The 72,089-nt window shown below is 35.0% G+C and overlaps 1 protein-coding gene across 2 annotated transcripts; it reads right to left on the bottom strand.

The window, feature by feature from the left end:
• Positions 1 to 27,379: 27,379 nt before the first annotated feature.
• LOC143224667 (uncharacterized) lies at positions 27,380 to 63,337 on the bottom strand. Of its 2 annotated transcripts, none has more exons than XM_076452820.1 (3): positions 63,034 to 63,337; positions 60,114 to 60,192; positions 27,380 to 28,088 (listed from the first exon to the last, which is right to left on the bottom strand). In XM_076452820.1, exons 1-3 carry the CDS (start codon positions 63,043 to 63,045, stop codon positions 27,802 to 27,804), a joined length of 378 nt encoding a protein of 125 aa, XP_076308935.1. In that variant the 5' UTR covers positions 63,046 to 63,337; the 3' UTR covers positions 27,380 to 27,801. The 2 variants fall into 2 exon arrangements, 1 of the variants encoding a protein (XP_076308935.1); XR_013013394.1 differs by lacking the exon at positions 27,380 to 28,088 and adding an exon at positions 56,390 to 57,966 and having other exon boundaries at positions 63,034 to 63,136.
• Between the last annotated feature and the right edge of the window lie 8,752 nt (positions 63,338 to 72,089).

Raw genomic sequence — 72,089 nt, 5'->3', positions numbered from 1 at the left:
GGTGATCCTCACTTGTACTATGATGTCACTCTATCCTAGCAAAATGCTCTTGGCAAAGTGTTCTCTGTCTGCAATCAACTACCACCATCTGCCATACAAGTGCTAGGATAACTACTGACAAGTTTGTATTATCAGCAACTTTTATAAGCTGAAAAAGTTCTAATTTACTTGTTTCTTTATGAAGGTTTAGTCATAACACGATTTGTATGATATTTAAAACTAACATATACATGTAAAGCTTTAGCTTAATAAACCTGAAGCCTAGCAATATAATTTCAAATTTGTTCACGTTTTCTCCTCTTTACCCGGTAGTTACTGTTCTCAAAATTGTTCTTTTATGATTATCTAATACTAAGACACCACCACATTAAATTTTGTAAAATGTGTATGTGCAATCCAGTACTACGCACATGAACAAACAAGTAACAGAAATTGAGCATTTTCTCTATAACCAAGTAACATAAGTGCCTTGATATTTTATACTATTTATCAAAACACTTTAAAACCTTATTGTTGAAGGAAATTATAATAAAATAAAACGCAATAAAGTAGTAAAAATATGTAAACAATTTACAACTATATTCTAAAGCTCTGAATGTCAAATTTTACATTTTTGTTAACTGATATTTGTCTGGTAATGCAGTGAATTATAATGAAATACACCTCATACAAGACAAATTGATTACTACAGCTTAGTGAAACACACTCTGCATCAGATTTCAAATAAAGACAGATTGTGATGATTGGTTTGTAAAAGTCGTGAGTTGTTGAGCACATTAGCTGTGATACAGGACTGATTAATTTTCGTTTTAGCATTTGAGAGTTGAAGTCTATTACCACAAACAATCATCTCTAGTTTTTACTTTACGTGTTTTGAATTATTCATATTAACGTATAACCTTTAAATAAATATTAATAAAATACAGCCCAAGTGGTTTAGAAAAGTACCCTAATGGGCCAGCAGAATGTTTACAGACTTAAAATGCTAAAATCTAGGGTTTGACTCTACGATGGACAGAGTTTAGATAACCTATTGTGTTTCTTTGCGCTTAAACAACTAAAAATAGTATATTTAGTATTATGATCAGTGGTTGTGAATGTTAGTTGTGTTGCCAAAACAAGTCGGTTTAAATGACTAATAGAGAGTTAATTTTCCAATGTAACAAGAAAATTCTGTTTTGTATCTTTACTCTTAATATGCACTAACACAATGTGCTTGAAAAGAAATTATAACAAAACCACACTGAGAAATTTTCAGAATCTTCGCTGTAGAGTAAAAACAGCTAGGAGTAAACAAATATAATGGTTTTTTTTCCTTTACGTTTAATTGGATATTGGAAGTAATTTTTATAAGAAATCTAAACTTCAGCAGATACTTAAAGCAGGCTTTGTCTGAATATCATAGGGTAAACATTATCCTTCTTTCTTAACCTTTCTGGAATCCATCAACTATATGCGATCACTTACTGCCTAATGCTTTTTTCAAGTAGTTCGCAAAAAGGGTAGTTTTAGTCCTTTGAAATTGTTTCATGTGACTTAATAGGTATGATTGCTAGCAAAATCGCATTGATTTCATTCTCGTCTTCTATCTAAAAAAAAATCGACCTGTAGGTGTTTAGGAATGGCTGAATGCTTAGTTACTATTGCTTCATAACATTTGCTTGATGAACTAGGGAGGCGTTCTTGACATTTGAAAGAACTTTACTAGTCTCTAACTATCCATTCTAGCTTATTTCTTCTAAACCATGATATATCCATTTGAAATATATTTATCTAAACATTGTAGTTAAGAATTATTTTTTTAACTAAGAAGAAGACGGGCGTTATTCGAACCATATTTCAATCAGATAACATAACTCCATGTTCTACAAAAACGAATTTTTTAAACAAATATCAGCAAATTAGTTTTCAAAAATATTTTGAAGTTGATTTTCAGACATGTAAATTTCTGAAATCTTAAATTATTCGCTTTATCAAATTTAGTTTCTTGTGTAGGATTTTGCTTATTATCATAGGCATTAATTATTACAATAACCCCTTAGACTGGTTTTACTTTTTCGTCTAAATCCTGGTTTTTGTCCCGACATGGTCAGGTGGTTAGGTCGCTCGATTCTTAATCTGAGAGTCGCGGGTTCGAATCCCGGTAACACCAAACACGCTCGCCCTTTCAGCCGTGGGGGCGTTATAATCCCACTATTCGTTGGTAAAAGAGTAGCCCAAGAGTTGGCGGTGGGTGGTAATGACTAGCTTCCTTTCCTCTAGTCTTACATTGCTAAATTAAGGACGTGTAGCTTTGCGCGAAATGTGAAAACAAACAGATCCTGGTTTTCAACTTTCAAAATGATAGCTGGTGTTATGTTACAGAATAACTGGGATGTGAAGAAATTACTCTGTTGATCGTAAAGAAGAGAAATTCTTTCAAATTTTTTTTTCAGGCTTGATGAACCTGTTCTTTAAATAGGAAAATTTCTTACGTTTCTATCTTCTGTTCTATAAATAAACTATTGTATCTTGGGAACATGCAGTAAGATAATCGTTTTACCATTTTTCTCCTTTATCACTTATTCAAAAGTCTTGTTCTATCAAGTATGCGATCTAATGAAATACGATCTTTTTGTATAGTGTAAACTTACATATGCTAGCATTGTTAGCGAGAAGCTAGATCACCAGTAATTACACAGCTTTTCTACAATCTTGAAACATATCACGTAATCACGAGCCACTGTTTTACTAACAGTGGCATAAGGCTGTCATGGACGGCACAACGATATGTTAAACACTAGTGCTGTTTCAAGTGTGGGTATTTGCGAGTTTTGTTATGATATAAACGTGGAAATTAATGAAAGATTATCTTAGAATATGAAAAGTTATTTACCTCATATATAATTGTAAAAAATGCTCATAAAAACTACAAAACACAAAATGTGAAACCTTAAGTTTTCATGTACTTCATAAGGGCTCAACAAACCTTCTGCCAAGCAGTGGTAAAAAACGCAAAATGCAAATGCAAAACTAAATATTTATATGTATCTCCTATGGGCCTAATGGACCTCTGTACCAAATTTGGTGAAGATCCATCTAAAGGGGGCGAAATAGTGTTAAAGATCGTCCACATGAACGGTAAAATAGAAAATTCATAATTGAAAATATATGGGTATCCCCGCCTGGACCCATTGAACATCCATACCCTACAAAGTAATTACACAGACATGGAACAGACATTACTATTATATTTATATAAATATAATTCTTCCAAAAAACTAGCACTTTTGTCAAACAGTGAAGTCAAAATTGGATAAAAAATAATTTTTCTAGAGCATTAGATAGAAAGAGGTTGTAAAGCTTTTTCTTTGTCTGTTTGTTGTTAGGTGCAAAGTTACACAATGAGCTAGCTATCTGTCCTGTTTACCTGGTTTTAACGTTATAAGCTTTCAGTGATGGTTCTATAAGAAATGAAAAGTGAATAAAGGAATAAGATTATTAAATTTACTTTTTCCCAAGAATTTTCATTTGATTTTACTTTTGAGTTTACCAGTATTTATGAACTTTATATTATGTTTCTTAAGCACTGCTTTCTAAATTTGTTTACTTAGAGCCAAGTTTGATTACAAATTCTGATAAGTAGTAAGAAAAACGAAAGTGTATTTCAATATCACGTAAGAAAAGTGCTATTGCAGAAGGCAGAGATCTCCATTGTGGCAATTTATCAGAACTAGTGAAATGTACAGTGAAAAAAGAAGAGTTTAAAAAGCTAAAAAAAACTATGTGATGTAGGTAAGTATTCTACTTTAGTAGAAATTTTTCTAGTTATTACTCTCTTGATAATTTCCAAAAGTTTGTCTTTCATGACGAGGCTGATCTTGTTTGTTTGTATTTGGAATTTCATTCAAAGCTACACAAAGTCCATATGCGCTAGATGTCTCTCACTTAGAAGCGATATATTGGAGGGAAGGCAGTTAGTCAACACCACCCGCTGCGAAAAGTGGAATTTATCGTCGTTTTATAACATTATCACGATTGAAAGGACGAGCATGTTCGACGTAAGTATTCGAAGTCACAATCCATGGATTGCGAGTGGAGCGTTCTAATCACCAAGACTCAATATGTTTGTCGAGAACAGTATACTTTCAAAACCAAAAAAATGTAATTCTCATGTTCCAAAATGTTGCGTTCAAAGTCAAGTATTCCCTAAAATAATTTGTACTGACTCCTTGTCAAATAAAACCAAACTATTTTAAGCATTTAGATATTAATTAATTAATTAAATCTTAAACTGTTACATTTCCATACATGTGCCATTTTTTTAAACGTATTTTTTATACGTGGAAGTAGAAGTATGGAAGAAGAATCCTTAATAAATTAACAATGCTCCTCGCTAGCACAGCGGTAAGTCTACGGATTTACAACGCTACAATCAACGGTTCGATTCCCCCTGGTGGGCTCAGGAGATAGCCCGATGTGGCTTTGCTAGAAGAAAAACACACACAAATATAAATTAACAAAATAAAAAATCCTTAAGTGGTTATAATAAAAACAATGAGAACTTATAAATCTGTTAATAAAATGTATCACCAACTTAAAAATGCACAGTAGTATAAAAATTGTTCTTAGTCGACGTCTATCGCAGAGGGGATGGTTTTTCTGAATTATTGTTGCAAAGCTACAATGCTCTGAAAACAGTGGACAATATAAGTTTGTTTGTTTGTTTTGGAATTTCGCACAAAGCTACTCGAGGGCTATCTGTGCTAGCCGTCCCTAATTTAGCAGTGTAAGACTAGAGGGAAGGCAGCTAGTCATCACCACCACCGTCAACTCTTGGGCTACTCTTTTACCAACGAATAGTGGGATTGACTGTGACACTATAACGCCCCCACGGCTGAAAGGGCGAGGATGTTTGGCGCGACCGGGATGCGAACCCGCGACCCTCAAATTACGAGTTGCACGCCTTAACACGCTTGGCCATGCGAGGCCTACAATATAAGTATTTGTACATAACGTAGAATTATTCTGTGTTTTGGGCTAAATTATGCACAAAGGAAAAATATGTAAGTGGGTAATACTCCTCAAAACGTAAACACTAAATATACAATTTTAATGACATGTCCACTATAACTGATAAAGCGAAATATCAATTTTCCCAAAATGGAAATTATAGTGTTGTATCAACTTTTTTGTGTCAATGTGTAAGCTCATATAATTTGAAATTATATTACAAGCCATGTTCAAGAACAAAAAATTAGGAAAAAATGCATTATTGTAGCGAAAATATGAAGCATCGCAGAAACTTCAGCGACAAAATTACAGGCATGCCAATAACATTTATGAAAAAAAGAGGAAAAGGTATATAGCTTGGCTCCAGAGGCGCCACAGCGCGGCGCATTCGCGCCTGACTAGGGGGTCCGGGTGCATGCTCCCCCGGGAAATTTTTAAAAAATGAATGCTATTTGGTGTGATTTGGTGCAATCTGGGACATAATTTCTTTATGTTTTTTGACATTGCAATGTTGGAAAAGTACACAATATATATCATATAAAATAACAAAAGGAAATTAAAAGACTAAATCAAACTAATAAAAACTATAACTTTCATTTACAGTTTTTCGCAGATTGATTTATTCTTTTAGTTTGCATTCATTTTTTAGAAGATGTATCAAAATATCTAAAATTAACAAATAAAATAAAAAGTAAATAAATGAAATTTAAGATTGTTTATTTGCTATTTATTCAGTTTAATTTTTTTCTAAATCAAAATATATTAGTAATATGAATTAATAAAGCCAAAATAACTCAGTAAATATTTCAAATACAAATCATTTCATTATTATCCTTTTTTGTCATCAATAACATCATCATCATCAACTACTGGTATGCTGCCAATTAAATGTTTTACAGTCATTGCCAATAACTACTTCTCTGCTGCATATATTCCATACGATTTTCAAATCACATAAAATTACTCTTTTGACTAATCATGACTACCTACAGTTCAAATTGTTCATCTATGCAATTTTGTCATTATACTACTGGTACCTTAATGTCAGTGAATTTTCCATTCTTTCACAAATTGACAATACAAACTAAAACAGCATATGAAGGAAAGCTATGACATTGCTTAAAAATTCAACTACTAATATGGTTCAATATTAAACTACTGATATCAGTGATATGCCTCAGAAATTAAATTTTGTACAGTCACTGACATCAACAACTACTGCTCTGCTGCATGTATTCCATTAAAATTTCAAATTACTTAAAATTACTCTACATGACTACCTACAGTAAAACTTGTTCATCTATACAATCTTGTCAGTAAATTACTGGTACCTCAATATCAGTATATTTTTCATTCTTTCACAATACAAACTGAAACAGCAAATCAAGGAAAGCTTTGACATTGCTTCAAAATAAAATTAATGATATGCTTTAAAATAAACCACTGGCACTGTATGCTGCAGATAATAATAAAATGTTTTTCAGTCACTGATATCAACTTCTGCTCTGCTGCATAAATTACAGTCAAATTTCAAATCACTTAATTTCCTTTAATCAATCTTGGCTACTTTCCTCTTTTTCGAGAGAAGGGTTTCCAGTGCTCTCTTCCGAGCTTTTTTTCTCTCCTTCTCTGAATGGGCAGCTCTCTGTGCCTCTGCGGCTTTCTGGACTTTTTCTTTAGCCAAGGTGGCTGGGCCAGATTTCACAGAATCATAGGCCTCAAGCCTTTCTGCCCTTTTCTTCTGATTCTCCCTCAGGTATACTTTGAAGCTGCTGATCTAATGTCCTTACACATTCTCTTGTCTACAGGATCAAAATGAACATCTTTCCTTTTAAACATTTCAATCGCTGTTGTTTCTTTGGAGCGTAGAGAATATTTTATCGTCTGGTATGCACATGATACTAGACCACGAGACCTGCAACGAGACGAAACGAGACTGCCTCCAAGATGGCGGTCAGATTTTTTTTCTGCAATAAACACTGAAAAAATACGATTTCTCCTCAAAAACCACCTACCCGGCCCCCAAATCGCTCATATTTCCTCCTCGAATTTACACGAATCTCGTGGGTGATCGTTGGCCGTTTGAAAACCGCGGAAATCCGCGTTTCAGCAGAAAAATGGCACGCATGAAATTAGTAAGATTTGAAAATAAAGGAGGACTGCAAGACCAAAAACCATAATTTATATTCAAATAGTACCTCATTGAAATACACAGAAACAAAAGATGGACATCTGCAGTTTGTTCAGAGATGGTACTATTATGTACAGAAATATTTTATTTTGGCAAATAATATTAACTATAAAAAGTAATTTTAGCATGTTTAACCACTCTGAATATAAACTAGTTTCATATAAATAATTTAAGTTTTACAGCATTATTTCTAAAAATCATCAAAGGGAACCTGATACCAAAAACAGTTTAAAAAGGTGGAATTTCATGTTCAACCACTCTGACTATAACTAGTTTCATGTGAATAATTTAAGTTTTACAGCATTATTTCTAAAAGTCGTCAAACGGAACCTAATACCAAAAACAATTTAAAAGGATAGAATTTCATCACCTACTTAGCTTCTTAAACAGAAGAAAACTTACGCAATTGAACTTTTGGGTTGAATGTAAAAATACTAGGTAGTTCCGAACAGTATTAAAATGAAGAGCAATCTACAAAGCAAGACAATTAAATTCATTATACAACAAACCCAGGGTAAAATCCTAAGAGCTATGACTAAAAGCGGCAGCGGTAAATCTTCGGATTTACAATGCTAAAATCTGGAGTTCGATTCCCCTCGGTGGACTCAGCAGATAGACCGATGTGGCTTTGCTATAAGAAAACACACACACAGAGATTCTTACAGTTGAAGTTTGGGAAATTAAAAACAAATAAAAAGGTGAAATTGAGTAAAAAAAAGAGTAAACCGAATAATAAAATTCCAGCCTTAAAAGATAGGTACCAAATTACTGTCAAACTCTAAAGTTGTTAACTTGTCAAATGAAAACGTGTCATCTAAAATGGAAATGTTAAGGTTATGCTTAAATTTTCAGTTAACAACAATTGTTAGATAAATTTGATTTTATTGTATCAACAGAAGAATGTTTTAAATGATCAAAAGTGAATAACAGGAGAGAGCATACAGTTAGAACAGAAGTAGCCAATGAATTACACTATGCAACAAAATGTTTACTTTTTTTGTTCCTTGGCAGAAAGTGTTATTTCCCAATTGCTTATGCTTAAAGTAAATGGAAAAGACCTATTTTTCTCTTCATACTTTGCTTTTGTGACCTGGGTAATGAAATTTTCAAATTTACCCCATTTTCCAGAACATTCCAGGTAGATTCAGTGCTGAGTAGTTGATAGAGTATTTTCTCGAACTTACAAGAATTTTCAAGAACTTTCTGGATTATGTTGCAGAACTTACAAGAATTTTCAAGAACCTTTTAGAATTTTCTAGAACTTTCCACATACATACAGGGGCTCACCACTTGAGTTTAGTTCTAGCTGCCTAAGTGGACACATATACCAACATGATTTTATCAGAGATGGCATCAAGAGGGTGCAAGCATTCTCCAGACGCATTCTACCATGTATGTGACCAATTTATCAAGACAAGAGAAAAAAGTACTTTGTGATAGCATCTGCTAAAATGTGTGAAGCCTACAAGGCATATTTCGGCATGTCGAGGATCAAGAAGGTAAAACAGACAATTTTTGCTTGCTTCAATAGTAAGATTTTATACTATACAAATTGTAGGCCTTAAAAATTTAAATATCTTTCGGTGCACCTTAAAGAGGAATACAACAGCGTCAAGACCTTGCTAGAAGCCTTGAAGTATGATGAGTATGGCTGGGAGGTTATCGGAGACTTCAAAATGATGGTGTTCTTGATGGGTCTCCATGGAGGCTTTACCAAGTTTCCCTGCTATCTTTGCCTTTGGGACAGCAGGGACACCGCAGCGCACTACAACAGGAACCACTGGCCACAACGGAACGAGTTCTCTGTGGGGAGGCACAATGTCAAGTGTGAGCCACTAGTGGACCTCCAGAAGGTGTTGTTCCCACCAATGCACATAAAATTGAGTCTTATGAAACAGTTTGTCACAGCTCTTGATAAGGAGTCTGCAGCCATCAAGTACCTTCGAGACTTCTTCCCTAAGCTGTCTGTGGCAAAGGTCAAAGCTGATGTTCGTTGGACCACAAATAAAGAAGGTGCTGGTGTGCACAGAATTCCCCGAGAACCTCAGTAGGAAGGTTAAAAAAAAAAGCCTGGGGCAGCTTTGTCGCAGTGGTTCGGAGCTTCTTGGGAAATCACAAGGCCGAAAGTTACATGGAACTGGTTGAGAATCTGGTGAAGAACTACGACAGAATGGGCTGCAGCATGTCCCTAAAAGTCCATATTCTTGACGCTCATCTTGATAAATTCAAAGAGAACATGAGTACATACTCAGAGGAGCACATCGAGCGCTTCCACCAAGATATACTGGACTTTGAACGCCGCTACCAAGGAGCATATATCGAAAATATGACGGAAGACTATATATGTGAAAGTGATTTATATTGGAGTGGTAAATCTCGAAAATCTACTCACATAGAATCATTTTTGTTCTTTTTTGCATAACTTTAGTATAAATACATGTAAATCTTGATTCATATGTTGTTTTATTCAGACCTTATGTAAATGAAAATGTGCAAATTTGCCCGTTTTTACATATAAAATGGGTTAATTTCTAAATTTCATAATCCAGGTCACAAAAGGAAAGTTTGAAGGGAATAATGGTCATTTTCTGTACTTTTACAGCATAAGCAATTAAGAAATAACACTTAATATTCAGGAACAAAATTTGTGTTACGTAGTGTTATTGAATCAGAAGGGGAAGCCTAAACTTAAGTAAGAATGAGGTGGAAAAGTCACGGGCATGGAAAAAATGATAAAATTGTAATTACTAAAGCAAATAAAAGTGGTGAAGACATAATATTTCATAAACCCTTTTATCTAATATTATGTCTTCATGACATAATGGAGAATGGTTCTTATGAACAAATAAAAAGGCCCCCCCTTCCATGGTTCATAATAGATAAGAAATGACAATTAAAACTTCTATTTTGACACCATAAGAAAAAAAAAGACCTCGTCCCTTAAAGGTTCACTTCATAACGATTCTTTGCTCTACCTGAAATCAACAAAATTGGTATCTAATTTCGTCCAATTGCGAACAACAGAGGTTCATCATTTTATCCTTTACCAAAATTTATTTTTCGAAAATGTTCGTTTTCAACAAATTATCATGAATATATAATAGACAATTCATGTGATTTTGTTAACAAGATTTCATGATAAATACAGAATTGATAAATTAGTCTATTTATACACTGTGTCGCTGTTTATCAATGTTCCAGTTAAGGATACTCTGTACTGCTCGTACAGTGGTTTACAGGAAAGTAAAAAATTCTCTGTTTGAGGTGAACGAAATTTTAAAGCTTACTCATGAATGTATATAAAACGCATACTTAAAAGTTGGAATTAATTTTTTAAACTGATTAAGAGTTTAGAAATGCGGATTCCCTTATTATATTTTGTATGTTCAGTTTTGAAATGATGTTTAGCACATCTGAAGTGAAACCCTTAGTGTGCTGAATATATGTAGATGATATGTTTTTAGTGTCACCTGAGGTGAAACCCTTAGTGTGCTCAAAGTACGTAGATGAAACGTTTTTAGTGTAGTAAACTAACACTGGGACGTTATTAGAATTTGAAAAACATTTTAATTCAATTAGTCCTAAAATCAGATTTACATTACAAATGAAAAACGACGGTTAGATATGACCGTTAAACAGGATAATAAAGGACTCTCAACTTCTGTTTATAGAAAGCCATTTCTTGTAACACTACCACCACACTATATATCGTGTTACCCGTGAACACAAAACTATTCGCCTTTTCCACATTTGTATTTAAAGCCTTAACAATACTCACTTATTATCACGATAGGAAAGCAGGGTTAAGTTTCTTGAAACATGTAGCCAGAGATAGAGGGTATACAACCCGAAATTACTGATAAATTGCATCATAAACATGTCAATAGATTATACAAGGTTAGAGGGAAAATGTAGATAACATGAGAGTTTGTTTACCATATATTCAAGACTCATCTACAAAAATAGGTAATATAATGAAAAAATACATATAATGTAGCTTAACATTACACGTTGTAAATTAAAAAGTCTCACAAGTATAAAAAATAGAAGAACTTGATAAATGTGGGATTTATAAAATTATTTGTACCTGTGGCCAACGTTATATTAGGCAAACGTGTAGAGATTTCAAATGCAGAATCAAGGATAATAAAAACGCGATTGTAAGATGCAAATTAAATAAATCGGTATTAGCAGAAGATGTGGCGGAAACATCTTATGTTGCAGACTGGAGTAAAACTAAGCTGATAAAATAAATAAAATTTAAAACTGAATTAAATAAAAGAGAAACTATTGAATTTGAGAAAATCAAAGATATCATATCACACAATGGAAGCGGTCCAGGTCTAGAAATAATAAAGTATGGACGGATGTGTTGTAACTCTAGAGGGAGTTTTAATTACGTGGGTATATAATTCCCAACCTTGATTAGTATTATTATTGGGCAAGTTCGTATTTTCAGTAACTATTTATTGTGTGAAATTTGAACATTGTTTTCCATTTAATTATAGATAAATATAAAGTAACCAATTTTCAATATGGTTATCTTAACTTGAAAATAATCCATCACATTAAACCAATGGTTCCTTAGTGGCCGCAATATGCTGAAAGGGGTTGTTTGTTTTGAATTTCGCGCAAAACTACACGAAGGCTATTTGCGCTAGCCGTCCCTAATTTAGCAGTGTAAGACTAGAGGGAAGGCAGCAAGTCATCACCACCCACCGCCAACTCTTGGCCTATTCTTTTACCAACGAATAGTGGGATTGACCATCAAACCATAACGCTCGTACGGCTGAAGGAAAGCGCATGCTTGGTGTGACGAGTATTCGAACTCACGACCCTCGGATTACGATTAACCTCCTAGCCATGCCGGGCCCATCAGAGGTGACTAAAACTTTAAAATAGTCGATATCTGGGGTTAGAAAATGGATAGGCTATTGTTCTATGTATTTTTTCGTTACGAGCAACCTTTTTTTTCATAAATAACCATTTCTTGTTGGCTTTGTTAGAAAGCTAGTGAAAAAGTCACTTAGATCGGAAGGGGGGGATTATAAGAAGGCTCACTACAGTAAATGTCAGAAATTCATGGAATAAGCAAAGCAAGATATCACAACAAGGAATCTTTCGGTTTGATTGATAATTTTTAGCACAAACTTACAAACACCCTTTCACGATTATTTCTAAAAGCTCACTTTGTATTCACGTCAGATTAGAAGAATAATATTCACAAGATGATCTATTGCAACCCTATAAATAAGAACAATAGTTAATCCTGAAACAAGTAGCATGTGTTAATATGAATCCGATACATTTGTTGTTGCTTTCTCTAAACTACTGTATTTATGCCCCAAACTGCTCATGGATAAGTAACATTTTTGGTTACAACATCACAAGAAACATTTCTTACATTTAAAAAATACGCAACAAAATACCACTGACACTGCAGTTAATTTCGTTGCTAAGGGTTCGTTATAAAAATGAGTAATTTGATCAACTTTTTTATCAGTCCTTTACACGCGTTGTAATTAGCAACACACACATACATACATAAGATTGTTCATTATCACACAATGTGTGAACCCAACTAGTAGTGAAGACAAGGTGGAGACCTGAGAGTTGAGCATTAATAATTTTTGTCCATGTTAAGTTGTGTTTAGCTGAACAACGGACTATATACACTGTCTATCGTGGAGTTCAAACTCCAAATGTTAGCGTTATGAGCTTTGAGGCTTACCGCTGATGTCCCAGTAAACACCCATGTTAGACGTATGAGAGTAATATTCACATCTTGATGTTTTACGTTCCCATTCACCGAAACAATATTGAAGCATCATCCTCGAGTTTTGGAAAGGGTTGGGCCGGGAGTAGCCAATCGGTTAGCGGTACTGTGGTTACAAAAGTTCAGAGTACGTGTGTCTTTGCTAATAACATAAAAAAAAAACCGCTCTGCATTTAGGAGCTATGTGCGCATTATGAAAGTGAAGGAAATAAAATAATCCTAGTATTTCATTATAGTAGCCCAAGAGTTGGAAGTGAGTACTTTTCACTAGTTGTTTTCCCTTCAGTTTGTTTTTTTTTAATTTAAAATTAGAGACGGCCATTGCGGATAGCCCTTGTAGAGCTTTGCACGAATATTCGAAATAAACAAACTGAACAAAGTTTAATCTTTCTAGTAGTTTCAAAGTAGCTACGTCTCAGCAAATAACCATTAATAATTACATAATTGTAATGTTGTAATTTGGAAAATCATAAATTAATTAATATACTATTTTATAAATCTTATCAAGTATATCTATCACCGAAATGAAGATAGAGGAAAACTTAATAACAATAATTCCGTTGAAAAATTTCTGATGGACAAATGACATATTTTTCTTTTTTCTTAAGTATTTACGTTAACTGAAAGTTTGCTTGCGTAATAACTATATAATGGAACAACCTGAACGTCTGTAGCAACACTAGTGAGTTTGAATAATTACTTTTCTCTGATTATGTACCTTTAGTAACGATTTTTAACTCGATCGATGACATGAAAATGGATGTAACGCAAAAAGGCGAAACAAAGCGTGCGCTCTCACTGGTTTTGTGTTTTGTATAAAAATAACGCGATATATAACTTAAGCTTGGGCGGATGTAAAATTGATGTGTATTGTTTAAAACGCTAAACAATGTGTTTTTTTATGCATTGTAATTTTGATGTCTTTTTCTTCACGATGATGACGCTATGTAAAAACAGACTCAGAGATTGATTATAGGGCCTCGAACAGTTCAATACACCTCTTTTATTTGTTTGTTTGCTTTTGTTAACCCAGGACTTTGACTTTTACCCGTTTTACCTTTGCAATAATATGGAGAAGAAATGCTTTTGATGAAATCAATCAAAAGCGTCACTCAATAACGGAAGGACGTTTAGAAATTGCAGTAGGATCACTTCAAGTAAGCACACTTACAGTGAACGTGCGCTGATTGGTTCGTAAATGCAGCGGTATTAGTTTGGGAGTGGAAATGACTTTTTAACAACTGTATTACCATGTGTTGTATATATATATGTTTGAATACTGGAAATAATGTAATTAGTGTTTTTCTTCTTTTTTTTGTGTGTATATAGGGGGGGGGGCGGAGAATAGTATCGTTTAGGGCCTTCTAAAAGCTCCGGCTTCTGTAGATTTACTAATCAACCTAGTTTCAACAAGAATTACTTTTTTTTCAATTCGTTAGATACAACTTACCGTTATAGAAAAAATTTAAATAACAAGTTCATACGTTCTGCTCAAATTACATGTTCAGGTAATTTGATATTTATAGACAATTAAAATATTTCATGGCCCGTAACAAGACACTGAATTTGTTATAGTTTAATATGCGCTTCTGAATGATCGTTTTTACAATAAAATATTATTTTAAACAATTCTGCTACTTGTACATGAATATTATATCTCATTATGTCAAGAACAAGTGTATCTTAGCGGTTAGCGTGCTTTGATTGTGAATCTGATGTTTTGTGGTTTGCAAATGCACTCTGCATTTGGAGGCGGGTATCCGCTGAGAGTAACGGTCGAATCCAATTTTTCGGTCACATAATAATTGCAGGATGATGCTGTTAACTGTCTTCCTGTAATTTCAGTTCAACATTAGGGTCAGTTGTGTATAAAGTTCTTTGTGTAGTTTTAGGTTAAAATTCTGAAATTAGAGGCAAACGTTCACAGGCGAATGTATTGTTTGTTTGTTTGTTTTTGAATTTCGCACAAAGCTACTCGAGGGCTATCTGTGATAGCCGTCCCTAATTTAGCAATGTAAGACTAGAGGGAAGGCAACTAGTTATCACCATCCACAGCCAACTCTTGTGCTACTCTTTTACCAACGAATAGAGGTATTGACCGTCACATTATAACGCCCCCCACGGCTGAAAGGGCGAGTATGTTTGGCGCGACGGGGATGCGAAGCCGCGATCCTCAGATTACGAGTAGCACGCCTTAACACGCTTTAATTAAACTTATATTTGTGCCAATTTTCATCTTTGTTGCTATAAATATGATTGCATAAGAGTCCAAAATACATGCTTTTGGGTTGTTTTACCTTTTATCTTATAAACCCAAATCAAGGAAACGAAAAGGGAGTCTGGGTGCATTGCACCAAGGTATAACCCTACCAAATTATTCCGTCGAGAAAAGAAGGAATGGTGATCCATTGTAAAGTGTTTGAAAGAATAATACGAAATAATAGAGCAACAGTGTGTCTCTTCGCAGGGTCATAAAAATCAAGAATATTTTAGGTTATAAGGAAATCAGTATCAGAAAAATATGGTATCTCCTTGGTAAATCAGAATTATGTAAAAAAGTCGGTGTCATTTATAAACCCAGATAAGTAGTTATTCAATAATGCTGTTATTTGAATTTTTTCAGAAATGGTCAAATTGAAGGAGATCGTTTTATCAAGTGAGAGCTGATCAGCTTGAATTATTATTATATCGATATATGTTATATGTTTTAACAGGTTGAACCTCAGTAAGTTTTTATCAGATTATTTAGATTACTAAAAAATCAAATGCTAAATTGTAATTATTTGTATTTTATATAACATCAGAGCGACGCATAAAGCTCTGTTGCTTTGCGCCAATAAATTCCAATCAACCCACCAACCAATATCAGAGCATTTTTGTCTGATTAAACTGTGAGCTATCGAAGTCTCATCTACTTGAAAGCCAGGCATAAAAATATCTGAACAAGTTGTTCCTGCTTCACAAACATATATACTTACAGTTTAGTTAAAATATTTATCTTAACATAATGTGCAACTCTTCCATGATTATCTGGGCTGAAAACTCAATTTGCCCCCAGTGATACAGCGGTATGCCTAAGCACTTACAACACAAGAAACTGAGTTTCGATGCCAGTGTCGGGTAAAGTACAGATAGTTCATTGTGTAGCCTTGTGCTTAACTACAAACACACACACACACTTTTAATAGTTTTTTTTTTTTTTGAAAAGAGAAAACGTTGTTTCAAAAGTAATACAAAGTCAACATTTCAGCATATTAACCCATGCCCTGAAATATATTCATAACGTTTGGGAAAAGTATGCTATTTTAAAAGAACTGATTAATATTAGAAAAATATATATTTCCAAATTACGGTGTTTGTCCTTATTGCAGTGTGCATAATAAATCCATTACATTTGATTCTGGGGTATGATGAGCTATTGCTAAGACTACCATTGAAACACTACTAGCAGAAACGTCATGTGATTTCGCTTCCATTTATGATACTGAGTTCAAAAAAAGAGAAGTTGATGAACATGACAGCGCAAAATGAAAGATGACACAAGGGAAATTTTCATATACTAAACTGCTCCTCTCTGTAGTGTTGTAAGTAATAGCTTAAGTTTCACACGGCTATCAAACCATTCAACATGTACGAAAGAGATCTTATCTTATATTCACATGATCTGGAGAACAACCTAGTATTTAGCGTGCCGGAATGTGAATTCGAGAGCCCATGGTTTGAGTCCCGTTATCATAATATCGCGTTGAGGCCGTTGGTGATTAATAAGAATGACGGTAGAGTATTGGTGGGTACTTTTGACTAGCTGCCTTCTTTCTAACCTATCAGTTCAAATTTGGGTTAGTGAAAATATCCGTTATGCAACTTTCCGAGCATATTTAAAGGAAATAAACAAAACTTGTATTCACAACTCTCTCGGTGAGAAAACACAATAACATGTTTATTAGATTTAGCGACCCGGCATGACCAGGTGGTTAGGGCGCTCGACTCGTAATCTGAGGTTTGCGGATTCGAATCTCCGTGACACTAAACATTCTCGCTCTTTCGGCCGTGGGGACGTTAAAATGTCACGGTCAATTCCACTTGTTGGTGAAAGAGTAGCCCAAGTGTTAGCGGTTGGTGGTGATGACTATCTGCCTTCCGTCTTACACTGCTAAATTAGAGACAGCTAGTGCAGACAGCCCACTTGTAGTTTTGCGCGAAATTCAAAACAGAACAAAACAAACAGAATTAGTTTTAGCTTCCGTTTGTTAAGAGCAAGTGAATGTTATCAAAAACAGATACACAGCATTTTTTTCGTTGGTGAAAGGGTTAAATAATCCATTACGTATAAAAGCAAGATCTAAACCATGGTTCTGCAACACCACATTATGATGTCTGTAACATCACATAGAAAAGAGGGGAAACTATTAAGTATCATTCTCTAAAAGCTATTCGTTATTTACTTATTTTCACATTTTTCCTCAATTTGTTTTTTTTTTTTGACGATCGAATGCTCTATATGTAATGACAAGTAATAATCTAATAAAAATTATTCCCAGCTCGAACTATTGCATAAAACACTGGATATATACATATACCTCAGTGTGATAGGTTTCACTTAATACAAGAGTTTTAATTTGGGTGAAAACGTTATTAAACAAAAATATACTGTAAATGTAAAACCCATTTAAAAACTACAAAATGAAACTCTTGAGAGAACCATCCACATCTTTACCAGATACTCCCCAGTGGCACAACGTCATGTCTGCACACTTACAACTCTAAACACCGGGTTTCAATACCTGTGGTGGGCAGAGCACAGATACCCCATTATGTAGCTGTGTACTTAATTCAAAAAACAACAACAATTTTACTAGATTTAATCAAAGTCATTAAACTAACACAAATTTCAATATAGTTTGGACACAGAACATTCAATTAACCCTCTTGAGAACTATTAACAGGAGTGGACGTGTTTATATATTCACACCATTAGTCTTGTGCAGAAGAAAGGTTATAAATACCTTCTTTGATTAGTATAATAATTTTTAAAACTCTCCACGTAATCTGATTCTAAGCAGCTTTTATATAGGCGTGTACTCGGAAAACCTCTGAGTTCTTTTCGTTCTATTTACCTTTGTTTCTTTTTTTCTCTAAGAGATAGCAGCTACTTTGCTTATATGGGAAGTCACACACGATGCCATATGTCAGTATATGAGAACAATCATATACGTGGTAACGTGCGTCATTAGAGGTAAATCTGATGTTTCCTGTCAATATTAAACGTTCGAATAACATTAGTTCTACCAAGTTTCTAACGTGAGCCAGTTAACAGAAAGACATCAGAAAGAGAAAAGCTGAAAATAAGTCACTGGACCTGTAGAAGACAACTGTCCAGGCGCTCGGCATGGCCAGGTGGGTTTAAGCGTTCGACTCGTAATCTAAAGGGTCGGGAGTTCGTATCCCGGTCGCACCAAACATGCTCGCCCTTTCAGCCGTGGGGACGTTATAGTGTTACAGTCAAGTTGGTAAAAGAGTAGCCCAAGAGTTGGCGGTTGGTAGTGATGACTAGTTGCCTTCCCTCTAGTTTTACACTGCTAAATTAGGGATGGCTAGCACAGACAGCCCCCGAGTAGATTTGTGCGAAATTCCAAAACAAACAACTGTCCAGGATCTCTGCAACTAAGCACACTGAGTTTCTTTACATCTCGAGTCCAACCTATTTATTTTTTAAACTTAAACTCGGCCATTTAACTAACTTCAAATTTACTTTGCAAGTATTCTTATTGATTCTTTTTTATTAAGCGGAACTTTCTAATATTTGTACTGAAATCAGTTTCACCTGAGAAGATGAAATACAGTTATGGCGTAAATGGATTTGAATGAAATGCTATTTGATATTTTTGTTTGGTACAAAAACTGCGATACAACTTCAGCATTACGTGTTACTAAATTTATATCAACTGTCAACAGACATTCAGAATTACTATTAGTTGCACCTTTCCAAAACTATTTCTTATAAAAGTTATAGAAACTCTGTCATACTTTTTCTTCAATAGTTTCGTACTATTAAAAAAGTTCTTAATTGCAATAACGTAGCTGTATGCTCTTATTTTAAAACAATAATTTTATTCATTATCCATTTTAGCCATCATTAAATCTTATTGTCTGAAACTGGGTTCTTCATCATCAAATGTATTAAGTTACATTATAATATTTTGCAAAGGGCATTGTTTATTTAAAAAAATATATATATTTTCGTGTTTGTAAAGGTAAAAGCAAAACTTATAAATATATTGTTCAAATTATTTCTACCTTGTTTGTTCGGGTCTCCTGCTGATACAGCAGTAAGTCTACGGATTTACAACGCTAAAATAAGGAATCCGATTCCCCTCGGTGGACTCAGTAGATAGCCCGATGTGGCTTTGCTAAAAAACACACACACACACACTATTTGTTCGGAATATTTTGCAAAGCTGTACAAGAGCTGTTGCACGTATCCTTCTCTAGATTTGATGTGATTGACTAGAGGGAAAACAGCTAGTCAAAAGCACTCCTGGTATGTTTGTCCGTTATTCTTCTATCGCTTCACGATCCAACGTGCAGAGCATGCTTTTACGAGGAATGGGTCATAGTCTTGAATGTTCTGAATCTTAGGCCTAGCACATTAACAACTAGACTAAGCCGAATTCGCTTTAATGTTGATTATTGTATCATTATTCATAAAACTTGTATACTGTAATGTTTCTAAGGTATCAAAGACTAATAAACTTCCAAATGTTTACATCATACTATAATAGAACTCTAGCTTATATAATACTGAAAAAAATTTTATTACGTGATTTGCAACCCCCAACCTCAATAATTTTTTATCCTGTGTGCATGTAGATTTGCAATACGGGTTACGATTTTTCCGTTTCGCCTCCGTTTACCGTCTGGGATAACTTTATTTTTCCCCATTCTCAGAGTGCAGATATGACGTCATGAATACGTCACACGCGGATCTAATGTACTGTGAATACTTCACATAAATTTTCAATTTTGGATTTTGGGACTTTTATGAGTATTTGTGCGTTTGTTTTATTGTTTTACTGCTACTTCGCCCCTGTTGAAAGATGGATCTTCTCCAAATTTGGCATGAAGGTTTATTTGGTCCATCAGGAGATGCATGCAAATTTACGGTTCCACATTTTGTGTTTTGCTGTTTTTTATGGAGTTTTTGGGTTTTTCTTTAAATTATCCTAAGATAACCTTTCATTAATTTACATAACTTCCGTCCATTTCATGGGTACACCAGCTAGTACTTATAATATACCTATATAATACTCACTCAAAAATACACTTTTTTTCACTAATTCAGTTAAAATTGGAATTAAATCTATGGATACTGTTCAAGTTAAAGACACTTACAAGGTGACATTTTGGAGCCAAAATGTATGACAAGAGTGACGGTCAAATCCCATTGTTCGAATAGTGAAGCCCAAGAGTTGGCGTTTGATGTTGTTGATTTGCTTCCTCCTCAAGCCTATTACTTCAAAATTAAGAACACGAGCAAAGGCAGCTCTTGTTTAGCTTTTATTGAATATCCGAAACAAATAAACGTTTAGGTAACAACGTTCTGAGTTTAAAACCTCAAATATTCGTAAATCTCGCTATCAGATATTTAATGCAAGTACTAAATAACGATAATTATCTTGATTTCCCAGGAAAAAAAACTGAAAACATATGTTTTACTACAGGCAGTGAGTAAATTTACTTAGCTTTTTTAAGTTTATCAACAAAATTGCAATACTCTATAAAACTCAATCATTACTCAATATTTAATTTATATTTTTATACAGAAATATAGTGACTAAACTACTATTTCATTAATGTAGATATAGATTCATACATATAGTAGCTGTTAATTTATAAACTGTTTTAATGCTTGTGTTTATAGAAAGTTATTCGCAATTCTTATTTATTTATTTATTTTATTTTCTTCAAAGCACATTTGAACCCTGTCGTTTTCTTCAACATCTCATGGGCGCTGTTGAAAGTTTAAATCTCATATATAGACTGACAAAGGAGCTTTAATAAAGTGGATGGTATCTAAGATCTGTAGAGCCAATTCGATCCAACTGTTTCCTGTAAATTGCTCAGCACAATAGCAGATTTTGTAATATGATTGGAGGCACGGTCGTGATTGAATTTAACCTATTGGCTATCAGTATCATATCAAAATGGAGAAATAGTTTTCCACGGAAAATGACACGATCAAATTATTCTAGGAGCAATAGCTGATCTTTACAATGATTATCAAGCCTGTCGTAAATGGGTAGAGACACTTCTTAAAATTATCTATCGGTGTAAAAACGCTAAAATATTTCTTAAAATTATTTATAGAAATTATGAAAAATCAACACTTTATTCGGGTTTATCATACTACCAATTGTAAGATTTTCGTACAGTTTTTATACTATCACAAAACTCGTACGAAAATTTGTGCACACGAACCATATGTAATTGTTACAGTCATTGGTCTTCGTTCATAATTTCATATATTTGAAGTCACATACACCCATTAAAAAAAATTCCTCTGGGAATTACTTTATTTAGTATACTCTGCTTTTCTTTTATTTTTTTTGTAATAGTTATCGTTGTTTTTGTTGATTGTGAATTATGATACTGTAGCATTGTACTTATCACCAAACTGGCGTAATAACGCTACATACATTTCTTTTACACTATGTTTATAATTAAATAATTTATACTAATTGTTTTCACTAACCTTGGAAGCATACAATGTAAGAATAAACCTCCTTCGAGAACAAGAATGTCACATTTTCTCACACGTGGTTAGTAAAACAGTATCGATCTACGACAAAGAAAAGAATATCTCCTTCTAGTGTATAAATGATTTCCTCAACATTTTTAACATTAGCAACGCCTATTCTGTAGGCATAAACACAAAAATACTTTTGAATAGCTAAGATGTAAACGTTGCTGTTGTTTCTTATTAAGCACAAAGCTACACAGTATAAGTTCCTAAAAATACCGCTGTTCCACAGGGAGCACGAAGAAGTAGAAGGTTTTTAAGATAGCTCATTCTCGACTGAGTATATATTTTGTTATTAAAAGTCTCCGCTGATTTTTCTGGTTTCCAGATGTGCCTAAATGATACTCTAAAACCAAATAATAAATGGAATATTTATATTTATATTTAAGGATCATGCACATACGATGTAATAAAACACTAATGAACTTATCCGTAGAATTACCATACTAACTTATCTACTCCTTCAAAAAGTCGATATACACATTGCTTAATTATTCATGTTATATCATATAGGATATGCCGTTAAAAGGGCAACACAAAACAAAAAAAATAGAACACAAAGCTACACAATGGGTTATTTCTGCTTTGTCCTCAATTCAAAACAATAACCAAAACTGTTTTATTTGACAATTTTTAAAAATAATACTAATTGTTTTTATAAGCATTACAAAATAATGAGTTCAAGAGTCACTGACAAAATTTCACCATAACATCTTTTTTTAAATCCATGAAATGGCCTAAGGCCAACAGATATGCAAATATGAGTAGTTATCTGGTTTATTATTATAGTTTTTTATTGGTCTCGGGTAATCATTAATATCACTTTTACCTTTTTACTTTCTGCTACGTTTTTCTCACAAAAATGAAAGAGTTAAAAATAACTCTGGGCTAAACTGACAAGTTTCTTAAGGGAACTTTTAACTTCGAAGTTATATATGTTTGACACAGTTAGTGGTATGAACTGAAACACAATAAATTGTATCTATATATATTATAACATCGAACTGGTGACATAACAAATAATGTTACCAGTCAAAAGGTTTGGTTTGAATTTTGCACAACGCTACACGAGGGCTATCTGCGCTAGCTGTTCCTAATTTAGCAGAGTAAGACTAGAGGGAAGGCAGCTAGTCATCACCACCCACCGCCAACTCTTGGGCTACTCTTTTACCAACAAATAGTGGGATTTACCGTCACTTTATAACGGTCCCACGGCTGAAAGGGCAAGCATGTTTGGAGTTATGGGGATTCACACCCGCAACCCTCAGATTTACGAGTCGAGTGCCTTAACTACCTGGCCATGCCTGACCTAGTCAAAACGTCGCTGTCTAGTTGAAAACTTTAGTATAAACCTTGTTAGCAAAGTGAGAGAAGGCCTAATTATAATGTGATTGTTTTCGTGATGATTACCAGTTTCTCACAGCCAGGATAAAAAAAGAAATATCAATTGTTTTTGACGAATCTGAGTAATAGTATATTGGAAGTGAGCACTATTCGAACTATTTTTATTTCTCCAAAACTGACAATCCTAAGTACTAAAAAAACCGTAACTGCGCTACAAAATAATACTTAATATAAGTATTATTTGTATATATTAATGTGTGCTTACTATCTTCTACCTCTGCCTAGTGTTTACAAGCAAACGAATGTTACTTTTTAATAATTTATGCGATATATTTCAATGCTTTCTTCAACAACCACGACTGTACATAAGTATTGACATGTATTTTCCTTATACAAATATTTTTAAAATTTTATAGTAATTTACGTAAAGCATCTCTGTGCCAAGTACAGCGAATGTTTTAAGTCCAACCACGTATGTTTTTTAATATATAAGTGGATTTATGTGCAGTTTCTTAACATATAACGTCATAATAGAGTTGCACAATTAGAAAAGGAAAATAGAACAATTAAACTATTTCATTTTTCTATGTCTAAAAAAAGCAAGTGGCTGATAACCTATCTAAATTTCGTATGGCTTTCAAAAGCTGTTGCATAAGGTAATGAAAACATTTTTCTTTAAATTTTGTTAATGTACTACCCTTAACTATAGAGCCTTAGATAAAGTGAATGTGTTACAGAAACTAATATTTAAATTGTACTTTGGGAATTTATATCGCGATCACTCTCATCAGTGTAATTTCCCTTGCTCTTTTCATACTCCTCGAAATCCTTAATTATATCTTTTACTATAAATTAATTACATTTTGCCAATAAGTAAATACATTCTGTGTTCTATGATTACAGGTGCAATGCGAATAAAATTATAAACTATTTTTAATCGATTTTTTCTTTGGATATACTTGAAATTTTCGGACGTAGTCGTCTCTTATCGGTCGCATATACGCCTGCTCATAACGGCAAAAGGCTGGCTTGCACTGGGCCAAATGATAGACAGTCAGACTAAACCTTAAAAAATGATTTAGATTTTCTCTCCTCGAAAACAGTTATTAGATTCAAATGACGTGTATTTGGTTAAAAATAATTCTAGCAGAAATTTAGATTCAAAAATTAATTAATTACCTCCTTTATATAACTTTACCGATTTCAAGCAGATAAAGAATTATACCGACACCTCACTATATCCCTAGCAGTTACTTGTACATTTTTTCATTGTAACTCTTGGTTGGTAGTGTCATCTATAGCTAATAATTGGCACTAGGATAAACCTGAAAAGAATTGAAGTTTTGTCAAAATAATAAATTTCTAAAACAGCTTTTTCGATTTCAAGTTGATTTAATTATATATCTTCAGTTGTTTTTGTTTCTGTTGTTTTGCTTGAAATTATAAAATAGCAATCAAATAACACGTAAATAAATCATAATTCCTATCTTGTTGCGTGTGTTTTTAATTAGCTTGTACATTTCTTACGTATGTGCTAAGTTCTGAATTAATAATTACAATACTATAAATACTTTAATGTTTGCGTGTTTGTTTCATAATTTTATGCTATGTGTGTAGGATTTCTATCATATATTTATTTTAATATCGATGTTAAATATATATTTAGAAATGCATGTAAATTATGTTAAATGTGTATTGCGAAATTCCCACCTGTTCAATAAAGTTGTAAGAGATTCTTGAGTATTCTAATGTACTATATATGTATATAAATACCAGTATTGTTGTTTTAGTTGTAATTTCTAGAATCTCGACTGACGGTTATAAATGTAATAATCGCAACACGTGACGAGACAGTAAATGTGGTTGGTTTGCTACAGTTGGTATACCATAAACCTCAGAAGCTTTAATTTTGATTAACGCTTATTAATCGGGAAGTTACAGATATTTGACCAGAAACGTTTATAGATTTCGGACGTTAGCATTTCTACGAATACATTATTTAACTTCAGATGCAAGAAACTCACGTGTGACCAGCGTGTTAAATGAACTGTACCGATATCATCTCGAAATTCATTCGTTCATTCTGAACCGCCCACAGGATATCAAGACAATTCTAGATCAGATAGAAGATTCAATATTTTTTGTAACATTTTTGTATATAAATTATACAAAGGAAGAAAAGGAAGAAAAATATAAAAAGAAAAAGGAAGTAGACAAGAAATAAAATAGTCACGTAAAAGAGACGTTCGACAGAAAAAAAAGGCCTAATGATTAATATAGGCCCAATGGTCGATATATGTTAAAGTGAGATTAACGTTGTTGAAAGAGATAAGAAGAATAGTTTATTTCGTCAAAGAGAGTCCTAAAGTAATGGAACTTGCATATCTAGACTTTAATAAATAGTAGACATGTATTGGAAGTAATCCTAAATACGAAAAAGAAACAGAAGATTTTAGATGTATAGGATACAACCGTGGCAATTCGACGAAAAAGCGAACTATGATCGGATAGTTTGACAACGAATTCTAAGGCCATTAAAAACGCCTAAATGGGCTTTTGAGAAAAAGAAGAGAACTATATAATGTTTATTAAATACCTATTATCATCTATAGTGTAAATAATTTGTTGTACGTATGTTTAAGAAGTTCCGAATATACATATTATTTTCAAAATAAGTGAAGTGAGTGCTGTTTATTTATTTTTTCGAATTTATCACCAAAACGTTACAAACACTTACTGTATAAGAATCCTTAACCCAACCGCAACGCAGTATATATTCATACTATAAGAAATATCTGTAAAAAAACTTTAATTGACAACTGGCATACATAATGCAACCTTCACTTCTGACAGTCACGAACCACAAACCTGATGATTAACAGGCCAGGCACCCTAAAACTACGCCATAGTTGAACGCTATTATTTTGAACGATTACAACAATGCTGCTCCCCGCTAGTACAGCGGTAAGTCTATGGATTTACAACGCTACAATCAGGGGTTCGAATCCCCTCGATGGGTTCAGTAGATAGCCCGATGTAGCTTTGCTATAAGAAAACACACACAAACGACAATGCTTCCTCTCAAAGCACACACCTTCCTTAAATTCATTCCACAAAACTACACTTGTTGATAGTCGTATAAACTGTTTATAAGTTGCTCATCATCAGCATTCATTTCACATCTTGAAGATTTCCAGAAAACTATAAGCAATTGAAAGTTGAGTAGCCATACTTTTATTCCGGCCCCCCAGTGGCACAGTGCGGACTTGCAGACTAAAAACCGGGTTTCGATACCCGTGGTGGGCAGAGCACAGATAGCCCATTGTGTAGCTTTGTGCTTAATTCAAAAACTGTGTGTGTGTTTTTCGTATAGCAAAGCCACAAAGGGCTATCTGCTCAGCCCACCGAGGGGAATCGAACCCCTGATTTTAGCGTTGTAAATCCGGAGACATACCGCTGTACTAGCGGGGGGCAATTCAAAAACAAACAAACTTTTATTCCGTTTTAAGTATGGGACCTATAAAATGTATACTTGTTTAAATACTTGTATGAATTTTTCTTAAAATTAAATAACGCTTATATGCTATCCCTAAGTTTGGAAAGATAGGCTAGAAAATAAGCAGTTAGTAAACACACCTGCTACCAATGCCGGCTCTTAGGCTATTCTTGTCATACTGAGTAATAATAGTTGTCTTTCTTTACATTTTCTTTTATTAATTCACATTTTTAAGTACCAAACAATACTAATGCGGAAATTGTTTGATGATTATTTAGAAGTTCGTAACTTACGATGATTACGTAGAAACAGCGTGATGAACAGCGACTTTTTTTTGTATTTTGTGTTCAGTGATGACACTAATGACTTCATTTACTTTAATAAAACATACTGAACAGTTCATGGACTTTTCATTGAGCTTCTATGATATTAATTGTTTGTTCATGAACGTTTTGCACACACCTGGGACACACATTTAGTTTAAACCTAGTGAGTTAATAACGTTTGTTTGTTGATTTGTTTTGTAGTCCGTGACTTACGTATGTTCAACTTTTATCACCATGTACATTTATCTTTTATTATTCCTGCTATTTCCTTTAAGTAGATAGTACAACAAATATTCTCAGAGCGATGATACTAAAAAATCGAAACTCCCGAGAAAACACTTTTGGATTATCCAGTTCGTTTGTCTGAAAACATTAAAATTTGTGAGTAAGATATAATAGAGGGTATCCCAAAAAATGTATACACACTTTGAATTGTTATAAATACAATGTTTATTAAGATATATCTATATTATAATCCAAGTTTAAAAAGACAAATGTAGAATATTGTGAGTTATCGCAGGTGTTCGAACTGATGACCGTTCTGATCCAGGCACTGCTGATAATGCGGACAGATGGAATTGCAAACTTCACGAATCACTTCATTTGGTATATGGGTACATTCTCTTTCAATTGCTGCTCTCAGCTCATTGATTGTTGCAGGCTTAGTGATATAAACCTTATCTTTGATGTATCTCCATAAAAAACAAAGTCCAAAGGTGTGAGGTCTGGTGAACATGGGGGAAATCTTGTTCGGAGACTGTGCATCCTCTGCAGATTTTGCCAGGTACCACTCACAAAATTCAACTCTCCGGTCAGGATCATCTTCATTGAGGGCGTGGACTAATGCCGGAATAAAACTTTTCCAATGAATGCGCTTCAACATGCGATAGACGCTCGATTTTGGAATTCCTGTTTCACGGGCTGTTTGCCGAACAGATTTTCTTGGAGACCGATGGAGACTTTCCAACAGCTCTGCTTCTCGTGTGAGATTGATGGACGATCGTGGTCTTCCAGAACGCCCTTTATGAACGTCTTGAACAGTTCACTTGTTTCAAACTTATCTCTGATGCGAGTAATGGTGAGTCGCGTTGATGGATCTGTTTGACCCTCCCTTCTAAGCCGTCTTTGTACTTCAGCTACGTTCTCGCACTTCCAAGTTGCACCTGTAAAAAAAGAAAGTTTGAGTGAGTTGTAATCATTCAAAATGTGTATACATGTTTTTGGGACAATCTGTAGAGTCTTTATCTTCAGTCGAACGTATAACACTTTTATGTTGAATTTTTAAAGGTGTACAACTCGTATAAGTAATTATTTGGGGTGAAAATGTGTGTATCTTTGCGTGATAGATACACAAATTAGTTTTAATTTATGAACTTCTATATGCCGAATAAAAGGCATACAGATTTTAATGTCTGTCACATACCTACTGAACACAAAACTGAGTACCTGTAAAGTCAATATTGAATTCGGTGAGCTTTAATAAACACTAGCCTCAAGTGGCACAACGATATGTCTGCGGACTTACAACGCTAGAAATCAGGTTTTGATATCCGTGGTAGGCAGAACACAGATATCCAGTTGTGTAACTTTGTGCTTAATTCAAACAAACAAAACAAAATAACTAGCACTAAGCGCTTGGATGTGAAAAGAAACATAGTCGTCATGAACATGACCCCATACTTAATCATTTTTGTTTATGTGATTTAAATTCAAAGACTACACATTTAGTGGTTTTCGAAAAATGTTTTTAACAGCGTATTAAAATAAAACTTAATAAACCCATTTGAGTATTATAGCTATTTATTTTCTCTCTCAGACACAAACTGTTCGATGACTTGCTATCTGGGGTTATATTTGTTTGTAGGTAAACACAAAACTACACAATGGACTATACTCACACAGGTATTAAAACGCGGTTTCTAGCAGACATACCGCTGTGCCACTGGTGGCACTAGCTGGCATTGTATTAAAAATATGAGCATTTTAGTTACACTTATACATTCTTTTATTAACTTTTGTTATTCAGCTTCGAACTTTTAGAGGCTACCAAAACTTCTTCCCCACTATAAAAATAACAATCAATATTAATGTGTTTATTGAAATACAATAAAGAATTAACTTCTATATAATTTTACATTAAAATAAAATAAGTAAAAATATTTTTAAATTATATTAAGATAATGACAACATGGAACTGTCTTGATGACGAGAAACCCACTTGAAATAAAAATGTATCTCAGAACGACTGGTATGACTATTAACACTTTTACTGATAAGAAGAGAACAACATTTCGACCTTCCTAGGTCATCTATAGGTTAACAAAGAGAGTTTGCAATTGACCGTTGCCGGACATAAGTCTTAGGGGCGAGAGTATAAGCGGGTACCTGACTGTAGGGGAGTTGCAGTTGGATATTAGGTTATTAATTAAGGTGTCCCTTTACATTGGTTTAATTTTCGTTTTAGTTACTGTATAAGCGGGGCTTCTTTGATTTTGCGTTTGTTTATGTGTTTCCTCACTTAGTGTTTGGGAGTTTTCCATGGTTGTGTTTATTTGACTTGTAGTGTTCAAAAATGTGTGAAGGTATTTTTTTTCTTTGAATCTAGTTTCCATTTTTCTGCTTGTTCCACCAATACAGAAGTCGTGGCAGTTGCTGCATTGTATCTTACAAATTATGTTGGTGTTGTGTTTTGTTGTAAGTTTCTTTCCAAATGTTGGTTATTTTTTCGCCAATGTCGGGAACATATGGTATGCAGCAGTATAAGATTTTGTAGTTTGTTGTATCATGGAATTTATTGTTGTTTGTTGTTGGTCTAGGTGTGTGTGTACAATCCCGTACCCATTTATACTCTTGTTCCTAAGATCGGCAACGGTCAGTTGCAAACTCTCTTTGTTAACTTGAAGATGGCTTAGGAAGGTCGAAACATTCTTCTCTGCTTATCATTAAAAGTGTTAATACCTGTACCAGCCGTTTTGAGATACAAGACTGGAACTGTTAAGTAGAACTTAACTTAGATAGGTCAACCTTTGTATTGTAACGTGTTTTATCGTTGAGAGAGTTATTATGGATTATTTCGTAAAAAAATAATGCCAAGTCCACGTAACAATAACGATTTAACTTAATTTTTAATAAAAGTCTTGGTGTCAGATGTTGAAGTTGCTTTATGTTCTCCAATTCTCAGTTAAAGAGTTTTACTTATACCTCTTAATCGTATATTGTGTATTGTTATTGGTCTTAAGATTCATCTACAGTTGGTGTCTGTGATCTCTTGGCGACAAATTCAACGACAAATGAATAGCACGCACTCCACTTATTTAGAAAATTAAATATATGTTCGGAACAAACTAAACGAATGTACAATAAATTCTTTATGCTGTACAAATCATATTCATATCATTAACGCTATATGGTCATCATCTTGCTTTCAAAAGTCCACTTTGGCTAATTTAATTACTTTAGAATTTCAGTTGACAACCCAAGCTACCTTTTCCTTTTTATATTGCACTATTATTCTACACCCTTGTGCAAATTAATTGAAACAAGACGAAAAATTACGAGTTTTTCAATTTTTTGCGTTTTATTTCTGAGAATCCAAAAATTACTCACAAATTAATACATGACATGACCACCTTTATTTTTCAGAAGATCATTAATCCGCTTTGGCATCGAGTCCACGAGTTGACTGCAATCTTTACTAATTTTTGGATCGCGGTACCAAACCACAATTAGCTTATCTTTCCCCGAAGTCTTCCTTTACAAATCGTCCAAAGATCTTCAATAGGATTTAAGTCTGGAGAGTTTCCAGGCCAGTCCAGCACCTTTATTCGCGTTGTAGTAATAAAATTCTTCACAAGTTTCGATGTGTGACACGGAGCCAGATCTTGCTGAAAAATGCCAGATCCATCTGGAAATCTCTTTTTCAACTCTGGAACGACTCTTCTCTGCAAAACTTCGATATACTGTGGTTTTCGCATCATACCTTCTACGATATAAAAGCCTCCGACGCCATAGTAGCTGAAAAAGCCCCAAAACATCTTCTTCAAGGGATGTTTTACGAACTGATTGATGTGAGATTCTCGAAGTTTCTCACCTGGAGATCTGCGAACATGCAGACTTCTTTAACCTTGTACGAATAAATGAGTCTCGTCACTGAATAACACCTTTCTCCATTGTTCTTGCGTCCAGTTCTTGTATTTCAGACCCCATTGATACCGTTTTTTCTTCATTAAGTTGGTAAGAAGTTGTTTTTTGACTGGTCTCCTTGCCCTTCTAACGCAATTTCGAATGACGTAATATTCCTCAAAATTTCGTCATATATCCCAAAAATAGATCGACCATACTGCAAAACACAGCTAATGACGTCGTCTGTGTAAAAAACGACTATTAAAGGAAATCAGCGCGTCCAGTCTATCACTTTTAAATATGGACAACTAGCGCAGATAGCCCTTGAGTAGTTTTGATCGAAATTCAACTAAATAAATGTATCATTTCTGTACAAGATACTGACATTATGCAGCCACTCGTATAATTCGAAATTACATTATAGAAAATACACATAAATGTTTATAATTTCATGTTGCAGTTAAATACGCTTAAGATTAGTAAGAGTGAATTTTCTACATAATAAGGCCAATATGCGTTCCAACTCAGCCCCTTTTTCTTCCATTAGATCAATTTCAATAGGCCTAATTTACATCTTGTAAACTGGGAGTTCTTTACAGATGGTGAAATGCTATTCAAATCTGTATTATATCACCAGTATTTCTGAAGTTTCTGCCCATTTCAACAACAACAAAAAAATCCGGGAATAGATTTGTTTGTTGCTTGTGCTATTTGTTATTTTTAAATCCACTACAATAAAATTATGAGAACATCTATACTATAATCAAATATCATATAACTTCTATAACGGATGAAGTTCCAAGACAAGTAACTGAAAACAAAACTAAACAAATGGACGCTATATATTTGTGTTATTCAACTTATATATAATGATTTTCGCAGTTTCAAGACTGCTTCTAAGCGTCGCGAAAATTTCCTTTTTATTTAACTACTGTATAGACCTGCAATAAGATTTAATAAACCTACTAGAATACATATTATATTCATAAATCATTTGTTAGTCTGTGAACATCCGAAGTTCCCCGGTGATACAACGGTTTATTTACAGATTTATAACGCTCAAATCCTGAATTCGATTACCAGCGGCGGACACAAGAAATAGCCCAATGTGGCTCTTTCGTAATTCTCAGCATAAAGAAAGATGTCAAAAGTTTTAAATACCAAGAACTTTGTATTGTTTGTTACAACTGCTCCAATATTCGAGTTTACACGGACTATTGACTCACAGTTTATCAGTGTCAAAACACAAAACGCTTTGGTAGACCAAAGATGAGGTAATCAATTGAATTATGCGAACAAAGTTAAGGCAAGAAGAACAGTTACTACTCAATTCTCTTGAAAGTTTGCCAGATAATAAAACTCGTTTAAAAGATCCTTTCAGATCCGTACTTTGTAGTATAAAATAGAAGATGCATAACCAAGTGCGAACAGTTTGTTTCAGATAGTTGCGTAAAGCTGGACAAGAACTAGCCATCCTGTCTTAATTTTTAATCGAAAGTTTGTTTTCTTGTTTTTTGAATTTCGCGTAAAGCTACTCGAGGGTTATCTGCGTTAGCCGTCCCTAATTTAGCAGTGTAATACTAGAGTGAAGGCAGGGAATCGTCACCACCCACCGCCAACTCTTGTGGTACTCTTTTTACCAACGAATAGTGGGATTGACCGTAACATTATAACGCCCCCACGGCTGAAAGGGCGAGCATGTTTGGTGCGACGGGGATTCGAACCCGCGACATTCGGATTACCAGTCGAACGCCTTAACCCATCTGGCCATGCAGGGCCGTAATTAAAAGACTAGAGGGAAGGTAACTAGTCACCAGCACCCACCACTAACTCTGTGTCTGTTCTGATAAAATAGCAAGATGTTGTTTCCACCATTCTAATGCACTCACGATACCAAAGTGAGGGTCGCGAGGGATCTTTTGATTGGAGTAGAAATTGATGACGGATGTATAGATGCATTGTCTTTGTCTTGATAAATTCAAGTTTTTCAGTTGAAAACAATGTTTTAAAATGTATATAGTAAATAATGAGCTTTTCGTTTTTCACCGTAGTTGTAAATAAACGTCAATGCTCGGTTTGAATAACAGCGCGTAATTTCTGCATTTTGAGGTAGGAATACAATTATTTCATTTTGATTAAATTTAAAATCTTCTGTTTGAACAGAACCTTAAGCTGAATAGTCAGGTTCACTTAGGATTCTGGTATAGCCATCCATCACCAGCCCAAGTAAATTTTAAACAATTAGCTAGAGATAAATGCAGCCACCTTCACAGGGGCTCTGTCCGGCTCTCTGGTCCTGTGGTGCATATTCAGGGCATTATATTTCGAATCCTAAACCCCCAATTTATAGCCCCACACACTAGGTAATATTATGTCTGTTAAACTTAATATAATGAATATTTACATTTTCCTTTCTGCTTGTTTCAATTATATACGTTCCTGCATATCATATTAAATCCTAGGATACTTTAATTTTGATCAATTATGATTGAATTAAAAAAAATATTTTTTTTTATGTTTGGCATTAATTTAGTTTTTATTGTATAGTTAACTCTTATTAATTCTACTGGCAAGAAAGTTAATATATATTCAATTGTTTGGGTAAGTGTGATAAGACGAAATTATTTCAGTATTTTAATGCAATTTGTACCAAATCATAACAGAAATTGATACGCAATATTGTGATTGGTTTAATAGTGTTCAATAAAAGTCTCTTAAAATAAAAATTCACACTTACATATATGCAGTTTTTGTGACGACATGCCTTTGATACCTTGCTACTTGCAACAGATTCAAAAAATAATTAATTGCAATTAAGATTGATATTTTACGTACAGATAATGATGATGCAGTTCAATATTTAATTGTGTGGTTTCCGTATGTAAGAGTAGAACTAAATAATGAGAGATACAATTATTAAGTCTCTAGTGTTTTTGTTTATATCACAAAATTTTTCCAAACTCCCAAAAATTCGAGACATCACATCACTGAGCTAAACATTTAGAAAACTTCTAGATGTTACACACATCTTTATATCTGTCTGTTTGTTTTATAACAAAGCCACACTAGATTACCTACTATGTCCACCGCAGGGAATCGAACACCGAATTTACTAAGACCATGACGCCACGATCTTCAGCCTTGCAATCACAAATGTTTTTCATTCTAACTTGAGATGACTTGCACCAGTTCACAAGCACTTAACAGTCAACCAAAACTTGGAATGTAATCCAGTAAGTGCATTTTTCACGGATCATTTATCTTCCAACCATTGTTCCTTCAGCAACTTCAAAGGACCACACACTGAATGGCCAAACACCAATTCGAATGGGCTAAACCCTAACGACTCCTAAACTGACTCACAAACAGCAAACAATAATAAATTAACTCCTTCATCCCAATCCTTCTCATTATCGAGACAGTGGCTCCAAATCATATTACACTATGTGACACAAATTTTGTTCCTGGAGAGTATGTGTTATTTCTTAATTGCTTATGCTGTAAAAGTACAGAAAATGGCCATTATTCCCTTCAAACTTTGCTTTTGTGACCTGGATAATGAAATTTAAAAATTAACCTATTTGATATGTAAAAACGTGCAAATGTGCACATTTTCATTTACATGAGGTCTAAATAAAACAACTTATGAATCAAGATTTACAGGTATTTATACTAAAGTTATACAAAAAAAGAACAAAAATGTTTCAAAGTGAGTAGATTTTCGAGATTTGCGACTGTAATGTAAATCGCTTTCACGTATATAGTCTCCTATTATATTTTAGCTATACGCTCCTTGGTAGCGGCATTCAAAGTCCAGTATATCTTGGTGGAAGCGTCTTACTCCTCTGAGTATGCTCCCACGTTCTCCTTGAATTTATCAAGATGAGCGTCAAGGATATGGACTTTCAGGGACATGCTGCAGCCCATTTTTCCGTAGTTCTTCACCGGAGCCTCAACCACATAATTTTCGGCCTTGTGATTGCCCAAGAAGCCCCAAATCACAGCGACAAAGCTGCCCCAGGCTTTTTTATCCTTCCTACTGAGCTTCTCGGGGAATTCTGTGCACTTCAGAATATTCTTTATTTGTGATCCAACGAAGACACCAGTCTCGAAGGTACTTGATGGCTGCAGACTCCTTATCAAGAGCTATGACAAACTGTTTCATGAGACCCTGATAACAGGTAAACTTGGTAAAGCCTCCTTGGAGACCCGTCGGAAATGCCACCATTTTGAAGTCTCCGACAACCTCCCAGCCATACTCCTCATACTTCAAGGCTTCTAGCAAGATCTTGACGCTGTTGTATTCCTCTTTTAGGTGCACCGAATAAGCCAGGGGAAGAGACAAATACTTATTCCCGTTATGGAGCAGCACAGCTTTCAGGTTTCTACAAAATCCAAGGGAGTTCTTGAAAATTCTTGTAAGTTCAAGAAAATTCTCTATCAGCTACTCAGCACTGAATCTATCTGGAATGTTCTGGAAAATGGGTAAATTTGAAATTTTCATTATTCAGGTCACAAAAGCAATGTTTCAAGAGAAAAATAGATCTTTTCTATTTAATTTAGGCATAAGCAGTTGAGAAATAATACTTTTTGCTCAGGAACATGAAAAAGTACAAATTTTGTTACATAGTGTTATTCAAGGTAAAATGAAAACTCTCTAGAGCACCTTACAATTGGAGATGATACAAACTACATTTAATCTGTTTAGCACCGAGATGGTAAACAATCTGTTGAAACAAAGCAGACATTAAATCCGATCCCTGATAAGACTGAGTTTCTTTGCACAAGCCAGCAAAAGTAAATAAATTAATCAAAGCCTTAAAATTTTCGCTCTAATGTTTATTAATGGAATAGCTTTGTGGAATAGAGTGGATGCACACATGGTAGTCAACAGATACTGGTTCCCTGATCAAATTTTTCGTAAAGGCCCAACATAGTCAATAATCACACGACTGAAGTTCTACTAATGGTGGAATAGGTTTTAAAGGAGCAAAGGGAATTTTCTGGTTAGGTTTATCGACCAATTGACAGGTACGACAAGTTTTACAAAACTGGGAAACATACTGTCTAATTTTTGACCAAAAGAAATATCTTACGTCTTGTTGACTCCTACCCATGGTGAGTTCGTGGCGTGGGTTACTTTCAACATATTAGAACGATATGATTTTGGAACATTTGGTTCTCCGTTTACCCATGAACACACCGTTTCTGAAAAGTAACCATTTGGAACATTCTCCAGTTCTTCTTTTGGGAATGTACATTGAAATAGTGAAGAGACTTGTAGCTCCTTTTCTTGCTCGGTGATCAATGTACTTCTAGTAAATGGAACTTTGAACCAGATCCCTCACGTCAATCATTGTCAATCATCAAGGAATTGTCAGAAGGACAATTATTCACAAGATTCCTGTTGAATAAAAAAAATAACTCAGATAAATCCATAATGTCGTCCTCTGAACACGTTTCTGTCATTTGTTTTGGCTTAATTTCTTAACCTGAACACGAGTCAACGACAACAATGTCCTTAGATGAAACATTTATCGGCTGGGTCACCATCTTGAGTTCGGCAACAACTTTCCCTAGCCAAATCGTTTCCTAACATTAATGATACATCCTTATTTGGCAGATTAGGTCTTACTTCAACCACAACTGGTCCCGAAACTAGGCCTGATGTTAAATACATGTTATCAAGAGGAACATTAACAAAGCCACCATCAATACCCTGAGAAATAACTGACTCATCAATAGCAGAAGTCGAATCTAAGGGCAATATACCCTCTAATAACAATGACTGAGTCGCCCCAGTATCACGTAAAATACGTATGAGTATGGGATGAGCAGTGATATTTTTCAAAGACACAGTACCAAGAGATACAAATGGTGTATAATCCTCCCTAACTACGTCTGCCTGTTTATCAGTGGCCAAATCAACAACATCAGGTGGTCTGGTTACACTGCGTCCAACTGGGTGTTCCCTCCTTTTCTTTTTGTCGTTTTTTAGAGACCAACAGTCGGAAACAACATGACTAGGTTTTTCACAACATTGGCAGACAGGCCTTGATAATTTTGATGAAATTTTATCCTCACTGTATGATGATTTTGAGCTAGAGGTGCTGGATTATAAGAATCTTCAACTTTAGTGGAGTAGACAGATAGTAGTTTTTGCTGAGATAGCAAGAATTTATCTTTATGAAAAAGCCATTTTATGTGTTAAAGTGTAATAATCGGAAAAAGCAATTATTTCTTGCAATGTTTCAACTTTCTTTTCATTCAAATAAGTTTTGAAGTAATCACTTGTAAAATGTTTGAATTCCTCAATTAAATACAATTGTTTTAATTTATCGAAAATGTCTCCAATATGCACAGAATTACACCATCGATCAAAACAAACCTCTTTTTCATGGTAGAATTCCATATACATGTAAGTTTGATCATCTTGCTTGTGATAGCCTCGAAACTTTTGGCGATAAACTTCCGGTACTGATTTGCATCCTTAGTTGTTCGAAGGAGGAGGATGCAAGAAAACCTTGATAATCAGGCATGATCAAATATTGTTGGCACTGATAAATATAAATCTAATTATGATTTGAATTTTAATTTAGAACTAAATTTTTCTCTCATTCTGACCTCGGACACGAGCCGCCAATTTATTATGCTACTTATTATATTATGATTTATTTTAGACGTGTCTCTGATTTATTATGTTACATACGTTATATATTACTATTTCAAACAACCAAAATCTGAATTTAGAAATTAATTCAATATTAATATGTATCAAATATATGGTATTTGCCAACAAGATCGATACACACAATTTTATTTATTAACATAAGCATATTTTAATATACAAACAAAACTAATATATTTTATAATAATGGTTATTACTAATAGTTATTACAGATAATGATTTATTTACAAAAGTTTTACAAACATATAGACAATACTGAGTCTTACTTATATTCGGTATAGAACTCAATATTCTATCGACGATCCAGGTCCATGACAAGCAAATTAATTTGATATTGTTATACCTCGCTTAAGCTAACTGCCTTGGTTGTTTTCACGTCGATGACGTATTACCGGCGAAGATACTCAATGTGCTCATAGAAATACTAACGTCCGTAGTTATTTCACTGAAGTGATACGGTTCATAATATACTCTTCAAAAAAAGAAACGCAAAAGGCAAAATTTGAGGCAAATTGTTAACAAGTTTATTCCGCGTAGTTCTGTATGACATGTGTGAAACCTTGCACATTCACTGCTGAACATCCAAAGTCTGCAAAGGCGAAGTCCACGCTTACTAGTTGAAGTTTAACGTCACTCAACGTCAATAACGAGTATGCCCCCCGTGAGCATCAATAACTACTTGGCATCTCCTGCCCATGGAAGCGATGAGATGACGAATCACATCCTGTGGAATGGCTGTCCACTCAGCCTGCAAAGCTGCTGCAAGCTGAGGTAGAGTCCGCGGTTGACGTTGTCGCAGACGTCGGTCCGACTCGTCCCAAAGATGTTCGATGGGGTTTAAATCTGGTGATCTGGAGGGCCAGGGAAGAACGTTGATGTTGTGGTGTCTCAAGAAGACAGTGGTGAGTCGGGCTGTGTGAGGTCGGGCGTTGTCATGTTGAAAAACGTCGTTGACGTTCACCATGATGGGTTGCACATGGGGCCTAAGAATCTCGTCGACGTATCGTTGAGCCGTATGATTCTCTCGAATGTGCAAAAGGTCTGTTCTGGCATTGTAGGCGATGGCAGCCCACATCATGACGCTGCCACCACCAAATCTGTCATCTTCCTCCACAAAGTTTGCTGCAAAACGTTCACCTCGGTGACGGTAAACACGAGTTTTTCCATCCTGCCTACGAAGCATAAAACGTGATTCATCGCTGAACCAAACATGCCTCCATCGTCGATGAGACCATACCCGATGTGCCCGAGTCCACTGCAGCCGTGCTTGACGATGTTGCTGGGTGAGGATGACGTCTCTGACAGGACGTCGAGGTCGGATTCCTGCATCTCGTAGACGATTGCGTACGGTCTGATCGGAAATCCTACGCAGCACTGGTATGGTTGAGGCAGTAGACGTCGCAGTGGTGGTCCTATCCCGAAGATGACGTAACCGGATGCAGCGATCTTGCGCGGGCGTGGTCACACGAGGTCTGCCAGATCGTGGACGGTCATGAGTTGATCCATGTTGTTGGTGACGATTCCATAGCCTTGTGATGGTGCTTGGGTGGACATTCACAACTCTGGCAACATCTGATCGAGATTTGCCTGCTTCCAAGCGCCCAATGGCGTTGTTGCGTTGTGCTTCAGTCAGTCTTGGCGTGTCAGTATTGCGTGTCGGTGGCTTAACACTGAGCAATGGAAACCGAGAACCAGTCACTTTTATAGGGATTTTGCACATGTTGCATTTGCAGAACATGCAGATCTCTCAAACAAATTTATTGGACACAAATGCGTTTTGGCGAAAAATCCGATGTTTTCCTCCGTTTTCAAAGTGCACAACTTTTATTGTCATTTTGGTCTGACAATCAGTGCCTTAACACGTGTAACATCACATACTCTGAGCTTGTAACGTTATTACATATATTTCTCTTTAAAATAAAAAAAAATATCCCTTTTGCGTATCTTGTTTTGAAGAGTATATTTACGATCTACAAACATTCCTGGTCAAATTCTGTACTTATGCGATTGATATGCTTTAATTACGGTTATAGCTTCCAATGCTCATAGTATACTAACTGTAGCTGACCAACAATAATCACTGTCTGCAATATACGTAGCATATATCAAACTGAAACACGCGTAGGTATTGAAATAAATGTATATCGGTAAATACGTTGCATAATGAAAGTGATTTATTTCTTTGACTGCAATATAGAAGTTCCACATGCTACATTAGTTGACAGGACTAACTAGTTATTTGTTAAATTCCCTCTTCCACCTATGACATAATTCAGAACTGGCTGACTAACACACTGGGTAATCGACAGTTAACAGGCTGAGTAATTAACAGACTTATTTACTAATCAGTGATGTCGAGAAAACCCACTTGTAGAGAAATATATATGCAAAAACGACTCGTTTGGGTTGAGAAAAATTTTTACATAGAAGAGCGAACAACGTTTCGACCTTCTTCAATCATCGTCAGGTTCACACATCACCATCTCATTCCTAAAACTCCATCTAGCAAACAAAATATCTACATTATAAGTAATTAAAACTTACAACAGTAAGAATATACTTCATATCTACTCGTAATCACACTAGCTTCAAACTAAATATTTTTTGGCTTCATAAAAGCTCATTCACGCTTATTTATTACGATTCTCACGTAATCGTGTGCTGTGTAAAGCCCTGAATTAATTGCAAACAGTACACACAACACTTGTATTGTAATATAGCAGTGTAAGTGTTCAAAGTTTGTTGCAATACAATAGTCTTACTTCTTACCAGTTCTAAACTATTAAATAATGAAAACTATGTTGCACATATCATTTAAAATAAGTTTACGTTATACTTATTACACTTACAGATAATGCACGTTTATATATTAGCAACCACCGACATAAATAAAACTAGACTCAATGTCATGTGATTTTCAACATGCGCAAGCGGCCACCATTGCTACATATTGAAATTTTAAAGCCTATTAGTTGAAATGATAAAGCAAAACGGTATCAACTCACAACTTATGGCCGTTTTTCAACTAAACTACACATTTTGGATAATTTTGGTGTTTGATTTTAACTTAGATATTGGTGCAAAACACTCATAACTGACCTGTCATATGAAAAATGCAATAGGATTTATCCTACATGGAAATCTAGAGATTAACATCTTTTCTTTTGCTTCAGTGTTTATTACGTCTTACAGAAAAATATATAGGGTGGCCCGTAAGTCCCTACCCATGCATATGTTATTATGCTATACTAATGATGAGTTGAAGACAGCTGTTACCGCGGCATTTGGAACAATAACTCCAGATATGTTGAGGAAAATGTCTCACAGAACATAGCGTCGCATAATATTATGCAGCGAGAATAAGGGACAGCACACAGATACACTGGATACATAAGATATATGGATGGGTCCACCCTGTATATTTCAAACATTGTTGCCAATGGACAAAGGATGACGCATAATGTTCTTTACTTGAGGGGTAGTGAGTAGTGAGAAATGTTATTCATGCATCTGCACCTCCAAATATCCGACGTTTTTAAATGAAGTGAATGAAAATAATTAAGAAAATTTATGATATAAATACAATACAAATGATTTGGATTTATTTGAGAATATGTAGCAAAATCTGATACAAATGCTCGAATATACAACATGAAGCACAAAAGAAGTAACAAATTTTTACACCTACTTCGTCAAAGATCTATTACATTACTATACTGGATCTGAAGGCAATAAATTTAGCAATGTTACTCTTTTCACTACTACTCCTTTTCCTTTTTTTACAAAGTTTGACCGAATTGTCATGTTCTCCTGCCTTCTCTTCACTTACTACAAGACCTCTTCGAATCTGAGCCCCTTACATGCAAGTGGTCTCTGCAAGGTCTTATAATTAAAGTCTTGAAGTGTAGTAAAGAACTTGCTATAACCGTTCGTCCAGTTTTATTGTAGCTTAACTCATGAACATAACCAGTCTGTTACTGTAAAGAAAACAGTAAATAATTCATCATGATGCGGTACATTTATCATCTTGTTGAAACACAGTTTAAGACAGTTCACTAATATTATTCTATAATTAGAGCAAAATTTATAGGATGAAATATTAACATTCTCCTCATTAGAACAGTGGCTCTCAAGATCATCCTGCCATTAAGGCCCAACCAATATCGTTCACCATAGTGGGATTCAACTTTGGATCTCGACGTAAGTAATACATATTACTTAATAATGTAAAACATTTTATTTTACGGGAAAATCACATATTACTGGTGTAGTACAAGATATGTGCAGATAAAACCGTGAAAATGGTGTTTACATTTTATCAGATATATTTAACAGATGTTGACTTCAGAAAAATACGAGAAGTTCTGAAATTACAAATTATATAAACTGTCATGTACAATAAAGTTGTAAGTTTTAAATAAATCAAATTTATGGGTGTAAACTTAAATAATTAAAACCAAATGAGACGTCAATTTTCATTGGTCCAGCATTGTCTAATACGAGTATTCACACTATAATACAAGTGTCTCAAAATGCATACACCAAAAATAAAATTGAATAAAATTTGTATTATTTGAGACAGCATCCAAATTCGAAACCAAATACCTTCTGAAGACTTGCAACTCTTATTTTATTTACTTAATAAATACGAGGACAAAGGTACAAAGGATTATTAGCTATAATCAATCTAATTCTGCGTTCAAATTCTGAGAACACTTTTTCCAATACAGCTGTAAAGATGGATAACTCAGCGTAACAAATGCTAAATTTCAGTTCCTAAACATCATCCTTTCGTTTGGTATGATACAATTTTGTTTTCAAAAAGCCCCAAAGATAAAAGTCCAAAGGTGTAAAATCGGGGGAACTCATCAAGGATTTGTCATTTTACTTGAAAACAGAATCAGTTCTGAAATCTATAATAAAACACATTCATGAATAATAATGATAAAATATGTTAAGTAATAAACATAATAATAAACTAAAATAAAATTTATAAGCATTTTGAAGATGTTTTGCTTTGAGTTTTGATTTTATCTCTAATAATAAAAAACGTTATTCAACTTTCTCTTTAGTACAGGGTGTTCGGAAAGTCACTGTGCAGTTTTGAAAGCAGCCATAACAGCATTCATTCAGTCTATTTCAAGCCAGCAACTGATAGCGGTGTTTAAACAAAATAAGAAGGATCCAAGCCTGTATTGATGCCAACGGGGGTCACTTTCAACATTGTTTATAATTGTCATTTATATTTACCTCCTGTATTCTATATTGAAACATGTCTGTTAATAAATATATAAGTGGACAGTGACTTTCCGAACACCCTGTATATTCACTTTCGGACACCATGCCTTTGTCTCTCTGCTGCAAGCCTCTGTGTCTTGCTCTACCATGTACATACCTAATTTCCATGACCAGTGCATTTTCCTGTCTATGGACATTTCAATACAGCGCAAAATGATCCTTTCTCAACTTGTATATAAATTTGCAATAGTGCAGTAATTTGTCTACCTGCATTTATAACAGCAAATCTAAAAATTAAAATACAAATCCAATTTTCCTTCAATAGCTAATTTTTTTCATAAAACGACTACGCACGTAATGTATCCCACAGATTAATTTCACACATCTTACAAACACGATTAAATACAGAAATATCAAGCACATAACAAGGTCCAGTATAACCAGGTGGGTTAAGGCGTTTGATTCGTAATCTGAAGGTCACGGGTTCAAATCCCCGTCGCACCAAACATGTTCGCCCTTTCACCCGTGGGGGTATTATAATGTGACGGTCAATCCCACTATTTGTTGGTAAAAGAGTAGTCCAAGAGTTGGCGGTGGGTGGAGATGACTAGCTGCTTTCCCTCTAGTCTTACATTGTTAGATTAGAGACAGCGCAGATAGCCCTAGAGTAACTTTGCGCGAAATTCAAAAACAAACAAACAAGAACATAATCCTAACTTTTCCACAGTACACTATCGTAGATTAGTTTCAAGAAAACTGCAGGAATACATTTATGTAAAGCGTAATCAACAATTTGCACCATTAAATGTGCAATCCATAATTATATTAGCCAAATTCTGTTATTTCATGTGAGAATAATTTACGCAGTGCTTTGCTTTCATATGGACATGCAAATACACAACTGACATTGTGCAAAACATTTATACGTCTAACATATCAACAAATATTTGGCATATCTCACGTACACTACAATTAAATGTTAACTGTAGTAAAACTAGGCTCACTCTGTTATAAGCACTCTTCTACAGGTATCACAGTTATATCAATGTGTTATTTTGAGCCACTTTTACAGCATAGTAATTGTTTATCATAATGGCACTGACAGCTCCAAAATTTTGGACTGGAAGGGGATACCTGTAAAATTTTAGTTTCTCGTTTCGTTTTGAGAACGAGTTTACTCACAGTATTAGGCCTATACTTGAATATTTACCCGGATAAGCCATAACGTCAATAATCAGACTGGACTTATCTTATGCCATGCAAATTAACCTAAATTTCCTCTCTCATCTATTAAGCGAAGTTGTATATTTAATACATTTCTACCTTAACGCAGGTGCCATTAAAAGCAACGGTACACATAACATATCTGCAAACAGTGTATGTTTTGGCAGCATCTATGTATACCCTAACTGGCCAGCAGGCGACATTAGAATGTCGTGGATGATTATTTCAACTTATACATCAAATATATGTCATAAGTTCAAATTAAAAAACTGTCAAGCTCTCGTGCCGACTTGTGTGAGTGAAAAAGAACTTGCATATTTTCTTTGAAATTAGATGTAAACATCTACGTCAATTTGACGTCACCACCATGCCCATACATTATAAGAAAAAAAAAAAATGTTTTACTTACTTCTGTAACACCTTCCGAGGGCCCGGCATGGTCAAGCGTGTTAAGGCGTTCGACTCGTAATCCGAGGGTCGCGGGTTCGAATTCCGGTCACACCAAACATGCTCGCCCTTTCAGCCATGGGGGGTGTTATAATGTGACGGTCAATTCCACTATTCCTTGGTAAAAGAGTATCCCAAGAGTTGGTGGTGGGTGGTGATTACTAGGTGCCTTACCTCTAGTCTTACACTGCTAAATTAGGGACGGCTAGCGCAAATAGCCCTCGAGTAGCTTTGCGCGAAATTCAAAACAACAAAAAAAACACCTTCCGCCTTCGTTTCATAGTTACGGTATGTTAATTGCATAGCACGCGTTTTCTTCGTTCTTTCGAGTCGTGATTTACACGGACAACTGTCACTCAGATTGTAAGGTGATCGTCCTAAGCACCTGGCCATGAAGGGCCTGTTAAAATGCGGATTCTTGTCTGGCATTTCGCAATTCAATACAAAGTAATCCACATGCCTTTCAATGATAATGAATAGTGACTGCCCCGTCTAGAATTATTTATTTCAATAGTAACAACTATTACATTTTTAAATCTTCGTATCATTTATCAGTTAATACTAATTCAAATATAATACACAATTTTGATAGTTCTGTTAGGCCTATAGTGTTTAATAATCTCCAAAGTATTGCAAAATAAGATTTCACCTAATACCGAAAGGGAACACAAATTTTGGAAGTGCAGCAAAAATGTGTGGAAATTATAATATATTTACTATGTATGAAACAGATTTATATCTAAAATACACAAAATAGGCCAATTAAACTTCATATATCTGTTTGTGAATTTTTCTTTTATTCGCATAAATGTGTAATTTCATTGTGAGTAAATTAATTTACGTAAAATTCTATAAACGTAATTTAAAAATTATTAATAAGTCTAAAGTTCGTTTTAGAAACACAGTAGTGGAAAGAATGTATTATAATGAAGCTGTTATGCAATTCATTTTCATCAGACGTTGATAACATAATTGTTTGTTAAATTTTGCGCAAAGCTAATCGAGGGCTGCCTACAAGTCGTTATAACTAGCATTATGTTTAAATAATATTTGAATGAACCAATAGGAAGATATTACTTTTACATATACTGCAACAAATTTACTGTTAAACATTTATTTTAATATCTACGTTTGTTACAGCTTAATGCATGTAACACATATTGTTAGATATGCATTGCTCAAGTCCCTCCTGTTCTCTTAAAGTTTATAACTCGGCACAAGAGGAGACAGTTTAATAATATTGTTTGGTAGCTACATTCAGTATACCGTAAGTTTCGGAAGCTATAATTGTGGCAAACGCTTATTAATAAGGAAAATACAGACATTTGACCAGGAACATTTATAGATTTTGAATATTACAAACTTCAGTCAGTTTACTTCAGACATTAGTATTTCTACGAGGACATTAGATGTTGTCATTGGGAAAAAAGTGTGAAGAATAGAGCTAGCTAGTATCCCCGTCAAGTGAAGTGTATCGGTGTATCAACATGAAATTAATTCACTCTTTGTGCATCTGGACCGTCGATAAAATATTCAGACGAGATAGAAGACTGAATATTGTTTGTGAGTTTTGTAAATTTTTTTGTATATAAAGAATTATTTGTAATTATTGTTGTTATAAATTGTATTGTTGTTTGTATATTAAAATATATTTGTGTTAAGAAAGAAAATTGTGGGTATAAATCTTGTTGGCAAATATCACAAATTTAATACATATCGACATTTAATTAACTTTTAAATTCAAATTTCGGGTATTTCAAATCGTAATACGTAACTTACATAAATAACATAATGAATCAGACTCTCGTCCGGGATAAATTATAATAAGTAACATAATAAATTAGAAGCTCGTGTCCGAGAACTGAATCACAGACAAAATTTGTTCTAAATTCAAATTTTAATTCAATTTATATTTGTCGGTGCCAACAAGAGTTAATAATGTATGGTTATCAAATTTTTCTTAAATCACCATCCTTCGAACACTAGCTAACAGAGTTGAATGAAAATAATAGATTGGAAATCCAGTTAAAGCTCAAACAAATTGAGCTTAAACAAGCTCGTATCGAAGCTGAGAAAGAGAAAGAGCAAGCCAGTGTGTAAGCAGAAACAGAAAATAAATGCCTCGAAGCCGAACAAGTCTGTACTGAAGCCCAAAAAGAGCCATCCCATACCGAATCTGAGAAATAAATTAAAATACCACAATTTGATGAAAATGAAATTGATAAATATTTCCAACATTTGAGAAAGTTGCCCAAACCATGGAATGGCCCACGGAAAAATGGCCATTATTATTACAGTGTTTTGACTGGTAAAGCACAAAAAGCTTGTGTTGTTCTCTCTCTAGAAGATTGCATAAATTATGATAAGGTTGAAGCAGCATGCAAATTAGTACCGGAGACTTATCGCTAAAAGTTTTGAGATTATCACAAGCAAGATGATCAAACTTATATGAAATTCGCCACAAAAAGAGGTTTATTTTGATCGATGGTATATTCTATGCATATTGACATTAGTTTCGATAAATTAAGATAATTATATTTAAAAGAGGAATTCAAACATTAAATATATATCACATATTTTAAGAGCAAAATTGTGAAAATTATTTGTTTGACTTTCACGCAAAGCTACACAAAGTATATCTGCGCTACTCGTTACTAATTTAGCAGTGAAATAATAGAGGAAAGGCAGCTCATCATCACCACCCACTGCCAACTCTTGGGCAACTCATTTACCAACCAATACTGAAATTGATCAATCATATAATGTCCCCATGGCTGAAAGGGCGAGCATGTTTGGTGAGACAGAGACTCGAACTCGGGACCTGTGAAACTGATGTGGATGCTCATGCATACAAAGTAGCTATGCCACTGAATGTATGTGGTAACTCTCACTGAATAACATTGCTGATACTAAACTGGTTTACTCGCTAAATTCTTCACCGAGTTCCCAATAACTTCACACACTCATTATTCGCATTTATACATAATATACTCTTGTCTGTAGATAGTAGACAAACCTCATCGATTCTTATATCATTGTGTTAGCAGCTCTCTCTAACAAACAACTAAATTATAACATTGATGATATAGCTTACAACACTTTATATAGTGACACCCTCCAGTATCAAAATATTACTTTTTAATAATACTATACTAGCATTCTTGCTTATATGATATTGGATAAACCTTTTTGTTACACGATGACCTTTTATTAATCATGAATTTACATAACTTCCAGGTACCCCAGCTAGTTTTAATAAAACATGTTCTTGTTTGTTCAATATCCGCGCTATTTTTCTCAAGATGTCTTCCCTCATTTTCTAATGCAGGAAATACATTTTTATAACATTATAAATGTAGAAAGCACTTCACATCATCGATCAAATGTTTGTTAATCTTCATTTTCAATAAATCTGGTGAGGCGCTAGTTAGTCGTGCAAAAAGGTGACGTTTTGGAACTTGATCCGCTTGCATCTGCAACACACCCCAAAGCAACAATGTACTCAGTTCTGAAAACAGCAAAGATCAGGTTCAGTGTGATATTGTGTGTAAACCTCATAAGTAATTAGGACATCTATAACCAAAATATTCATCATCGTATAAACATTTGTTTAGATCAAAACACCTAAACATCGGTGACACAAATTTCAAATAAAATCATTCCACACATTAAATCTACAGAAGTTTTATATGGAAATACTGAAATCTGGAAAACATTCTTTAAAACGAAATGATTGATGCACAACCCACATCGTATAAATAATCGATGTAAGAGAACAAATTTATTGTTCTCTTAAGCTTATAATACTATTCAGTCTTACTATAACCCATTAGACTTACTAAAAATAACCCGACATGACAAGGTGGGTTAAGGCGTTTGACTCGTAATCTGAAGGTCGCGGGTTTGCATCCCCGTCGCACCAAACATGCTTGCCTTTTCAGCCGTGGGGGCGTTATAACGTTACCGTCAATCCCACTATTCGTTGGTAAAAGAATAGCCCAAAAGTTGGCGGTGGGTAGTGATGACTAGCTGCTTTCCCTCTAGTCTTACACTGCTAAATTAGGGACGGTTAACACAGATAGCCCTCAAGTAGCTTTGAGCGAAATTCAAAAACAAATACTAAAAACAAAAGTTACATTTATTTTAAATAATTTTATTGCATTTTCAAGAAAGTATTATGTTAAACAAAACTTGATTTTACGAAGGTAAACATCAAGTCTGAAAGTAATCGAAGTAAAAATATTCTCGTTCGTGAGTTTCAAAACATCACTCAGTTAAATTAAATGAACGTTGTGTATAACTATTTCAGTTGTTTTTGTTTCATGACATTGTTGACGACATTTTTTTTTTCAAATTCAGAGTTCATGAGATTGTCTTACAGGGCTTGTTGAGCTCTGACATTGAGAATTTTCTGTCTTTTTTTAGAATTAAGCACAAAGCTATACAATGGGTTATCTGTGCTCTTCCCATCACGGGTATCGAGACCCGGTTTTTAGCAGTGTGAGTCCGTAGACATACTGCTGTAACACTAAGAGGCAACACCGAGAAGATTTCGTCGACAGCGGAATGCAACATACGACTGAAATAATATTACATAAACCGTTAAATTATTACTCTGCTCTTTAAATTAAATTCAACGGATAATACAACCAAGATCATTGTTTTTTAATTTTATTTGGTTGTTCAGACATAAATATCCGAATTCTCACGATGACATTTAGAAACTGAATATTGAGTAACTTATCGCTGATTGGCTTAATACAACGTTTGTCGCTTTCAAGGTGTCTTAATTGTCTGCTGTTTCAACTCTACTCAGTGTAAGTTTCGCAACCCCAAAGGTAGCATGGACAAGAAGAAATTTCGTCTGATTTTCCTCTAGGACTTCAAACTTAGACGAAAAGCTACCGAAACTACACGGTTCATCAACCACGCATTCGGCCATAGATCTGTTACTGAACGTACAGATATGGACATTGAGATGAAAGTCTTGAAGACCATGAAGGTCGTGGAAAGAAGCCATCCTGAAATGAAAACAAATTAAGGGAAGGAGTTGAGATAGACCCTCACACAACAATACGTGAGCTTGCAGAAAAGCTAGTCAAGCATTGTTAAGCACTTGAGTGCGTTTGGAAAGACGAAAAAGTTGGATAAGTGCGCTCCGCATGAGCTGATTGATGATTAACAAAATCGAAGTTATGAGACCTGCCAAGAATGAAGCTCCAAAAATTTAACGAATTTGGAATCGAAATTCTGCCTCATCCACCTTATTCCTCAGGCTTTTCCCCTACAGATCTTCATGTTTTCAAGCACTTTGACAACTTTTTGAACAATAAACGCTTCAAAACTAGGCAGCTGCAGAAGAAGCTTTTAGGAAGTTCATTGACCGTAGAAACTCTGATTTCTACAGCAAATGGCATAAACAGCATCATTACATGTTGGCAAAAGTGTATTGAACACTGGTTTATACTTTTCCAAACTTCGCAGTTCGAAAACGACACTTATTTCTGGACAACCTGATATATGAAATGACACAAATATCATTGTTAACTTACTTGTAAATTTGGTAAATCTTATAATATACAGTAATGGAAAAAAGTAACTATATTTGTGGCATTAAATACACCTCAACATAACTTGCCATAAAAAAACAACACACGATATAATCAAAATTCAAAATTATCGTTCGCCAACAGCTGAAAGGTGGCAGCAATATCATCGTTGTCCTAAGAAATATAATTTTCATCAATGTATGTAACTGTAACAGTTAATAAAACTAAGCTTCTTGTTTTAAAATATTGAAGCCCATTAAGGTGCATTTATCAGCCAATGAAACATGAAACTGGAAAAATCTCACTTTAAAATTCTTGTGTCATATTTATATATTCAATAAGCAAAAGTAATTATAGTTTCAGCAATGCAGTTTAAGTCAGTAATTTTTTTTTTACATATCAAAATTACTTATTTAGTGTTTGTTTTAGTGAAAAGTTACGCAATAGGTTACCTGGGCACTGTCCAACAGTGGGAATTGAATGCCTAAATTTAATGCTGACCTACTGAGAGTTAACATTTTAAATTAAGTTAGAAAATGTGCACATAGCAAAGAGGGAAGAAGAAATCTTCATTTAAGAATGTTGATATATCACCTACAAAGACCATTGCTTGGTCGACAGTACAGAACCAGCTCTGTAGTCTAAAGACGGAGTGAAACTAGCCGTTGTTTTAAATATGTGTTGGAGTTGGAGCCTGCTCATCAATGTTTTTCTTATAGCAAAGCCACACTGGGCTGTTTGCTATGTCCACCGAGGGGAATCGAACCCCCGATTTTAGCGTTGTTTTAGCGCTGTACCAGCGGGGAACCCTGCTTATCAGACTGCTCCAGAGCTATTCTGGTCTTTGCTATCTTCTCTGCAAACATTTCGATATATTTTGAATAACCTGAGTTAATAAAATAAATAACTATGTATGTATATACAAGTTGTAAACTCCCCACACCAAATATTTTAAATAAAAATGTTTTTTTTCAGATATGCTTTTTTGCACTGACTTTAACGTTTCATTATTTTATGTTCTCATTGTTCTGTTTAAATTATTTGTTAATAAAAAATGTAAATACATTCATGTTAATGTTAATTTTGTTGAAAAGATAGTTAAAAACTTATAAAAATGACTATATAAAAATTTTAATTAGATTTCACATTCCTATCACTTTAGTGAAAATCCATTTAACTCTATATAAATTGTTTTAAAACTTTTAATTCTAAATAACACCTTACAGTTCTATTCAGGAGCAATAGCCAAGTGAAGAGAGTCGAAGTTGGAGCAGCTCCGGACTGCAGTATACATGTAGGTTTCTATCGGCTCTAGAAATAACCTGGAACTGAAGCTGAACCACTGGAGTCACTCTGGAGCCGGAGCCAATAAATCCGGAGTACAAATAAACATAACTCTCCATGTTATCAAACAAGAGTAATTTTAATAAAAAAAATATACCAAATCTGTTCCAACTCATGCTACTAAGTTCTAAAAAAATTCAAAGATATAGACTCTATTCAATTATCGAAAGAGCAATGTATCGTAAAGTGTCTAAAGTATGCAGATGTATGCATTTTGTATTTCCGGCAAAGCTGATACGATTACCTGCTGCCTTCCCTAATTTTGAACTACTGGCTAGAGGGAAGGAAGCCGGTTAGTACACCATCATACGAGCTACGGAATTGACCGTTATTTTTGTATATGCGCAAATCTTAAAATGCGAGGAATACTTCTTCTGCATCACACTGATTTAAACCCTTGTTATCAATACTGCAATCTAAAACACTGCTACAAAGCTAATAAACAAAATATTGTGTACAGCATTAACATTGAGACTTGTGACCGCTGAATTTTTTAAATTTTAAGTGCTGTGCAAAACAAAAACGTGTACTCACTCATAAAATAAAGTAACTTGTTTTAACATCGATTGTACTGAGAACACAAAATATAGTAAAAAAATAATTTGATTAATTTGACTCATATTTCTTATTTCACATTGTATTCGTTTATAGTATAAAAATTCAAGACATTACTGTGTTATTATTATTTGTTTGTTTTGAATTTAGTTACTCTTTTATCAACGGGATTGGCCGTCACATTATACGTCCCCACGGCTGAAAAGGCGAGCATGTTTGGTGTGACGGGGATTTTAACCACCTGGCTATGCCGAGCCCAGTTATTTTTATTAGCACTTGTCGATGTCTCAATTGCTTTGATAAGCTCGACAATGCTGGGATGCCATCACAATCATCCCTGAAAAGTAGATATGAAAGCTTTGATTTGATTTCCCATCTGTGGGTGGGATACGTCAAAGAAATATAAATTACTATAAGATACAACTTTAAATTTTAATCTGCTAACATCAAACCAGTTATAAGACGTTCTTCATAATATTTTAAACTGATAGATTAATATATTACACATTTTGATTTCATCTCCATCTTTATCTATCCAATACTATTAACTTCAATCAAAGTTTTATCCTATTAAGGGAAACATTGCTCACGAATAAGGGAATATAAGGATATGATTTAAAATACAATTAACTGCCAAATTGATGGATTGAGTTAATTACGGAGGTTATGCTAATAGCCTGATTGCAATATATACACTCATTTTGTATAATCTATATTCACGAAATCTAGTCCGCTGATTACACATAAGATTCTTTTTTTAATTTTATTCAATAATTTATAAAAGTTTAATGGTAAATAATTAACTATGATTTATTTTTAACCGACAATATTTGATGAGTGCCCACGTTCAAGGCCAGATTAAGGGTTTTATTGGCTTTAGGCTTTTCGACTTATAGACATCCCCTCGAGACAGAATTTCTACTTATAGCTTGAGGCCCCTTAGTTAGTGTAAGGCCCTGGGCTTCAGCCCGGTAAGTTCATGCCTTAATCTGGGATTGCCCACGTTGATGAAACATTCAGGTTTTGGTGAAATGTAGATCAAAAGTCACTTGCAGTTTAAAATGAAAAAAAAAACAACCAAAAAAACTTTATGACATTGACCAATTAATAACTAAAAAATAACTTTACTGAGTGATACCAGTTGCACTGTAACGACGATACTGGATTATTAGTTTTCTTACTACATTTGTTGTGCCTAAACTGTGATTTAACAACTCGCATACACCACATCCATATTATTGAAACCAATCATGACCTAAAGAAAAGGGAAGTCAAATGTATAATTGCATTTAAATATATCGCATTTAACATATCACGTACTCGCAGAAGGATAACAGATATAAGTATTGTTTGCTTACTTGACTTGAATTTACGCTAACTATTCAACATCACATTACATCCTGTTTTTCCTCGTATGTTTAACAAAGAACTGCATTTTTCATTGATCAAAAATACACGTGCAGCTTCCTGTTTGATTCTACTGGTGAGTTAAACGAGTTCCAGGCCTGCTGTTTGAATACGTTTTGTTGTTTGTGTCTATAAAACATCTTTTTAGTCCCCCGTTACACACAGTCATAAATTTTATACATTATCACTGCATGAACAGGGAAATGCCCAGAAATTTAAATTTGACAGCTAAAGAGTCGAATACACGTTAAACTTAGCACGCATATTATATATATATATATATAAACCATATTATTACACTCACATACATCATATGTATAGAAATAACCAGCATTACACTCACTAAATTAAACTAGCTTGTACACATAGTCTCTTGGATGTCTGTGCCCTTGTTCTCCCAGCTTGTGCATGTCCCTATTTAGAGATTATTGTTTATTAATATTTTTTAAACAAAAACTTACGTCAGAGGTGTTTGAAAACCTCTAAGCTGGATTTTTCAGAAAGCTGGTTTCCACATTACTCATAAGCCTATTAAAACTAAAATTTTTATATCAACCACGTACAAAATTCCTGAGGAATATTGTTTGTTGCATCCTTTGCGATAATTGTGAAAATGTTTACATAGATCACAAATCTAGAATTTTAAAATCTTGATAAGAAGTACACAAATGAGGACTAAGTTTCAGCCCTGTGTATTAAATTTGGCAAACCATTCCACTGTACCCGCGACACTGTTTTCTGTCCCCTGTCCACCGCGACCATCATAACCGATTTTTAGCATTATAAGCTTTCAGACTTCTCGTGACCCACCAAAGGGTTGGAGGACCAAGAATGTTAGCTTGTTCGTTCGCCATTATTTTTATTTCTTAAGAATTATCAAATTAATTCCAGTTCACACTATAGCATTTGTTGTCAAGTATTATTCCAAAAAATACTGGCCCAACAATTATGTCTATTCTTTGATAGATTGTTTAGGCAGAGTGTTCATGATGAAACTTTGTAGAATGAACGGCAAATACCTGTTGTGGAGGCACTTCGTCCTTTACGGACGAAGACTTTCGAAACGTCGTCCTCTAGACTTGTGTCTCCACAACAGGCAATTGCCGTCCATTCTACAAAGTTTCATCAATTATGTCTCTTGTTTCCTACCTAGCCAGACTAAAGATCTTTGATACTGGACTCGGTACAGGGTATATTCATTTTTGTCTGCAATTACAGTTGCATTGCTGTAATTATAAACCATCCACGAAAAATCTACAAAATAAATTTCAAGAATTCATGAGAAAACATAAAATAATGAAAAGAATACACCAATTAAAAACATGTTAAAAAATTAAAGTTTCGGAAGCTTACCAGACCCATCATTAGAGGTACGAAAATATAGGATTATAAAGCTTAGATAAGCTAATTAACGCACTAAATTATACCATAAGATATCAATAAATTATTTGCTGTGAGACACCAAGCTACACAATGAAATATATGTGATCTTCTTACCGAGTATATTGAAACATGATATAGTGTGTCACATATTGCCTAATTTCCATAATTAATAAGATTTTTAATACAGAAAATATTAAAAGGTTTGTTTATTTTGTTATTATTCACACAAAGGACTATCTATGCTTTGCCCATCACAGATACTGAAGCCTGGTTTCTAGCAGTATAAGTCCGCAGACATACCACTGTGCTACTGGGGGCCAGATGCTTAAAAGAAAGAAGAAAACATCACAAGAATCCTCATTGAATTTGATAGCCTGAACACTGGATTAAAAAAAAGCCCAAATACTAGGAATAGCAAGAAGAAAATTACACAAACACAGTTTGTCAAATGCCTTTCCAAAGACAGTCAGAAAAACGAGCAAACAGTATGAAGTCAGAATATTTTGCAAACGCCATATCGCAATACCGTTGAACTTAGTCTATCTCAAACCATTTACAGACACAAAGAATGTAAAAACACTATTTACAACACCTCTTGCGAGTGTGAGTTCCTATAACTTGAAGGGAAAAACATTATAACATAGTAAGGATACAAGATGGAAAAAAAGCTCAGTTTATGCGAGATTGGAAAAACGAGTTTTAAAGAGTCGGTATTAATAAGAAAAAAATCACCTGTGAATTCTCAAGTAAATTGATTTGAAGTATTTAGACATGTCCCCTTAATAATAGGAGAATCAAATAGGAAATTTATAATCAGAATCTGAAACTTGAATAAGTTTTAAGCTTTATGGGAATAAATATAATATATATGTTGGTGAGATGTGAAAAATAATCTTTATTAAGATCACACTAACAATAACAAGAAAAGTGTCGTACCTGCAGAGGTAAATGGACGATTGCCTCTATTGGATATATGAATTGAGCAAAAACATTATTTTCTTTAGATGGACCTCAGTTAAACTGTTCACGTCATTTACAATGAATAACTCTAAAAAAAGCATAACTTTTTTTATAAGATCAATATATGAATGGTTATTCTCCCACAGCAATCAACTGCTGTAACATACAGACATCACTGACTCAGCCAGCAAAGAATGTTGCAGTTCTTGACTCCTTCAGCAAAGATATGTGATGTTAGATCATGTTACTGCAACATCCCTTCTGGCAGATTAGGTATCATCTGCTTAGGAAAATAAAGACACAAAGGTAACAAGAACAAAACAATGTCATGTTTTCTGGACCACGTGTTTACACCAAAATTGTATAGAAACAAACTTAAAGGAAATTTTTAATTTTCAAGTTACTAAAGACGGTGCAACACATGCGATATACTACTTGCATTCTATATAAAGTCAACTACAGTTGTATTCAAGTACACTGACACCCACCATAAACTTTCAAGTGTTATGCATGAACATCAAAAGAAATACAGACAAACGCAAGTGTAATAATAAAGCAATATCTTTATTTATACAATATAAGCATTTTACTATGATCCTCCAAGTTCATTGTATAGACTTCTCTGACTGCTGGAATAGAAGAGATTTGGTTTGTTTTGAATTTTGCGCAAAGCCACACGAGGCTATCTGCGCTAGCCGTCCTTAATTTAGCAGTGTAGCATTAAAGGGAAGGTAGCTAGTCATCACCACCCACCGCCAACTCTTGGACTACTCTTTTATCAACGAATAGTGGGATTGATTGTCACATTATAACGCTCCCACGGCTGAAAGGGCGAGCATGTTTGGTGTGACGAAGATTCGAACCCGTGACCCTCGGATTACGAGTCAAGTGCCTAAACCACCTGGCCATGCCGGGCCGAATAGGAGAAAATCCTTATGCACGAAATTAACACCAAAGTCCTAGTGATATCTTACTGTCATTAGCTGTTATTCCCATTATATACATTCGAACTCGCAGAAACAGAATCAATCATGTAATTTAGTTTTATTTAAAAAAAAGCGATAATTATATTTTCACAAGACCTCACAACATGGTATATCATACAATGTGCATAAGATATACTATGCTATAAAAGTGGAGTGTTATCTGTTTCTGTCCACCATAGACAGGGTTCATCGAATTTGCTCTCCGAAATTAGTTGTAATAACGACGATGAAGAAACTTTCCTGTTATTATCAACAAATATTATATTGTATTTTAACTGTTCAACTTTGCCCTTTATATAGTTTGAGGCTCAAGACAAGAACAAAAGTAAATAACTTTATCAACATAATAGCAATCATTGAAGACGTATACGCAAAAAGCAAGAAACGTTACAGCTATACTGCAAAATAGTTTTAATTTAATTTACAAATGATGGAATAAACTGATTGCTTAATTGGACGCATTCTCGTAAAAGTTCAGACAAATTACACAGTGTTATTTATTATTTAGGCAACTGAATATGTCAAAACAATTAAAACTGTATAAGTAATTTCTACCATGCAATATATGCAAACTTGTAGCACTATTTGTTTTCGAAGTTTTAATTTGTGTCTTACGGTACGATCCAAAACTATTTCAGTTCACACTTGGATTCAGTTATATTTACGATGATGTTTTTTTTTTTGTTTCGTTTATGAATTTCGCGCGAAGCTACACGAGGGTTATCAGTTTGTTATTTTAATTTCGCACAAAGCTACTCGAGGGCTATCTGTGCTAGCCGTTCCTAATTTAGCAGTGTAAGACTAGAGGGAAGGCAGCTGGTCATCACCACCCACCGCCAACTCTTTTACCAACGAATAGTGGGATTGATCGTCACATTATAACGCCCCCACGGCTGAAAGGGCGAGCATGTTTGATGCCAGAGGGATTTGAACCCGCGACCCTCAAATTACAAGTCGAACGCCTTAACCACCTGGCCATGCAGCTTTGCGCGAAATTCAAAACAAACCAAACTAAACCATATCGACGTACACAGCACATGACTTGAATTATACAAAACAGTAAGAAGTTTCTATTTTGGGTTCAAACTTCAAGTCAGCACTGTTATTTCTTCTGCTGCTAGTGTAGTTTAGCTCAAATCTGGAAATGTAAAATATGCAATACAATTTTAAGATACTTTCTTCATATATTTGAGTTCTTGACGTTATAGAACTTTAACTTTTCCCGAGAATTTTTGTATAATATTTATCTATGCAAAAAATTAATATATATAACGTGCAAGATTTAAAGAAAATTATAAATGAAACTTCACAACGCTGGTTCCTAATTACTTGTTACTGAGGCTAACTAAATTAACTAGTATGAGCAGTAAGTAACGGAATGACGTGTGGACAACTTTAATTAATACTCAATAAACATGTAAGTTCATCAAAGAAATGTGGCTGTACAAATATTTGGCATATTAAACATTTATTAATCGTTTTAATACAAGTCCTACTACAATACTAAATTGCTCTTAATTTTCACAAAAGTGTCTTTCGTGCAAAAATCAAATTTTCGTGAATAAGTCGTGACTCATTGGGACGCCTATTGGTAAACAAGGTTTTTAAAGTAACATTTAAAATTATTTATCCTTTAAATAGCGAGAATGTTGTGGGTAGCTGCATCAATTGATGATGGCCGCTGTTTAACGGTCAATGGCTACTTTACCATATTTTAGCATAATTTTAAAAATACCATACCGGTAAAGGATCTCAATTATTCAGAAACAACCATCCCTAATTTTGTACTATGTCTTAAACCTGACACTCTTGAATTGATACCATAACCATTGAGACTTCTATTGTCATTCAAGACTCTCTTAAGTTTCAAAAAGTTTATGAAAGTTAATAAAGTGAACTACAAGAAAGACAACCAGTCAGCAACACAAGTTATCTAAAGTTACTACTCTTAACTGAATAGAGAGAATACTTATAATGCACCTTCATCTGAAACTGTACTATGTCTTAAACCTGAGACTCTCGAATTGACACCATAACCTCAGTTTTAGTGTCTCTTCATCAATAATAGAGCAATATATGCAACATAAGGTTTCAATAAAACTATTTACAAAATTTACATAAAAAAATTAAACAAAATATTTAACTTTCAAATCACTATAAAAAGCACATCAGTTACTGCTTGAGATTTCTATTGCCATTCAAAACTTTCTTAAGTTTCAAAATATTTATGAAAGTTAATAGAGTAAAAACACTTGATCAAGTAAACCTAAGAGCACTATTTTAAGAACATGCAAAAACTTCCTTCAGTACATTGAGAAGAATGATATATGAAACAATAATCAGGAATTAAATAACACAGAAAATTATTTTGGTCCATTAATCCTCTTTCAAGTTTTTTTCAAGGAGGATAAAATTCCATTTCATTAATAATAATTACTGATTGCTTCACAAATATTGTCCAATACTTATTTATCTGATAAAATTACTAATTAGCATATCCCTTGTTAGAAAATCTCACTATAACAAGCATGATCCTTGTTTCATCAGTTCAAACCCATGTTTAAAAAATGATGTGCATTCTATTGCATTGGCAGGGTTTATGATTTATAGCCAACTGTCAACCCTATCTACCATAGTGCTCTTATGCTTATAACAATACTTCTTTCTCAAGTTTAAAACACAAACTAAGTATGTATGTCAGGTCCATTATATAGAACTAATTAGATCCTTAAAAGGAAAAAGATCATTAGCTAAATGGGAATACAATGATACTGAAAGTTAAAAAAGATTCTGCTCTCTTGTCAGTTTGACTCACGATCTTCAGTCCATGTAACTATTCTAAGATTTATTGCATATGAAATGAGCTTGCAGAGTTTAATTCTCTAAGCTTCCCACTATAACCATCACTTACACTTAATGATTCTCAGTAATATCAAATATTTTTAGTTACCCAACAACAACCAATATCTCCAATCACAAAGTTGTGAATAGATTCTTAGTATTAGTGTAGATCAATGATTTTCAAACTGTATGTCATAGCAAGTTGCTAGGGTTGAGATGAGAGTTTCACCAAATGAAAAATAATTAAAAACTTAAAAAAAGCCACTAAAATATTGCTTTTTGTAGTAGCGATGTTGCTCAAATCAAGATAAGTGGGTTAGAGTGTTGTCAGTGAAAGTTTGAGAACAAGTGTACATGAAATAACTTATTACTTCACTATGTCTAGACAACTGAAAAGCACTAATTTGAATATTAGTGTCCACCCACATTATTAGTTTTACTAACCTTTAATTTTCATTGTTATTTGAAGCATCTCACAAAGATCAAATATTTTGGTCCATTGTGGTGACTCCATAACAGTCAACTAAAGTATAAAATCCAACACTATATATAGTAACATCAAAAGATAAACAATTCCATAAGTTTATAACATAGAAATGACAAGTATGAATCTTGGCTTCAAGTCTTTGAAATTATTTGAGATCTTTCTCATACTATAAACAGTTTCTGAAAGTTTCAAGCACTTTATTCATGTGAATATTAGAATTTTATACTCCAAAGAAAAGAAAATCAGATCCTTAAGCCAATTTTGTTTGTGGCATGAATGTTTTAAAACAGGTGTCAATCTAGCTCTGTCTCTTCAACTCTTTCCTGTAGCATATTACATTAAAAGAACTATCAAGTTATTGATGTAAATAACAAAAAAGTCATACAATAGATATCAAAGAAGTCCAAGCAGTCACACTTTTCCAATCACAAAATTCCTTTCATTTTTTAATCCACCTAACTTTTTTATAAATTGTATTTTCAGACAAACAACGTTTATATCACTTTATCAGGAGTTTCCTGAAAATCAAGGTTTATAACATAAAAAAGCAGTGTCTTGAACCAGAAAATAATGCTGTATCAAAAATAAAAACATCCAATAAGATGTCTAAGCAAAAAAAACTCAAAGGTCTTCATACAGGTTTTTGACAAGATACCATACAAAGGTTAGCTTAAGTTTTAATAAATGAAATCATTACAAAAAAAATACATCAAACATTGAATCTGTAGTGGTAGTAAACAAAATAGAAGCTGGTAAAAAACTGACAGTTTTCTTATTGCTTGAGTGTTTTATTGTTCATTATCTATATTAATGATAGAGATAGTAACATGGATAATAAATAATTCAAACTTAGCTTTAAATTGGTGGATAAAGCTGAAACTGAGCAGAAATTATTCAGTATGTCTAAACAGCATTTATGAGTATTCAAGTACTTTAAAAATATTAAAAAGTACCATTTATGCTCTTGGATTAAAGTAACATGTCAGAAGTTGATTTTTATAAAGGTGGAGAAAGTATGGGTGAGGTTGTACAAAGAGAGTGAAAAAAAAAAGACTTCACTCTTCATTGGATTAGTATATGTACATGAAAGATTGCATTTAGTTGGGTTGTTACAAGTTTTTACTGACTGGCATATATGATTGATCTCAAGTAGTTGGAATTGCTTGCTAAAGCATTTCTAATGTTCAGTTTTTTAGTGGTTTAATCAGTGATACTGGTTAGTGTCCACTATTATTTAGCAAACAAGATATGCTATAAATCTCTTGCCACCCATGATCCATGGAGGCGGCCCGGCATGGCCTAGCGCGTAAGGCGTGCGACTCGTAATCCGAGGGTCGCGGGTTCGCGCCCGCGTCACGCTAAACATGCTCGCCCTCCCAGCCGTGGGGTGTATAATGTTACGGTCAATCCCACTATTCGTTGGTAAAAGAGTAGCCCAAGAGTAGGCGGTGGGTGGTGATGACTAGCTGCCTTCCCTCTAGTCTTACACTGCTAAATTAGGGACGGCTAGCACAGATAGCCCTCGAGTAGCTTTGTGCGAAATTCCCAAACAAACAAACAAATGATCCATGGAAGAACTGGTCAAGCTATTCAATTTATTTATTTATTTTTTTTAAATCTTAAGTACTATTATGTCCCTGAGCCTAGTTGAAATTTATCTGACCTAACATTGTGAATAAAATTAATATTATGTATCATGAAAAATCATTGACATAAATAACAAAGAACAGAGATCCCATGATAGATCTTGGAAATCCCCAATAATCACGTTTTTCTGATTACAGAAACAGATTAAAAAATGTAATGATTAATAAACGTAATATTAAATAAAATATATTTCTATTCATTCACTGCACTCGTCTACAGACGAATCTATCAGCGAACGTATTATGTAAATCTCCTAACACCAAAACCTCTAAGCTTTTTCCTTCCCTACATAATACGTTTACATATTGTGAAGAAAAACCAGTAGTTTCACTTGTTAACGCTACGGTATCCCTTTATATCTCATCAATACTGCCTTAAATTCACTTTTTTCAAACACCACCTGGTCTTGGCATTCTTTTACAACACCCTTGGTTCCACTTCCCTACTCAATAAAACTAGCATAGTTTCCCGTGTATCATTTAGTACATAGATCATAAAAAACAGTTATAAGTTAGTGATTAGCGTGGATAATTAAGTAAAATATTCAAATTATATTGTTTATAATGATGAAAATGTTTAGACGCCAGAACTTACACAGTCACCAAAATTCCATCTTGACAAAGAGAATACACATAGCTTTTTATTGTTCACTTCTCGTAGTCCATACAAATTATTATAACCTTAAATTTGCTTTCACACATTTGACCAACTTAAAATACATGTAAGTGTATTAACTAAAGGCCAACACTACTTATAATATCTTATTAAATCTTCATACAGAACAACAGAAAGCCAGCGGCGTAGCTAGAGGGGGACAAGGGTGTGGGGGGTGCCAAATTAATGATACATAATTAGGAATTGTGGCTTACATTTTGTCACGAGGGGGCGCGAAAACTGACTTTATCCCCGGGCGCTGAAAACCCTAGCTACGCCACTGCAGAAAGCTTCCAGTTTTCATGGTTTGTGTATTTAAAAAAATTCTAAACATTAAAGACTTGTCCAATTCTTAACTTGTAGTTCTTTAGATCTTTGGAAATATCATATCAGAATCAGGAAATTTACTGCTCATAATAGTCTCCTTTACAATGAATTTTCTTCAGATTAAAACAACATAAATAGATCCTATAGAAAAACTGAACAAGTTTCATAAGTGTTTTTTTAGGCTTAAAAGCTGTAGATGTAAATATTTCTCTGAAAGTAGAAATAATTTGCTGACATAGTTTCACTCACTTTCAAATCCATAAACTGTACATGAAGATAGTATTTCAAATAAGGACTTGTTAGTTTTGAATACGAAAACAAATGGGGTGTTCTATCTGAAACGCAAAGAATCAATCACATAATTAACACAATCCTTATGCATTAAAAATAACTTAAACTAGAAAGTATAGATAAGGAACATTTGGCCTATAACAGTATAAGACTACACTATGTAACAAAATTTTTACTTTTTCTTGTTCCTGGGCAGAAAGTGTTTTTGCCAATTGCTTATGCTTAAAGAATATGGAAAACCCTATTTTTCTCTTCAAACTTTGTTTTTGTGACCTGGGTAATGAAATTTTCAAGTTTACCCATTTTCCAGAACATTCCAGGTGGATTCAGTGCTGAGTAGCTGATAGAGTATTTTCTCGAACTTACAAGAATTTTCTAGAATGTTGTAGAACTAACATTTTTTTAGAACTTTCCATAGTACTATATATATATATATATATACAGGTAGGGGCGTAGATTTTTTACACCCAATGGGAGGATGATTTTTGCAACCACTTATGTAGACTGTTCAATTTGCAAATTGGTAATCTCTGATTACGTGAACATGAAAGCTGTAAACATGCAATCACAGAGTAATCTTGTTGCCGCGATACTTGCATGTATACTTAGGCCTACTGAGTGATACTTACGAACTATCGCTTAGATCGAAAAGCTTAGAAGCACGCCTATATTAAAGATGTACATTTCGGCTACTGAAAAAGTCTACATCTAGGCCTAATTATGTAATTCGATTGGTAAGAACACGAGAATCAAAAGAACAAACACACAATTTGTAAGCCTGTGATGCAATAAAACAATTCAACAGACCAAACTGTAGGGAGAGATGATTGTATGCACCATATCCCCCACCTAAAATGAAAGGGGATGTATACCCCATCCCCCCAGATCTAAGCCCCTGTATACAGGGGCTCACCACTTGAGTTTAGTTCCAGCTGCCGAAGTGAAGACATAAACCTATCTGATTTTATCAGAGATGGCATCAAGAGGGTGCAAGCATTCTCCAGACGCATTCTGCCATGTATGTGGCCAATTTATCAAGACAAGAGTGAAAAAGTACTCTGTGACAGCATCTGCTAAAATGTGTGAAGCCTACAAGGCATATTTCGGCATGTCGGGGATCATAAAGGTAAGACGGACAATTTTTACTTGCTTGAACAGTAAGATGTTATACAAATTTTAGACCTTTTAAAATTTAAATATCTTTCGGTGCACCTCAAAAAGGAATACAACAGCATCAAGATCTTGCTAGAAGCCTAGAAGTATGACGATTATGGCTGGGAGGTTATCGGAGACTTCAAAATACATTCCTGATGGATCTCCAAGGAGGCTTTACCAAGTTTCCCTGTCATTTTTGCCTTTGGGACAGCTGGGACACCGCAGCGCACTACAACAGGAAACACTGGCCACAACGGACCGAGTTCTCTGTGGGGAAGCACAATGTCAAGTGTGAGCCACCGTTAAACATAAAATTGGGTCTTATGAAACAGTTTGTCACAGCTCTTATAAGGAGTCTGCAGCCGTCAAGAATCTTTGAGACTTCTTCCCTTAGCTGTATGAGACAAAGGTCAAAGCTGGTGTCTTCGTTGGACCACAAATAAAGAAGATTCTAAAGTGCACAGGATTCCCCAAAAGCTCAGTAGGAAGGAAAAAAAGAAGCTCGGGACAGCTTTGTCGCAGTGGTTCGGGGCTTCTTGATGCCGAAAGCTATGTAGAACTGGTTTAAATTCTGGTGAAGAACTACGGCAGAATAGGCTGCAGGATGTCCATGAAAGTCCATGTCCTTTACTATTATCTTGATAAATTCAAGGAGAACATGGGAGCATAGTCAGAGGAGCAAGGCGAGCGCTTCCACCAAGAAATACTGAACTTTGAACGCCGCTACCAAGGAGCATGTAACGAAAACATGATGGGAGACTATATTTGGGGACTGATATGTGAAAGTGATTTACATTACAGTCGCAAATCTCGAAAAACTACTCACTTGCTTTATTTCTTTAGAGTTTATCGCAAAGCGACAAGCTTGCCGTCTCTAATTTAGTAATGAGAAACTAAGGGGAAGTCAATTAGTCATCACTATCCACCACCAACTCTTAAGCTGTTCTTTTACCAACGAATAGCGGGACTAGCCATTACAATATAATGCCCCCATGGTTGAAGGGTAAGCATGTCTAATGTGACGGCGATTCGAGCCAGCGACCTTCAGAGTTACTTATTCATCAAAATCCACACAGACGAGTTCAATTACTTTAGAATATAATAGAAGAGATGAGTTATTATTCTCTGCTCTATTATTACACTACAGTGTGTAATCATTTCACTTTAAAAACCGCGACTGTATACTCTTTATCACTAAACTCACAATCAAGCAGTCTAGATCAAAATAATAATCCTTTGACGCGTATTTATACCCTGGCAGAAATCAAGAACATTCCACACATTGCTAGATATTCTGATGTAATATTACTCAATTATAAATAACGAAAAACAATTTTCAAAAGTTCTAGTGATATGATGTAACAGTTGCTAGCTCATAACAATTAAGTAAACCTTTTAATAAACTCTTGCTTCTAAAAATAACTAAATATGACATCCGCGCTAAATAAACTATCCAAATTATAATGCTTACATTAAATTTAAAATAGCCGTGGATAACTAACGGCTATACAAACAGACTTTGTAATGTCACAGAAATATAACTATAAAGTGATTATGGGTTTAAGAGTTAAGCAGTTTTGCAGGTTTTATTTTTGTTCATAGAAGAAGTTGAGAATTGTATTTATACTTAACCCACTTGAAAATTATAGGCTATGCTTGTTAGAGTCGGTCTTGCGAGACTATACAACATACAATATTTAAGTTAGACCTTCAACACTTCTTACTGAATGATATGTAAAGTTTTTGCCAGCAAGACAAATGGATTGGCACCTTTGCTGCTTTTGTAGCTAATGTAGTTTTTGACATACAATTAGAATAGCTACCTTGTGATGTACTATGCGTAGCCTAGTGTTTTAAATTACAAAGTTTATATTTAATACATGAATACCTATATGCATGTATTATAATTTGTCTCTCTATATAGAACTTAGATGAGTACTACACTAATCTTCACCATCATCTGCCACTCGATTCCATTAAGGAACATAGGGCCGCAATCACTGCGGTTTCCGTAACAGGAATTTAAGTGAGTAGGCTGTTAGCCCACTGCACCTAGCCGTCCCTAATTTAGCAGGGTAAGACTAGAGGGAAGGCAGCTAGTCATTACCACCCACCGCCAACTCTTGGGCTACTCCTTTACCAACGAAAAGTGGGATTGACCGTCACATTATAACGCCCCACGGCTGGGAGGGCGAGCATGTTTGGCGCGACGCGGGCGCGAACCCGCGACCCTCAGATTACGAGTCGCACGCCTTAATGCGCTCGGCCATGCCGGGCCACAGTAATCTTTAATATAGATTTTATGTATAATATAAACTACGATATTATGATAAAGCTATATACTAGTCGCCTATTTAAAATTTCTATATGTTTCTTATTTTCAGATGCTGCTAATGACACAACTCAGTCACTATCTAAGTCTCTCTCTGGTGCCAATAATGAATGTGAAGCTTGTGAGGTTGACATTAAAGAGTTATTTTCTGGTGGTGGTAACATCGATGGGTGATTTGCTAACTGGTTCACTTGAGCTTGAAACTGCCTCAGGCACTGACCGTTCCATTCTTCCTTGGCCATCATCATTGCACATTAATCATGGATTCATCAGAGATTTGTCACTTTATTTTTGTAGTCATTGAGCCTAATCTATAACTTTACTAATTTATTGAGACCATTAAATTCATTTGATAAAAATGCTAAACTATTAGTGATTTTTCAAATACTGTAAACTATTCCAATATTTATAAGCAAGTGGCGCCTCCAAAAGTTCATCCTCTCACTTTTTCTCTTAGGTGTAACTGCAACCTTAAAATAGCTTGACTTGAAAAATATCTATAATTAATATATGGCCCAAAATTGAATGGCATTTTTTATGGTCCTGTGCTACCCTTCTTCCGGTGCATAGTTGACGTGATAAAGTAGTACTTGCCAACAAATAATATAACTGAGTTAAAATTATAAGCTTGTTTATTATCGTGATCTGTGCGGGCTTTTGATACTTTAAAAGATTTCGTTGCACATCAGTCACTCAGTGGAATTAATATTATTACCAACTGTGCCCTTCAATCACATATGAGTCAAGATAAACGTGTTCTTCATCAAATTGTTCTTACACATTTCTTTTTAGGAAAACAAGACTTATTATTTCTAAGTGATACCGGCGATGTAAATTCTTCCAAAAATTAAGGCAAATTTCTTGCCTTAATAAAACATTATACTGGTTGGTTGGTTCTTCAGCGTTTATTGGCGCAAAACAATTGGGCTATCTGCACCAAACAACCGGGAAAAAGGTAAAATCAATAAAATATGTAAAAAGGAATCATGCTAAAACAAAACATAGTCCAATTTTTAAATTAAAATCTTAAATAAAGTTAAAAAGACCAACGGCCCTTTAAAGTTTAAAGACATAACTGAAATGGACAATATCACCATCGCCATTAGCAACATCTAACGTTAAGATTGAACCCATGGCAAAAAATATATTTAGAATGGTGCCGTCGCTCTCGATTGTAACGAAAGCATGACAGTAAAATGAGGGCTATTGTAACCTGGGTGTCACACAGACCACACATTGGTGCATAAGTATCAGATAAATGAAAGTGATGAGTTAAAAAAATTGTGACCAATGCGTAGCCTAGCCAGAACAACTTCCCCCTTCCAATCCTTACAGAAGCAAGACGGCAGAAGAGCAATAGAAGGTTTGATCTGGAAAAGCTTGTTATCGCGTTGTTCACTCCAAATCTATTGCCAACTGGCGCGAAGCCGATTCTTAAATATAGGACCTTAGTCTATGTAAGGGCACAGACATGGCGGTTATAGTACCACAGCAGACAGACTTAGCTGCGATGTCAGCGAGCTCATTCCCGCGAATACCGACGTGGTCTGGTATCCAAAATAACTGGATAGAAGTATATGATAAATAAAAATGGGCCAGTAAGTTTTGAATATCGAAAATAATAGGATGAGAACTAACGTAAAGTGACTCCAGGGACAGTAGAGAGCTACGTAAGCAAGTCAATGTCAATAGTACAGTTTATGTACTGCATAGCTTATATGTGATCCAGGGCAAGAAAAATTGTGTACAATTCAGCAGTGAACACAGAAACTGTAAAGAGGATTCTGTGCACAACCAGTTAATCACAAGAAATCATGGCAGAGCCCACAGAGTCACGTGATTTCCAACCACCCGTTTAAATGGGAATCAAAGGATGGTTTGAAAGACGTTCAGCAGACAGTACTTCCAATCGGGAGTATCCACCTTCTTCAGATGACTCAAAGAAATATCACAATTTGGGATGGTAATAAGACATGGTGGGATATGCTGACCAGTGAAGATGGGAACATTTTCCAAAGACAGACCCAATAAATTCAAATGTGCCTTGATACAAAGGCCAGAAAGAACAATGACAGACTATCTATTCTGATAAAGCATGGCCCATTGAGGAAGCAAAACTTAACTCCAGGAGTGATGCTGTGGTAAGGATGGAAGTTTTGAAGCATACAGTAAAGACAGTTGCAAATGACAAAGGTATAGAGGAGGTTTATGAGACTCAGTGTACAAACACTGGACTGGAGAAGTGTAGAAGGCCCCTGTGCAGAGCCAAGCCCCTGACGGCGAGCAGGGTCCAACGTCTTCAAGGCCGAAGTCCTGTCAAAGCCATAGACCAGAGACCCATAGTCCAATTTTGATCAAATAAGGGCACAATAGACATTTAGCATAGAATATTGATCTGCTCCCCAAGAAGTAGAAAAGAAAACAAGTTGGATGTTCAGTGCCCTTGTACATTTGACACGTAGCTGCTTGATGTGTGAAATAAAGGTCAGCTTATGACTGAAGATAAGCCCCAAGAACTTTGCCTCAGGGGCCACGGGAAACACGGCATCTTGAAGACGGAGTTCTGGATGTGGATGAATACCCTGTAGGCAGCAAAAGTGCATGCAAATAGTTTGAGAAAGAGAAAAGGTAAAACCTTTTGCTGTAGTCCACTTCAGTAAGCGATTGAGAGCAGCCTATAGCTGTCATTCAATAAACTCCATCCTTGACGAGTAATAGAAATGTGGAAGTTGTCAACACAGAGACCATTTGTAACTCTAGGGGTAGTTGTCCACTGATGGCATTAATCTTTACAATGAAAAGTGTAACACTCAAAACATCCCTGAGGAACTCCAAGTTCCTGTGGGAAAGAACAGGAAAAAGTCAAACCCACACAGACTTTGAATCGCCGGTTCATTAAAAATGCTTAATAAAAATTGGTAAATAGCCATACAACCCGTACGAGTGGAGATCTTGCAAGATGCCCTACCTCTATGTTGTATCATAAGCTTTCTCAAGGTAAAAAGTACAGAAACAAGGTGTTGTCGCTTGAGAAGGGCTTCCTCGATTGACATTTTAAGTTGAATCAAGTGATCCATGGTGAGGTGCTGTTGTCGGAATCCACACTGAGTGGGTGAAAGGAGGTTGTTTGATTCGAGGATGGTAGTTTGAAGGAATCTGGGGATCTTTCCCAGGCTTAAGGAAAGGAAGTACAATAGCATGATGCCAAATATCAGGAAAAATGTTCTCTTGCCAGATCAGGTTAAAAACAACCAGAAAAATAGCAATAGAGGCAGGAGAGAGATTACACAGCATCTCGTAATGAATGTCATCGGGTCCAACTGATGTACTGCCAGATCAATGAAGAGTCAGCTTGAGATCCATCAGTATAAAGGGGGATTATTCTCATAGAGACAATCAGACCAAAAGAAAAGAGGCGATCGCTCTGTCCGTGTCTTGATGGTTAAGAAGGTGGGGAGTGAAGCAGAAATACTAGATGCACGAGAAAAGCTTTCGCTGATGGTGTTGGCGATGCTCTATGCATGAGCACTTTCCTGACCATTGGAGAGCAAGATCAAAAGGGGGCAGAAGTATACTATCCACTATCCTTTCGAATTTTGCCCCATATCACTTTGGAACTGATGATAGAAGAGATGCTAGAGGTATATTTAATCTAAGATTCTTTCTGGCTTTGACATCTGACTTGCCGAGCATATGCATGGGCCTGCTGAAATGCAATGTGGTTTAAAAGTGTGTGATACCTAAGAATGGTATCCCAAGCCCGTTTTTGACCTTTTCTTGTCATGTGGCAGGCAGGATTTCACCACGTACAAAGATACTGTGAGAAACGTGTCGAGGTTTTAGGAATACATTGAGCAGCTGCCTAGACAATACAGTCAGTCACTGTTGTCATGCAGTCGTCTATCGATGGCTTACAGACAATGGCAGGATCAAGTTCTGAGAGAGCAATTAAAGAGGGCCAATTGGCTTGGTCCAGCTTCCATTGAGGCACGCGGGTAGGGTTGCACTGCCCACGGCCAGTCTCTCTATAAATGATAGAAAAATGATCACTGCCCCGTGCGTTACTGTCAACTCTCAAAACAGTAAGAGCAAAGTGAAGGGGAGCAGATAAAAAGATCAATAACAATAAAAGACTGACTAGGTGTAGGAAAATAAGTATAAGAACCAGCATTGTAAAGAGATAAGTTGTGATCTGAGAGCACATGCTCTATGGAACGATTCCTCTCATCAATATCAGCAGCACCCGAGAGGGGATTATGTCCATTAAAATCCCCCAGGATTATAAAGGGAGGGGGCGACTGCTCAATAAGGGTGTCAAGATCTGACTGATCATAGGTCTCTTCAGGAGCTAGGTAGAGAGAACAAATAGTGCAACCCAAGGAAGCACTGATGGCTGCAGCCCTCAAATGTGTATCAAGCGGCAAAGACAGGGTAGGTACATGCTGATCAACCAGTGGTGCTACTCCACCATGCACTCGTCACCAAACATCCTGTCATTTCTATAAAAAAAATTGCCGAAGGGTGACCGTATCGGTAGATTTCAGATACGTTTCCTGGAAAGAGAGACACACAGGATGGTAAGAATTAATCAAATCCTTAATGTCATCTATATTTAAACGGAAACCACGACAGTTCCACAGGATTAGAGTAACCATATTTTATTTACTGGCGGGAAGCCCTTCTGTTTTCGACCGCGTTTTCTCTTTATTGGATAAAGGTCTATCGGCCTCCATGGATCCTGCTTTGGGTCGAGCAGACAGGTCTCTGTCTGTGAACAAAGATTTCAGCGACTGAAGATGTAAACGAATAGTAATTTTATTTCTCGGGGCTATAGTAAAGGACGGACCCAAGAAAACACCTGAATCAGAATCCAAAGGAAGTGGAATCGGGCAGTCACTGAAAGGTGTGGACAGGGACAGATATAGATGTAGACGTAGATTCGTCAACTCTTTTAATCATCGATGGTAAAATATTCTTCAGATGTTTTGCAAATAACAGTGGAAGTGCAGTGGCATATGTCCGAGATGGAGTTGGGGACAATAATTTCCAAGCCTCTGGGTAGGAAATATTATTTATAGTCTTCAAGCGTTGCACCTCTTTTTCGTCCACCCATTTAGGGCAAGAAATTGAGTAAGAGGGGTGTGGATTATTACAGTTAACACAGCGTGGTTCTAGTTTACACTGAAAAACGTTGTGGTCTTTACCACCACAATGAGCAAACGTAAAGAACCACTACCTGATGTTTTTGAGTGACCGAACCATTGACACTGGAAACATCTGAGAGGGTTGGAAATGTATAGCTATTCCTTACAGTTAAGATAACCTGCTGTGACTGTGTCAGAAGAACATAGTGATCTAAAAATCAATATCAGAGTATTATTAGGCACTATAATTCCGTCTTTGCGAGTGGAGATGCAGTGGAGAAACGCCTTGGCTAGAGAAACCAGCAAGGACCTCTAATTCAGGAATGTTCTTTAAATCCCTTTCAACTATAACTCCTCTGGAAGAATTCAAAGTAACCTCAATG

This window comes from Tachypleus tridentatus, chromosome 1 (genome assembly GCF_004210375.1).
Source record: "Tachypleus tridentatus isolate NWPU-2018 chromosome 1, ASM421037v1, whole genome shotgun sequence".
NCBI classification, from domain to species: Eukaryota; Metazoa; Arthropoda; class Merostomata; order Xiphosura; family Limulidae; genus Tachypleus; species Tachypleus tridentatus.
Note: the sequence above shows the minus strand (reverse complement) of the source record. Positions and strands in the feature narration are given on the sequence as shown.

Bases quoted from the DNA above. Each gene is read 5' to 3' on its own strand.
- LOC143224667 (XM_076452820.1), bottom strand. The intron at 28,089-60,113 runs GTTAGTAAAACT...CTTTTTTTACAG, and splicing joins AATAACAATGAAAATTAAAG to GTGCAACTTGGAAGTGCGAG.